The sequence below is a fragment of the Malania oleifera genome, chromosome 4, assembly GCF_029873635.1.
Source record: "Malania oleifera isolate guangnan ecotype guangnan chromosome 4, ASM2987363v1, whole genome shotgun sequence".
NCBI lineage: Eukaryota > Viridiplantae > Streptophyta > Magnoliopsida > Santalales > Ximeniaceae > Malania > Malania oleifera.
This window is the reverse complement of record NC_080420.1, coordinates 68,758,401-68,830,489: the sequence shown is the minus strand read 5'-3', so window position 1 is coordinate 68,830,489 and position 72,089 is coordinate 68,758,401. Positions and strand designations below refer to the sequence as shown.

General features: G+C 36.0%; 1 protein-coding gene across 1 annotated transcript; it reads right to left on the bottom strand.

Annotated features, from left to right (window-relative positions):
• Nucleotides 1-34,280: 34,280 nt before the first annotated feature.
• On the bottom strand, nt 34,281-63,678 carry LOC131153829 (nucleosome assembly protein 1;2-like). The gene is made up of 3 exons (XM_058106281.1): nt 63,511-63,678; nt 62,119-62,337; nt 34,281-34,403 (listed from the first exon to the last, which is right to left on the bottom strand). The coding sequence occupies exons 1-3, from the start codon at nt 63,676-63,678 to the stop codon at nt 34,281-34,283; spliced, it is 510 nt and encodes a 169-aa protein (XP_057962264.1).
• Nucleotides 63,679-72,089: the final 8,411 nt, after the last annotated feature.

The following is a 72,089-nucleotide window of genomic DNA, read 5'->3' as shown; positions in this document are numbered from 1 at the left end:
TTGGCATAATCCATGGGAAAATGAAGAACAAAATAAGAAGAAAACATATTTTTTATTTGTAATTGCATGTAGAAATGTTTGTAATAATGCATGACTTGCATGATATGATTTGTTGAATTAGGTGTAATCCCAAGAGGGGAGGTGAATTGGGTTGCTGACTTTTTGAGTCAGATCCCTAATTTTATGCTGACAAAGCACAAGTATCTTATGTGTGCACTTAGTATATGAACAAGTCTACATGTATGCACGGATATAAGATATAAGAGAAATGGAAGCCAAGACTGATCTTCAAGCCTACATATAACTTGGTGCATTCCATAAAGAGATGAGCAAAAGAAGAAGACATTTATTTCTTGTTGTATTGCATTTAATTTTTATATATTTGGTCTGTAATAATGCATGCTTCTGCATGATATGTTTTGAATGTTCAGAAAGACCATAGACTAACCATAGGGACCGAACGTATCTTAGGGCACCCTTTGGTCGACCGACGCCAGCTTTTTGGGATTATCTCAAAACGGCCCTTGAAAAAACCTTAGTGAAACTTTAGGTCCCAACACTCATGCACACATATCATATAATATATAGGAGTGTTAAATATGTGCTTAAATTGAATAATATAGGAAAAACAGAGAGAGCTCGGGCGACCGAACCCCAGGTGTTCAAAACACCTCGGGCGCCTGAACTGCTGGAAAGTCAGCAGTTTGACCACCAGTCTTCGAGCGACCGAACCGAAAATGGCCATATCTCCCTTGGGCGACCGAACACTTAGAAGGTTACTTTTCACTTTCCTCAGGCGCATGAACTTCACGTTCAAAATGGCTTCGGGCGACCAAACTTTGCACTGGGCACCCGAATCGTGTGCCAAAACTTTCTGACTTTGGTATAGCCAACCGAACCCAAACTCGAGCGACTGAACTTTTTAAAATGGCTTTTTTAGATGAGTCTATTTGGGCGGCCGAACCCTGGGTCGGGCACCTGAATCGCATGGGTTAATTTATTTTTACTGAGGTTATTTTTAATTAAACATCGTTAATCTTTTTATAAAATGACCTCCATGTCCCTAACGGTCATAATTTTCAGAAAATCTATAAATACTCCCTTATTTGCTTTGATTAGTAACTTTGATTAACATAAATTTTCTCTCTATTCCTTGGTTAATCAAAGTTCCCCCAAAATGCCTTTTATTGTTTAAATTACTCTTTTGGGGCAAAATATTTTTATACAAATCTCTCCATCTCTTTTTCATGCATTTATTTCAAAATCGTTTTATTGAGGAAAGTAATTTATTTAGGGCATTCTAACTGTTTTTACTCTCACATACCTTTCATCTTTGAAATATATTTTTGAGAGTATTTTTAGGGTTTCTCCCCAGTTATTTCTTGGTAAATATATTTTAGGAGAAAATCAATTATTGCACAAATGTTTTCTTGAGCCCAACTCCTAGATTCTCCAAGTAGTTTTCATTTGCATAAATCTTTGTTGGAGAACATATTCCTCATATTTCAGACACATATATTATTTGTGCAAAAATCATCAAAAGAGCAAAACCCTAGGTTCTCCTATATTGTTATTGAAATATCTTTTTGGAGAAAATATTTTATTAGGGTTTAAATATAGTTAAACATCCTTACTCCTATGAGCATTATTTCATATCATTGGAGTGTGTATTTTCATGAGCTTATTGTGTACATTTCAGCTTGTATTTTTAGAAGCACTTTAATGTACAAAATGGTTTTTATTGTAACTATTGGGTTCAGCCCGTCGGTTCAGCCCGAAATTGAACTGGGGAGTCTTAGCCCTGCAAGTGAGACTAGTTCGACTCAGCCTAGTAATTGAGTTAGAGTTTTCCTCGCCCCATAAGGAGAGGATGTAATCGGTGCCGCTCCACCCGTTTAAGTGGGCTTAGTGGAATTCTTGGGGGGTATGCCCAAGGCGAGGATGTAGGCTGGTTTAGCCGAACCTCGATAACAAATCTGGTGTCACTCTCTCCTTATCTTATTTAAGTTACTGCACTCTAATTTCCGCATGTGTATGCTTTCATTTATCATTATTATTTGCATGCTCACCTCTATTTCAAATGAGATATGTTTCACGTGTATGACTACTTTTATTGTTTTATTAATTTACTTACACATGTGAAAATGAGATATGACATGTGGTGAATCAGCATAAATGTTTAATTTAGTCGAAAATGTTTTAAAAACCCAATTCACCCCCCCTTTTAGGATCACACCAATTCCAACATGGGTATTTAAAAATTCTTTGACACTTATTTACCACTTAAACCCTTCTTATATATTTACCAATGAATTCTTGTTACTCAATTACTTATGTGCAAGGCTATCAAACCTATACATGCAATATAAACAATTTAAATGCAGTACTGAAAGTAAAGAGTAAAGGGAAGAGAGAAGACAAACACAGTTTTTACGAGGTTCAGCCGACTTGGCCTACGTCCTCGCCTTGAGCAACCACTCATGGATTTCACTAAATCCCTGCTCCTTATATTGGGACGGAGCTTCCCTTACAATTTGCTGCTTATAAGAGGCTCAACTCCCTCCTACTCCGCTGCTTACAAGAGATACAACTCTATCCTTAAACACCGGTTCACACACCGAACTGTGTATACAATAAAATTTGAAAAACAACACTAAAAAATGCTTCTAACAAAAGCTTGTGAGTACAAATCAAATTCCTAACACATTAACATATGATTAAACTTGAAGCTCAGAATGTATGAAAACGATACAATCGTTTTATGTATGATATGCTATAACACACAAAACCCTTTTTTTCAAAAACTCCCAAGTAAAGAAATATTTGAAATTCTTTGGAGTATATTAGGGTTCTAGTTCACTTTGTAAAGATGCACAAATATATCTAACGTGAACTTGATAAAAGCATTATCTTGAATATTTTATCAATTTATATCAAAAAGCTTTCTATCAAATATTTAATCACAACCCCATCTTCGTAATATGTAAATATATACGATATGTAATTCAAAGATCAAAATACTGAGTATAAGATTTTCCAAACAAAATATCCCTCAATAAAATAGATATTTATGAATACCATGGATATATATTCAAGTGTTTTAATATATCTAAAATATGAATCCTTTAACTGAATACACACTTGAATCAAACCATTCAATCAATCACACAACCTTAATCAAGTAATGATCTTGTTTAAAAAATAAATATTTAAATGTATATACACATTCAAGATCAACCTTTTAATACTTAATAAAAAATAGATTTTTCAATAATAAGCTTTATAAACACTATATATATGCTCTTGAATCAAAAACAAATCAACCAAAAGGTAAACAACCTTCTCAAGTAATGATATTTTCAAAAGCAATTTTTATATGTATGTGCACACTTAAGATCAAACTTTTCTAATGATAATCATAAACAAGTAATGAGATGAGAAGTTCTTGAAAATAATAACTTGAATGATCAAACCTCAATACTATAATGAAATAAATTGAATGAATGAATTCCCTTTGATTTCCGGAGTAGATTTGCCCAAAGAAGATGAATGTAGAATGAAGTGCAGGCAATTAGCTCAAGTTTCTCTATGTTCTTGCAATAAGATGTGTTCTTCTCTTGTTGTGTGTCTTAGCCTCTTTCTAGGGTTTAGATATTCAGTATATATAGTGTCTTACCCTTCGGATTGATCTCAATCATTGGATCAAAGAAATAGCTAGCGAGTTCATTTAATAAAAATAAAAATTTTAAGTTTCCCACAGGTTCAGGCGCTTGAGGTTGAATGCCCAAGCTACCGAAGTTCCTTGGTCCTTTGAAAAATAAACTTGGAATGCAGGGTCCGAAACCTAAAGAGGGGAGTTTAGGCTCCTAAAGCTAGGTCAGGTGACTGAAAAGCCTCTACCAACTTGCTGTGTTTCCCATTAATTCTTCAGGTTACCGAACTTAATCTTCAGGCTACTGAGGGTGAGTTCAGGCTACCGAAGTCCCCTTTTTCTCAATTTTTTTTTTAAATTTAAAAATATGTTTTACTTTCTTTCTTAGCTCTTTTATAAAGCATATTTTCCATGATTTTAAAAGCATTTCTAAGTCCATCAAAGTCCCCTAATGATATACATGAAAATGCATGAATCCTAAAATCATTCTAAGTTATGTTGAGCCTCAAATTAAATCATATGAAAATGTAAATACATAAGATTCAAATACCCATTCCCAAGATGTTCTTGAACTTTACCGCTTGCGTCTTGATTCTTGATTCTTGTACTCTTTGATTTCCATGGAGCTTGCCAAAATGTGTATGCTTTGCTTCTCTCCTTTATGGCTTCCATGACATTACCTTTCTGTGCATGCTTAATATAGGTCTTGTTCACAAAATCAATGCACAGATCAAATACCAAGTGATTTGTCATTATCAAAATAGGATTGGACTTATAGAGTCAATAATCTCCCCCTTTTTGATGATGACAAATGCACTAGCAAAAATATATGTAATGGGTTATGCCAAACAAGGCTCCCCCTCAATTAATGCATCAAATATTCAATAAATGATAATATGCTCATGATGTTTCAACAATTTTTGTTATTATAGTTTCTCCCCTTTTTGCACCAATAGTTTTCGCTTCCATTCTATTATTTTTGCTCCCAATTTTCTCCCCCTTTTGACATCAACAAAAAGGGGTAAAATAATAAAATATGAGTAGACGTACCCTTATTTTCTTCTCCCCTTCGAAATCTTAAGGTTTTAAATGTGTTCAATCATTGAAAAAAATTCCTTTTCACACTTTTTGACATCAACTATCCCCCTTTCTAACGCATACATTTCAAAGGTTACATGAGGATACCAAATGTTGAATGTTATGTCGAAATTTTGATACCAATTGTTGATTAATGTAATACCAAGTGATTATATCGTAAGTGACATTGCTCCCTCTGAATTATATCATCTAACATAATTCTAAGCGACCTCTCGACTATGCATGAGACCTAATTCATGCCTAATTTGGATAAACCTATCCTCGGCAAGTGGTTTCGTGAATATATCTGCCCATTGTTCATCTGTGCATACAAACTCTAGTGTCACATCCCTTTTTTGTACATGATCACGAAGAAAGTGATGTCGTATCTCTATATGCTTAGTTCGTGAATGTAATATGAGATTCTTTGAGATAATTATTGCACTCGTATCATCGCATCTTATAGGGATTGTTTCACAACTTAAACCAAAATCCTTCAGTTATTGCTTCATGTAAAGCATTTGAGCACAACAACTACCTGCCTCCATGTATTCAGCCTCAGCTGTGGAAAGAGCAACTGAAATTTGTTTCTTGGAAAACCAAGAGACCAAGGAATGTCTTAAGAAATGACAAGTACCACTAGTGCTCTTCCTATCCACTTTGCTACCCGCAAAATCAGCTTCTGAATAACTAATAATCTCAAAGGATGCGTACTTAGGACACCATAACCCAATATCCACGGTTCCTATCAAATATCTAAGTATTCGTTTAACAACTAACAAATGAGATTCTTTTGGTGCAGACTGAAATCTTGCACACAAACATATGCTAAACATTATATCAGGTCTACTAGCAGTTAGGTATAACAAGCTACCTACCATTCCATGATATAGCTTGACATCTACTGGTATACCTTGTTCATCTTTGTCTAATTTCAATGAAGCGCTCACATGTGTACCTAGTATTTTTTCATCTTCCATATTAAACTTTTTGAGTAAGTCTCTAATATACTTTGATTGATTTATGAATATTCCATGATTTGCTTGTTTGATCTGAAGTCCTAGGAAGAAATTTAGTTTACCCATCATGCTCATCTCAAATTCATTTTGCATGGTATTGGCAAATTCATTACACAATTCTTTATTTGTAGCGCCAAAAATGATGTCATCTACATATACTTGCACTAGGAGAATATCATCTTTCTTAGATTTTATGAACATGGTTGTATCTATATTTCCTCTTATAAATCCATTTTCTAATAGAAAACCTCTTAGCCTTTCATACCAAACTCTAGGAGCTTGCTTTAAACCATACAAGGCTTTTTTCAGTCTATAAACATGATATGGAATCTTATGGTTTTCAAAACCGGGGGTTGTTCTACATACACTTCTTCATTTATATAGCCATTTAAAAATGCGCTTTTGACGTCCATTTGATATAGCTTGAAATCCTTAAAAGCTGCATATGCTAAAAGCATTTGAATGACTTCCATTCTAGCTACAAGTGCAAATGTTTCTTCAAAATCTATACCTTCTTCTTGATTATATCCTTGAGCTACTAATCTAGCCTTATTTCTCACAACTATTCTATGTTCATCTTTCTTATTCTTATATATCCATTTGGTCCCTATGATTGACTTATCCTCAGGTCTGGGAACTAATGTCCATACTTTGTTTCTCTTAAATTGATTTAATTCTTCTTGCATGGATAGCACCCAAGATTCATCCTCTATAGCTTCACTCACATTCTTAGGTTCTTCTTGAGATAGAAATGCAAAATGACTAACCATGTTCCTAAGAGAGGAGCGAGTGGCTACTCCACATAATGGTTCACCTATTATTTGATCTATGAGATGATTCTTTATGTATTTCCATTCTCTAGGTGGTTAATTAACCTCATTTTCAGTTTGATCAGTTTCAATAGATGGTTCCTTAAGTTCATTTTTCTTTTCTGAATCATTCTCAATTGATCGTTCTTCAAATTCCTTGTTTAATTCAATTTCATCTTCATCAGTTCTTTTGGAGAAGGGATTTGACTCATTGAACACTACATGAATAGATTCTATGACTGTCAATTTTCGTTTGTTATATACTTTATAGGTTTTACTATCTAAGGCATACCCTAGGAAGATACCTTCATCTGATTTCACATCAAACTTCCCTAGATGCTCATTGTCTCTAAGCACAAAGCACTTACAACCAAAGACATGAAAATATGATATGTCTGGTCTATGGCCATTCCATAACTCGTACGGCGTTTTATTAAGTGATGGTCTAATCAGAACTCTATTTAGCACATAGCAGGTGGTATTCACTGCCTCAACCCAGAAGTACTTAAGTAGTTTATGTTCGTTAAGCATAGTTTTGGCTATCTCTTGTATAGACCTATTTTTCCTTTCCAGTACACCATTTTGTTGTGGTGTTCTTGGTGCTGAAAAGTTATGGACAATTCCTAACGAATTACAATAGTCTTCCATGCCTTGATTTTTAAATTCTCTATCCCTATCACTTCGAATTTTACTAATTGTATATCCCTTTTCATTTTGGACTTTCTTGCATAGGATTATAAATTGTTCACATGCTTCATCTTTGTGACCTAATAATAGTACCCATGTGTATCTTGAAAAATCATCAACTATGACAAAGGCGTATGATTTTCCTCCTAAACTCTGAATTGGGTTTGGTCCAAATAAGTCTAAGTGTAGCATTTGGAGTGACCTAGTAGTGGAGATCTATTTCTTCTTCTTAAAGCTTGTTCTTGCTTGTTTTCCTAGTTGGCATGCATCACAGATTTTATCTTTCACAAATTTAGTCGTAGGCAGTCCTTTAACTAATTCTTTCTTAACTAGTTTAGAGATTAAATCCATGTTTGCATGTCCTAGTCTCCTATGCCAAATCCAGCTAATTTCATTCATAGTAGAGAAGCATGTCACACTCTGTGAAGTTAAGTTATCAAAGTTTGTGGTATATACATTTTCATGAAGTTCAACAGTGAATAGTATCCTATTATCAGTTTTGTGTTCAACTATGCACTTGTCATGTTCAAATGATACTTTGTAGCCTTTATCACATTGAAATTAGGTATAGCTTCCCAAGAAAGGGGGGGGGTGAATTGGTTTTTGAAAAATTTTCCTTTAGAATTAGTTCTTTTAAGTTGCAAATCTTAGAAACAATCACAATCAATCACAACAAGATCAAACTCTCAATTTAAGTAATAATATATGTGAAAATTTGCTGCACTCATTTTAAGCCCGGTATCACAATTATTTTTCTTCCCAATGTTCAATTTTTAAATAAACTTTCAGATTAATAGGTCAAGGATAATCAACCAACGTAGTCCCTTTCAGTTTCCGCAATCAATGCTGATTTATCCAAAATGAATTACCTTCTGGTCTATTTAACAACCAAACATTCAGGGTTTAAATTTAAAGCAACCGCGCAGATTATATCCTTGAAAAATAAATAGTAGAGTAGAGAAAGAAGAACACAAGGATTTTTACGAGGTTCAACTTCAGTACAGCTTACGTCCTCGCCCTTGGCCAAACCGCCAAAGGATTCACTATTACCGTTCCTTTATCAGTTGGAACTGTTGGCCTAACAAGGCTTACAATTCTTATTTTGATGATAACAAATCATGATGTGGTTAATGTGGTTCAAGTGAAAGTTTTTCAGGAAAAAAGGCAAATCTTAAAGGTAGTGACAACGTTCAAAAGATGATTAAGCTTATGGATTAAAAAGAGATCTTGAAGAGCATGAGGATTAAAGATAACTTGATGAAAGCTTAAAGAAAAGATCAGAAACTCAAAGACGATGGAAGAACAAGGACTTACTTAAAGATCAAAGGATTAAAGTTTTAAGAATGTTTAATGTAAGTACTTCAAGTTAATTTCAAGTATAAACTGAATTGAAGCTCTCATAAAATCAAAAGAAACTCAAAAATACATTTTTAAGAAAACTCTAAAGAATGTTTTTTAAATCGAAGAAAAGTAATGTTTTTGAAAAAGGAAAGTTTTTGAAAAACAGAAGGGTCAGACGACTGTTCTCTTATGGCAGACGACTACCAAATTAAATGAAGAATTTTTCAAAGAGACAGTAGCATGCCAGGCGACTGCCTGAACATAGCCAAGCACCTAGGTGGTCATTCCAGGTGACTGCCTTGGTTCTGGCAGGCGACTGCCAGTATTCTGTGTTATGAGTTTGTTCTATGACAGGCGATTGCCAAGTCGTGGCAGGCGACTGCCACTCTAAGGTTGTCTTAAAAACTCTCAATGGGAAGATTTTTTAAATGGATTTTTTGGGAACTATTATTTTGAAAAACTTGAAAACTACTTCAAGGAAACTTTGGGGGGTAAGGAATTACTTTTAAACATCTATAAATAGCCCCAAACTTCAAATATTTTTGCACCAAGAAATTTTCAGCAATCAAAGTTCTCTAAAAGGCTCTCAAACTCTCTTGTGTTCATTCATCTTCAACTACTGAATTGCTACTGATTCAAACTCTGAAGTAAAGCCTTCAAAGTCAAAATCTTTCAAATTTTGGAAGATACTTGGTGATCTAAATTGAGTATTGAGTTTCAAATTCTTTTATATTTGATTTACTTTGAAGTATACTTGTGCTGAATCTTGTACTAATTTACTCTACTGTGAGAGTGTCTTTTGTACACAAACTTTTCTCTATCTTGGTTCTTGTTTATAGATGATTCCAAGGAATGTTTGGATTGTTGGCTAAACAAGGAGATATTGCTTAGAGAGGCGGGCTCTAGTCTATGTAAGGAGTGACCGGACGAGGGGATATCGTTTGGAGAAGGTGGGCTCTAGCCTTAACTAAGGAGTGTTGTAAAGGTTTGTTCCACCCATCAATGGAACAGGTTTAGTGAATCCTTTGGTGGCTTGCCAAAGGTGAGGACGTAGGCTGGGTATAAGTCGAACCTTGTAAAAATCTCCATCTCACTCTCTTTTTCCCTATTCTTTATTTTTAGTTTATACACAACTGCGTGGATGTTTTAAATATCTAAATTATACATACTACATATATTTGGAAATCAAGTAAACTTAAAGTCCAATTTTGATTTGGGTTGCAGAAACCGAAAGGGAGTACGTTGGTTATACCATATCTTGCGGAAACCATACGAGAATACGTTACTTGGTTAACATCTCAAAGATAAACTTACCAAGAGTTTATTTTATTTCTAAACATTTAAAAAGAGTGATTGGATTCATTTATACAGGGCTTTACATCAGTAAGCATAAATTCTCATTCACTACAGGGCTTGGTTCAAATTTGGTTAATATCATCAAACAACCATTTTGAGTTTTATATTACATAAGTGCTGTGTATTGGCCTGGTTGTTTGATTTCTAATTATAGTTGATTGGTTTGGTTGAATGATTGGATGTGCGTATGGTTAAGGATTAAACAAAGAAACTAAGTTCTTGAGTGCTTAACAAATTAAACAAATAAGTCACGAATTGGTTAAAAGAAATAAAATAAGTTTAAGAATTCTAAAAAGGAATTAAAAGAAAATTTTTAAAAGCCAATTCTCCCCCCACCCCTCTTGGGAAGCTATTCCTATTTTCAGGAACAAAACCAATTACAAGCACTCCTTGGGTAAGGCTAGAGCTCGCCTTCTTCAAACAATCTCCCCTTGTTTGGTCTAGTGATTCAACTACTCAAATCATCAACAAGCCCTGTTACAAAGATAGAAAAACAATACGTACAAGAACTTGCTCCTCAAAGAGCTGATTAGTACAAGTTTAAAACACTAATGCACTTACACTAATGCACTTCAGTAAATTCAGACTATGAATTTTAGAATGAAGCTTTTATAAATTTATCCCTGTGGGTATCTTTCAATGAAATAATCAGAAACTCAATAATCAAACACAGTGAAATTCAGCAAGAACTTCCCTTAATTTCGAGCACAAATGAGAGCAATTTGAAGCACTTTCAGAATTCAAGAGTGAGAGAGAGTATGACAGCAGATTGTGAGTTCTTAATGATCTTGGTGATTAAATCAATGTGTCTTTAGGGGTATATATAGATGTATAAAACCTCTTTGCTTGTTCCCCAAAGGATACTCAGACTTGTTTCCATATATTAAACTTATTTGAGTTTCCAAATATTTGAATTTTAAAAATTATATCCATTGGAAAATAGAAAATTGCCGCGAGGCAGACGACTGTGAAGTCCTGACAATCGTTTATCCATTTAATATAACAGTAAGAATCATAGGCAAAAAGGTGGCAGTCGTCTGTCCCTTGAGTGGCAGTTGTCTGTCACTAGAATATAAGGTGACAGTTGTCTGTCCATATGATGACAGTTGTCTGTCCATGTGTAATTTTGAGCCTTTTAGTAACATATAAGGTGGACAGTCGTCTGGTGAAACTTTCACAGACTTCTCACTTTTCACTGATTGTCGTCTATGGGAGCCTTGATAGTCGTCTGTCAAGCTTTTGTGTCTCAATTTTAAGCCTTATTAATTTAGTTAGTCGTCTGTCTATTAACACACAGTCGTTTGACAACTGAATGATTTTCTTTTCTAGTCACTTTTTGATTTCTCTCTCATTGTTACTTGGAATATAAATTTGTTTCAACTTTGAAAACATGTTCCAAGGTATTATCTTAAGGTCTCTAAGTCTTTTTGCCTAATGAGCCTCAAAAAGAAAACTTCATACTTTAATAAAATTAAAGTACTTACAAAGACTTGTCCTAAGTTCTCAAAAATTCTTCTTTGCTCTAAACTTTCTTTGTTCCTAATCTTTGATCTCTCAGAATAATCTAAACTTTGAGCTCTTATTTTGATCTTCTTTAATCATCATGCTTTTATGTTCTTCAGACTTTGATCCATACTATCAGACTTTGATTCATGCTATTTGAGTACCTTCAATATGGATTCTTGAGGAAACACACACTCAACTGAAGCATGTTAAATCCTACTTGTTTGTTAGCATCAAAATGGAGTATTAAACCTTGTAAGGCCAACAATCTCCCCTTTTTTGATGATGACAAACAAGAAGTAAAAAATTTTGAGTGAGCCTTAAAAAGACTCCCCCTTTCAAGAAGCTTCATCTTAAAAAAAATTTCATTACAATCAATAATAATTTCATTAATATCATTCATGCTCATTTCATCAATAAGAATTTCATCAATATCATTCATGCTTATTTCAAGTTCAAGCAAAATTTTTACTAAACACTTCTCCACCTTTAACATCAATCAAAAAATATAATTTGAGTATATAATGATCAAGGGCAAATATCAATTTGAGTATATGTGGTACTAGTGTAAATGTATTAACATCAATTGACTAAGTATTATTCTAAAGTCATAACTCATAATACTCCCCCTGTCAATCAGCATACTCAAAGTAGAACTTGCAAAGTTTTCAGATTTATCATTAACATTAGAACTTATAATACATCAAACTGAGAACAAAACATTGCAAAAGTTCAGAGTTCTAGAGCTAGAATATATATAAAGACTCATAGTCTTTAGATTACACATTTTCCTTTTTTGTATAACAAAAACAAAATACATCCAAAATATAAGCATACAAAAGAGCAAAAACACCAACATAAGTCTATATGTCATAATTAGTGTCACTGTCTTTAGCAATTCCTTTTCTTTTGGATTGCTGTGAACCTTCTTCTTCTTCTTCTTCTTTGTCTTCTTCTATCTGAATCAGTGTAGCAATACAAGTGTCCAATGAGGTATACTTGTCATCAATGGTGGAGAGTTTATCTTGAAGAGAAGATAAGTTTTCTCTCATTTCGGAACTGAAGCTAGTATAATTTTGATAAAATGGAACAAACCAAGGTAGCATATCAGCTTCTTCAGGAGCTGGACTCCTTGCCTCAGGTGCAGGTCTTGCCAGTCTATTGCCCTAGAACATCCAACCCTCGGTATACTCTTTGTAACCCATTCGTTTCAATGTAGTAGATGAGAAAACATGATAATGGGTTCTTTTTACTATTTTTGAAGCTGGGGAGAGGACTTGAAAATGGGCAAAGATTAAGGAAAGAATACCAGCATTTGGAAGCCCAATTCTAGGTGACTCAAACTTCATTACCATCCACTTCAGTATGATACTAGATAAGTCTAGTTTCTTCCCTTTGAGTAAGCACCACTTAACAAAACAATCAAAATATGAAACATGATCAAAGGATCCAGACCTCGGAATTATGTTGTATGCAATGATCTTATGTAGAATTTGTGCTTGAAGATTAGCTTCTTGTATGGTGGAGGATGTCCAAAATACACAGGTGCATCATTCATCACAAGAGGTAGAAATTCTTGTGGCTTAAATCCTTGTTCCATGGTCCAATGCTTCTCAACTAGTGTACACTCAAAATTCCCATGCTTGATATGAAGAATTTTCCATAATGAGTGTGGGGTAAGTGTAATCCTTTGACCATAAATTTCGGAAGTAATGGCATCTTCCTTCTTAACAAAGTTAGAGTAAAAAATCTTAATTTGATCTGGATAATACGCTTTTACTTGATGAAGGATAAACTTGTCCCATCCTATAGCTTTGAACATTTCTAAAATTTCAGGAAAATTTTCTTCAAAGAAAGTAACATCTAAAATCTTACATAAGATAGGTTCAATAGCAGATAGGTGATTCTGATACAACGATTCGCGTGTGAAGAGACCATCCATTTTTCTATGTCATCGTTGCTTGTAGGCTTTGAAGAAGATGAAGAAGCTTTGTCCTTCTTTCCCACAGTTTTGGTATGAACCATTTTGATAAGTAGAAACCCTAGATTTGTATAAAGTAGGGTATGATCGATAATCATTTTGTGAAGCTTGGGAGGGAAAGAACTAAAAGGAAAGAGAAGAGAAAATGTTTTAGAGGAAGGAAGACAAATGGTTAGTCGTCTATAGGGTTTAAAAATCATGTTTTTAAGTGAAAAATACGTAACCCGCTGCGAGACAGTTGTCTGTCTCTAATTGGACAGTCTTTTGTCCACAGACAGTAGCCTGCCAATTGACTGTGAGCTCACTGGTAGTCGTCTGTCTACTGTCTTTTACACAGATAGTAGCCTGCCAGTCGTTTGTCAGCTCCCTAGTAGTCGTCTGTTCTGACCAAACTCAGTTTCTTCCCTTTTTTAATTAACTCCTCTTATATGTAACATGCCTAATTCTCTTCGAATAAATATAAATTGATCCTTAGCTAATGGTTTTGTAAATATATCAGCTAATTGAGCATGAGTATTTACAAATTCAAGAACTATTTCTTTCTTGTTTACATTATCTCTTAAAAAGTGATGACTTATATCAATATGTTTAGTTCTTGAATGTGATACCGGGTTCTTTGAAATATTTATTGTCCTTGTATTATCGCATTTTATGGGGATTGTTTGGTATTGAATTTCGAAGTCCCTTAATTGTTGTTTCATGTATAAAATTTGAGCACAACAGCTCCCAGCTGCTATGTATTCTGCTTCAGCTGTGGATAATGCTACGAAATTTTGTTTCTTTGAAAACCATGAAACTAATGAGTGTCCTAAAAAGTGGCAAGTCCCACTAGTGCTTTTTCTATCTATTTTGCATCCTGCATAATCTGCATATGAATAACTCATCATTTCGAAATCAGTTCCTTTTGGATACCATAACCCTAAATCAAGTGTGCCTAGCAAATATCTAAGGATTCATTTTACTGCTGTTTGATGTGATTCCTTAGGAGCCGATTGGAACCTAGCACACATACACACACTGAACATTATATCTGGTCTACTTGCTATTAAGTAAAGTAAACTTCCTATCATACCTCGATAATGTTTGGTGTCAACTTGTTTCCCTTTTTCATCCTTATCTAGACTAGTTGAAGTACTCATGGGAGTTCCTATAGGTTTACTTTCTTTCATATCAAACTTATTTAACACGTATTTAATATACTTAGTTTGATTTATGAAAGTTCCATTTTTAGCTTGTTTGATTTGCAAACCTAAAAAGTAAGTTAATTCTCCCATCATGCTCATTTCAAACTCTCTCTACATAGTTTTAGCAAATTCATTACACAAATCTTCATGAGTAGCTCCAAATATAATATCATCAACATAAATTTGAATTATAAGCATATTATTATCTTTAGTTTTTATAAATAAAGTGTTGTCTATCTTTCCTCTTGAAAAATTATTTTGGAGTAGAAATCTGCTTAGCCTATCATACCAAGCTCTTGGAGCTTGTTTCAATCCATATAGGGCCTTAGTTAGCTTAAATACATGTTTTGGATTTTTAGAGTCTTCAAAACCTGGAGGTTGTTTAACATAAACTTCTTCATTAATATAGCCATTTAGAAATGCACTTTTTACATCCATTTGGTATAATTTGAAGTCTTTATAGGCTGCATAGGCAAGAAGCATCCTTATTGCTTCCATTCTTGCTACAGGGGCAAAGGTTTCTTCATAATCAATGCCTTCTTCTTGATTGTAACCTTGTGCTACAAGTCTAGCTTTATTTCTTACAACTACTCCAGTTTCATTTTTTTATTTCTAAACACCCATTTAGTTCCTATGATTGACTTGTCTTTTGGTTTAGGTATAAGTTTCCATACTTGACTTCTTTCAAATTGATTTAATTCCTCCTGCATAGCTATAATCCAAGACATCATTTAAGGCTTCTTTGTTCCCATGAAGCCTTTGCTGTCCAATCATCTTTTCAAAGTTTTCTTTTCCTTTGGTAAAGTTATAGATAATTTTTTCTTTATCCTCTACTGCCTTTTTGAGTTCATTCACTTCTAGATCCTTTTTATTCAAATTATCTGTATGAGTTTTGCCTAACTCTTGAGTTGGTATATTTATTTCTTCTTCCAACTTCTTAATACAAGATTTTTTTTCTTCTTCAATAACTTTGAATGATTCAAGTTGCTTCACTATTTCTTTATTTTGATATTTCAAAGTTATATTTCTCTTAGAAATTTTTATGAATATCTTATGCAAAGAAAACAACTTAGCTTGCAATTCCTTATAGGAAGGCATGCTGTCACATGACTCATCACATGACTCATTATGAGATTCTGTAGAGGAATAGTAGGAGTTTACCTCTTCTTCATTCGCCATGAAACAAAAGTTTGCCATCTCTTGTCCGCTTGATTCATTTTTTGTCTTGTTGGAGCTTGAATCATCCGACGTAGCTTTCATAACTTACTTCTTCTTCTTCTTGTCTTTCTTAAGCAACGGATAATCTGGTTTGATATGCCTTAGTTTCTTGCAGTGATAACATATTGGAGGTTCATTCTTACTTTTATTTTCCTTCCTACTTGTCTCTTCTTTTTCAGGTTTCTTTTTATTGAACTTCCTAGGAAATATCTTATTTCTTCTATAGAACTTGCCTAGTCTCTTAGTGATGAATGCTAATTCATCTTGATCTAAGTCACTTGTCTCACTTTCCTCTTCACTAGAGCTGTGGCTAGACGCTTTTAGTGCAATAGATCTTTTATGCTTTGGTTCAGGATTCATTTCTTTTAAGGACATTTCATAGGTAAGAAGTGAACCTTTGAGTTCATCTAAAGAGGTAGTCTTAAGGTTTCTACCTTCAGTGATAGCTATAGCATTTGGTTCCCATATTAAGGGAAGGTCTCTTAGGATTTTTCTGATCATTTCGTAGGAAGTGTTGGCCTTACGAGGTTTAAAATCTTGTTATCATGTTTTGATGCTAACAAACAAGTAGAATTTAACATATTTGTGTGAGTAATGTTATTTCAGGGCTCACATATGAGAAAGAAAGGTCAAAGTGCTTACAAGGATCAAATGAAGCTTAAAAGGGAGAAAGCATGGATTTAAAGATGATATATTAAACCTTGAAGAATATGAGGCCATGCATGCCAAGAAATGTTTAAAGTCAAAAGAGTCAAAGAAAGGCAAAGTGAGAAAGCTTAAAGAATATGAAAGCTTGAAGAAAAGATGAACTCAATCCAAGGACAAAGCAAGAAGACTCAAGAACCTAAAATGAGAAAAGTCTTAGAAGTTCTAAAATGAGAAAAGTCTTAGAAGTTTTCATATAAGTACTTTAATGTTTAAAATATCATTTGAAATATGTTTTGAAGCTTTTCCAAGAGTTTATAAAAGATTTAAGGACCTATTTAAGAGTATTGAATTAAGTTTTATAAAGATAATAAGAGAGCAAATTAGTTTTCTAAAGAAAGATATTTATAAAACAAGATTTTTAAAGGATCAGATGACTGAACTTTTCAGTTCAGATGACTGAAGTAGAGACTTCAGATGATTGAACTTTAAGTTCAGACATCTGAAGAATTACTTCAGAGATATGAAGATTAAGTGCAGACGTCTGAAGAATTAATGGAACAAGACAGAAACTTTCAATAGCAGTTCAGACGTCTGAACTTGCGATTTCAGACATCTGAACCCAGACTTCAGACATCCAACCCTGTATTTAGTTTTATTTTAAAGGGGATTTAGGAACTTCAGACGTCTAACCTTGAATCCTCAGACGTCTGAACACTGTTCAACAGGCAAATTTTTTAAATTCTAATATTTTAAAATATAGCCGTTTAAGCTCTAAACTTTCTAAAATTTTGGGAAACACTTAAAGGAAACTTTTGCAACATGGAAACAATTTTGAAAGCCTATATATACATGGTTTTACAAATCAAAATACAACCATGAATTAAAAAATCTATTTTGAGAAGCTGAAAGCAATCTTGTTCTTCCAAAGTTCTCTTGCTCACTCATTGCAAAACTCTTTTTCTGAGATAGTCTGAAGTGCTAATCCTTCCTTCTTTGAATTCCAACTACTAATCCTCATCTAAGAAGGATATTGGTAAATTCTACACTTGAGCTTCATTCTGTTTCATATTGATATTTTACATTGAAGTATATAAGTGCTGAAATTGTACTAACTTGCTCTTTGAGAGAGTATACTTGTACGCAGATCTTATCTTGTGTTTCTTGTAGTTCTTTGACATTCTAAGGATTGTTTGGATGTTGGCTAAGCAAGGGGATATTGCTTAGAGAGGCGGGCTCTAGCCTAGTGAAGGAGTGTTTGAGCGTGGGGTATCACTTGTAAAGGTTTGTTCCACCCATCAATGGAACAAGTTTAATGAATCCTTTGGTGGTTTGCCAAAGGTGAGGACGTAGGCTGGGTATAAGCAGAATCTTGTAAAAATCCCCGTCTCACTCTCTCTTTTCCTATTCTTTATTTTCAGTTCATATACAACTGCGTGGATGTTTTAAATATCTAAATTATACATACTACACATATTTGGAAATCAAACAAACTTAAGGTTTAATTTTGATTTGGGTTGCGAAAACCGAAAGGGAGTACGTTGGTTACACCATATGTTGCGGAAACCATATGGGAGTACGTTATTCGGTTAACATCCCAAAGATAAATTTACCAAGAGTTTATTTGAATTCTAAATATTTGGAAAGAGTGATTGGATTCATTTATATAGGCCTTTACATCAGCAAGCATAAATTCTCATTCACTACAGGGCTTGGTTCAAATTTGGCTAATATCAACAAACAACCATTTTGAGTTTTTATATTACATAAGTGTTGTGTATTGGCTTGTTTGTTTGCTTTCTAATTATAGTTGATTGGTTTGGTTGAATGATTGGATGTTTGTATGATTAAATATTAAATAAAGAAACTAAGTTCTTGAGGGCTTAACAAATTAAACAAATAAGTCACAAATTGGTTAAAAGAAATAAAATAAGTTTAAGAATTCTAAAAGGAATTAAAAGAAAATTTTAAAAGCCAATTCACCCCCCTCTTGGGAAGCTATTCCTAATTTCAGGTAGTATAGGTTTTCCTTAAGGCACTTTGGGAGTTTATTATATGGGTAAATCTGGTGTACATACTTGATATTGTTTCATCAGAATTCATCTTGAATACTTCATATTCGCTTGTTAACATGTGTATGCTATTGTCTCTAACATCAATAGTTCCTTCATATGTCACTTCTAATTTGTCTCATATTTCTTTAGCCATCTTGCATGCCATGACCCTATTAAATTCTTTAGCATCTAAGGCACAGTATAAAGCATTTATAGCGCTTGAATTGATTTGTAGCATTTTATAGTCTGAATCGATCATATCCCTTTTTTCTTTTGGAATCTATTTTCCATCAACTATTTTAGTGGGAATAAGGTCTCCATCCATAACTACTTCCCATGATTTCCAATCCATGTGTTGGAGATAGATTTGCATTCTCTTTTTCCAAAACGTATAATTATGTCCACAAAAAATTGGTGGACGAGTTGAGGATTGGCCTTCACCGAGGGGTGCTACTCCAATATTTGCCATTCGATCATTTAATAGTTTCTTGTTAGGAATTACTATAACTAGGCTCTGATACCAATTGAAATTAGGAATAGCTTCCCAATAGGGGGGGGGGGTGAATTGGTTTTTAAATTTTGTTCCTTTAGAATTAGTTCTTTTAAATTGCAAATCTTAGAAACAATCACAATCAATCACAACAAGATCAAACTCTCAATTTAAGTAACAATATATGTGAAAATTTGCTGCACTCAGTTTAAGCCCTGTATCACAATTATTTTTCTTCCCAATGTTCAGTTTTTAAATAAACTTTCAGATTAATAGGTTAAGGATAATCAACCAACGTAGTCCCTTTCGATTTCCGCAATCAATGTTGATTTATTCAAAATGAATTACCTTCCAGTCTATTTAACAACCAAAAATTTAGGATTTAAATTTAAAGCAATCACGCAGATTATATCCTTGAAAAATAAAGAGTAGAGTAGAGAAAGAAGAACACAAGGATTTTTACGAGGTTCAGCTTCAACACAGCCTACGTCCTTGCCATTTGACAAACCGCCAAAGGATTCACTATTACCGTTCCTTTATCAGTTGGAACAAAACCAATTACAAGCACTCCTTGGGTAAGGCTAAAGCTCGCCTTCTCCAAACAATCTCCCCTTGTTTGGTCCAACGATTCAACTACTCAAATCATCAACAAGCCCTGTTACAAAGATAGAAAAACAATACGTACAAGAACTTGCTCCTTAAAGAGCTGATTAGTACAAGTTTAAAACACTAATGCACTTCAGTAAATTCATAATATGAATTTCAGAATGAAGCTCTTAGAAATTTATCATCATGGGTATCTTTCAATGAAAGAATTAGCAACTTAATGATCAAACATAATTAAAGTTAGCAAGAACTTCTCTTAATTTCGAGCAAGGATGAGAGCAATGTGAAGCACTTTTAGAATTTCAGAGTGAGAGAGAGTATAACAGCAGATTGTGAGTTCTTAATGATCTTGGTGATTAAATCAATGTGTCTTTAGGGGTATTTATAGATGTATAAAACCTCTTTGCTTGTTCCCCAAAGGATACTCATACTTGTTTCCATATATTAAACTTATTTGAGTTTCCAAATATTTGAATTTCAAAAAATATATCCGTTGGAAAACAGAAAAATTGTCGCGAGGCAGACGATTGTGAAGTCTTGATAGTCATTTGTCCATTTAATATAATGGTAAGAATCATAGGCAGAAAGGTGGCAGTCGTCTGTTCTTTGAGTGGCAGTCATCTGTCATCAGAATATAAGGTGATAGTTGTCTGTCCATGTGTAATTTTGAGCCTTTCAGTAACATATAAGGTGGACAGTCGTCTGGTGAAACTTTCACAGACTTCTCACTTTTTACTGACAGTAGTCTATGGGAGCCTTGATAGTCGTCTGTCAGGCTTCTGTGCTTCAATTTTAAGCCTTATTAATTTAGTCAGTCATCTATCTATTAACACACAGTCGTCTGACAACTGAATGATTTTCTTTTCTAGTCACTTTTTTATTTCTCTCTTATTGTTACTTGGAATATAAATTTGTTTTAACTTTGAAAACATGTTCCAAGGTATTATCTTAAGGTCTCTAAGTCTTTTTGCCTAATGAGCTTCAAAAAGAAAACTTCATACTTGAATAAACTTAAAGTACTTACAAAGACTTGTCCTAAGTTCTCAAAAATTCTTCTTTGCTATGAATTTTCTTTGTTGCTAATCTCTGGTCTCTCAGAATAATCTAAACTTTGAGCTCTCATGTTGATCTTCTTTAATCATCATGCTTTTATGTTCTTCAAACTTTGATCCATACTATCAGGCTTTGATTCATGCTATATGAGTACCTTCAATATGGATTCCTGAGAAAACACACACTCAACTGAAGCATGTTAAATCTTACTTGTTTGTTAGCATCAAAATGGAGTATTAAACCTTGTAAGGCCAGCACACATAGTTGGCTTATAATTAGAAAATTATGCTTTAAACCTTCCACCAGTAAAACATCATCAATAATTAATGAAGAATTATTACCAACTTTACCTACACCTGTGATCTTTCCCTTAGCATTATCTCCAAAGGTGACAAATCCTTCATCCTTGGGTGTGATGAATGTGAACTTTGTTTTATCCCTAGTCATGTGACATGAGCATCTGCTATCCATATACTATCTATCTTTTGAGGATGCTGATCTTAAGCATATTCGCAAGATGCAATCAAATAACTAGCTTTGGTACCCAGATTTTCTTGGGTCCAGGGGGGGTTAGTGCTAGATTAACCTTTGACCTTCCATACTTGCTTTATTTTTACATCTTTATTTTTAAAAGGACAGTCAAATTGTATGTGACCTAACCTTCCACATTTAAAGCAAGTAGTATTTCTATAATAATTCTTAGTTGGAGCATATGACTTTGATTCTTTTGTAAAATAACCCATGTAAAGATGTCTTTTCTTCAGATTTTCCTTTCCATTAAAACCGAGCCCTTCCTTTTCTAGGGAATTTCTTTGAGATCCTATGAGCTTTTCAAAATTGTTTTGTCCTTCAGTAAATTTACAAATAATTTCAGATTTATCTTTCAAATCCTTTTCTAACTCCTTAATTTTCAACTCTTTATTTCTTATGAAAGATGCGTGAGATTCATTTTGATGTTCAAGTAAGCTTGAAAGTTCTTTGTTTTTACTTCCCAACTCAGAAATTTTCTTTGGTTTCTTCTCAAGCATTTTAATAGTATACAAGTATTCTTGTTTCAGTTCATCATATAAAATCAAATCATTTTCATTTTCAGAATGACTAGAATAATACGAAGATGATGAAAATGATGATTGTACCTCAAGGTCATCATGTGCCATTAGACACAGATTGGCAACCTCGTTGTCACTGGATTTAGATTCTAAACCGCTAGTGCTATGTGTATCCCAGCCGAATTTCAGCGCCTTCTTCTTTTTCTTTGAGGCTTTTACGAGCTTAGGGCACTCAGGCTTGATGTGTCCAATTTCTAATGATATACATGAAAATACATGAATCCTAAAATCATTCTAAGTTATGTTGAGCCTCAAATTAAATCATATGAAAATGTAAATACATAAGATCCAAATACCCATTCCCAAGATGTTCTTGAACTTTGCCACTTGCATCTTGATTCTTGATTCTTGTACTCTTTAATTTCCATGGAGATTGCCAAAATGTGTATGCTTTGCTTATCTCCTTTATGGCTTCCATGACTCATTATCTTTCCGTGCATGTTTAATATAGGTCCTGTTCACAAACTCAATGCATAGATCAAATACCAAGTGATTTATCATTATCAAAATAGGATTGGACTCGTAGAGTCAACATGATTAAATGCTCAAACATAGACCAAAGGCTGACCATAGGGAACCCAAAATTTTCATAGAATACCCTCTACTTAAAACTCTGAATTCATACACATAGGATTGAAAATTTTAGGACAAAAATAGGGCTAAACCTTTGATTTTAACTGACCTCGGTTGATCGACCTCTTCGTGTATAAAATACCTCAGTCGACCGGCACTTCATCTTAGCTTGTCTTTTAAAGTTTCGATCGACCAGCCTTTTCTTGTTTTAAACGCCTCAGCCGATCGACCCTAACTCTCGGCCAATTTTTATAGCTCAGTTAAATTTAGTAAGTTATATTTTTTAAAACAATAGACATAATTTGTACTCCTCACATTAGCCTTGGAGTGGTGCTTAGGATCTCCAAATAAAAAATATGCTCTGATTAAAATGACAAGAGTCGAAGTTAGGACCCTATGGTGGTATTTGTTTTTCGATTTGGATTACGGATGGAGAAATAATCTAGAGAGAGAAGGAGGGACAGAGGAGAGAGAAAATGATTTTAGGAGGAGAGAGAGAGAGAGAGAGCATAGGGAGTTCTCTCTGAAATGGGCAATCAATTTCAATTTGAATTTCCTGAAGCTTCTCAAAGAAGCTTCAGGTTATTTTATTTGCTCATATAACTTTAACTTATATATATATATAACTTATTATATAATATTAGAATTTTATATTATATTATTTAATTAATAATAATTAATTAATTTTAATACTTTAATATTATATATATATATATATATATTGTAGGATCATAACCCTAATCAAGTATAACTATTTTTGGGGTTGTTACATTCTTCCCTCCTTATAGAAATTTCGTCCTCGAAATTTGTTATCTATCTCATGTATCAATCTCTGAGGAAAAATTCACTGCAATTTTATTAATTACCCTCACTTATGGCAAAGGAATACCGTGGTTACAAAAGAGGGTCCTAGGAGATTACAATCATTCCCATAAAAAGAAAACTCTCCTAAAACCATTCATAACCTAAAACCAAAAACACATATCTATAGTCAACTATCCTACACTGTACAAGACAAAAGCCAAAAACTGTTACTTACCTTTGCTTGTCTAACTCTAGATTCAACTGAACAAGTGCGGATATTTATGACACATCTTATCCTCCAACTCCTATGAAGCTTTTTCAACTGCGTGATTGCGCCATAGTACTTTTACTAGTGGGATCCTTTTAGTGCGTAACTTTTGTTCCTTCCGATTTAAAATTTGCACTGGCACTTCTTCGTATGACAGGGTATCTCTAAGCTTCAGTGATTCATAATTGATTACATGGGAAGGATCGGGGACGCACTTCCTCAACATTGATACATGAAATATGTTAATCTGTATGCGACTGAACCCACTCTTTCCAATATCTCAAATGGTTTAATAAACCCAGGGCTCAGCTTACCCTTTTCCCCAAACCTCATAACTCCTTTTATTGGTGTAACTTTAAAGAATATATGATCCCCCACACCAAACTCCAGCTCTCGTCGGCGAGTGTTTGCATAACTTTTCTGTCGACTTTGAGCTATTTTGATTCAGTATCAGATAATTTTGATCTTTTCTGAAGTCTGCTAACCTATCTTTTGCCCCAATATCTGTATTTCACTAATTTCATCCCAATATAATAGAGATCGGTATCTCTGGCCATACAAATCTTCATATGATGCCATCCTAATGCTGGCTTGGTAACTGTTATTATAAGCAAATTCAACCAGTGGTAAAGACTGTATCCAACTACCTCCAAAGTCCAGCACACAAGCTCACAGCATATCCTCTAGTATTTGTATGGTCCTCTCTGTCTATCCATCGGTCTGAGGATGAAATGTTGTGTTGAACTTCAGTTGAGAACCCGTGGCTCTTTGAAAACTCCTTTAGAAATAAGATGTGAACTGTGGGTCTCGATTTGATACAATGGACACTAGCATGCCATGCTATCTAACTATCTCTTATATGTATATCTCTGCTAGTCTACTCATAGAATATTTAATTCCAATTGGAAGGAAATGGGCGGTCTTTGTCAATCAGTCAACGACTACCCAAATGGTATCCTGTCCATGCAATGCCAGCGGTAACCCTGTGACAAAGTCCATAAAAATATGCTTTCACTTCCATTCGGGAATGTGAAGTGGTTGCAATGATCCCGTTGGTCTCTAATGTTCAACTTTCACCTACTCGCATATCAAACACTGCTATGCAAATACAACAATTTCTTTCTTCACATTGCCCTACCAAAAAGACTCCTGTAGATCCCTATACATCTTAGTACTTCTTGGATGCACTGTATATAGGGATCGATGTGCTTCCTCCAAAATAATTATTTTCATCTCAGCATCAAAAGGTATGCAAGGTCTAGTATGGAACCTCAAAGCTCCATCCTCTGAGATATCAAACTCTGCTCCTTGATCATTCTACAGTTAATCCATAATCTTTAATAATTTCGCATTTTTCATCTAGGTAGCTTTAATTTTTTCCTGTAAGGTGGTCTGAAGTACTGGATTAGTAATGAGGGTTTCATGATTTCCCTCTACCAATTCCACACCAAGCCTTTCTAAATCCATCTAGATCGGATGCTGAGTCACCATTGCTAATACTAATGAACCCACTAATTTCTAGCTCAAAGCATCTGCTACCACATTAGTGTTTTTTGGGTGGTAACTGATGGTGCAGTCATAATATTTAATCAACTCTAGCCACCTTTTTTGTCTCATGTTTAATTCTTTCTGGGTGAAGAAATATTTCAAACTCTTGTGGTCTGTGAAGATCTCAGACCTACCCCCATACAAATAATGTCTCCAAATTTTTAAGGCATAAACCACTGTTGCTAACTCTAGATCATGGATAGGGTAATTCTTTTCATATTTTTTGAGTTGCCATGAAGCATAAGCTACAACTCTTCCCCGCTGCATTAGTACACCCCCGCTGCATCACTGTAAATTACAAAGCTCCCTTCTCCTGAGGGAATTGTCAGTACTAGTGTAGTAATAAGCCACTGCTTCAATTATTGGAAGCTCTACTCGCACTCATCTTTCCATTCATACTTTGCATTCTTCCTGGTCAATCTTGTCAAAGGGTCTAATAATTAGAAAATCCCTCTACAAAACGACGATAATATTTCGCCAATCCCAAGAAACTCCTTACCTCGTGGACATATTTCAGTCTCTTTCAGTCCACTACTGCTTTTATTTTGCTCGTATCCATAGAAATACTACCCCTGGATATAACATGCTCAAGGAATGTAACTTTTTCCAACTAGAACTCACACTTCTTGAATTTAGCGTATAGTCTTCTTTCTCTCAGTATTTGAAGAACTGTCCTCAGATGATCCTTGTGCTCCTCATGGATCCTTGAATACACCAGAATATCGTTAATAAAAATCACAACAAACTGATCCAGGTGCCGATGGAGGACCCTATTCATCAGGTCCAGGAACACAGCAAGAGCCTTCGTTAGTTTGAACAGCATAATTAGAAATTCATAATTGCCATACCAAGTTTGGAACGCTGCTTTCGGAACATCCTTTGCCTTAACCTTCATTTGATGGTACTCGAATCATAGATCAATCTTGGAGAAAGTCTGTGTCCCCTAAAACTGATCAAATAAATCATTAATGCGGGAAGTGGGTATTTATTCTTCATGGTCACTTTATTTATCTCTTCGTAGTCGATGCACATTCTCATCGACTCATCTTTCTTTTTCGAAAACAATACTGGTGCTCCCTAGGGTGACACACTGGCCCTGATAAACCTATTGTCTAACAATTCTTCTAGTTGTTCTTTCAACTCCTTCAATTTCGCTGGAGCCATTCTGTATGGTGCTTTAGAAATCGACACTATTCCCGAAGGTAGGTCGATAGCAAACTCTATCTCATGATCAGGAGGCAGTTCTAAAAAATCCTTCGGAAATAGATCAGGAAAATCCCTATCTATCGGTATATCCTCCAACTTTAATTCCCCTTTCGGCACTTCTTTTACATAGGCGAGGTACCCCTGGCATCCCTCCTTAAACAACCTCCTCGCTTGCATGGCAACAAAATCTATGGTGGGGTACTCCTACTTTCGTGGAGGTATGAATGTTACCTCTTTCTGATAACGGTCAATACTGGCATAGTTGGCAGCTAGCTAGTCCATCCCTAGAATTACCTCAAAACCATGCATGTCTAGGACTACCAAATTAGCTGGCAAGGACCTCCCCTAAATACTAATTAGAAAGTCTTTAAGTACCTTCTTACACAACACTACAGTCCCGATCGGCGTGGCCACTGATAAATTGACACCTAGTGGCTAAGTTTCTATTCCACAGAACTTGATAAATCTCGGTCTATGAAGGAGTGAGTCGCCTTTGAATCAAATAAAATAATAGCCCTATATGAAAAAAAATTGAAATAATATCTATCACTACATAGTTTGTCGCCTCAGCATCTTCTGGTGTGAGAGCATAGACTTGTGCCGAGATGATATTCCTCTACTAGTCACCTCGAGGTCCTGGGTAATTTCCTTGGTATGGTCTGGAAGCAAGCGCATAGCTCAGGGGTGCACAACAATCTCATGCCATATGGCCTAGCCGTCCGCATTGGTAGCAGGTGACTACCCCAGCCCGACACTCTCCTGAATGTATCTTGTAGCATCGAGGGCAAGTAGGAGGTGTTGGATTGCCCTAGGGAACTTGGTATCTCCTTACCTTTCGCTAGCCCAAATCATGTTTCCTCCACTGGACTTAACTAGTTCTCACTTGAAAACTAGGAGGCACATGCCTCTTCCTCTAACTTTGTCCTCCCATACCCCTCTGTCGACTAGCTTCGATTATGGTGGCTTTATCCACTAGCTCAGAAAAATCTCGTATCTGTAAAACTTCCACCTACTTACACACCTCCTATCTCAGCCCTCTCTTGAATCTTTGAGCCTTGCTGAACTTATTTGGTATCATGAATGGGGCAAAACGAGACAACTCAAAAAATTTAGTAACATACTGTGGCACTGTTAGATGACCCTGAGTCAGATTCAAAAACTCCTCCATCTTTGCATCTCTGACGGAGGTGAGGAAATAGTGGTAAAAAAGGATCTCCTTAAACCATCCCCAAGTCAGGGCTACTGGTATAGGTCTTTCCTTCTCCAGGAGCCTTACTGCAGACCACCAACGCTTAGCTTCCCTTGTCAGTCTAAACGTGGCATACAAAACTTACTGTTTGTCATTGCAGCGTAGTATTGTCAGTATCTTTTCAATCTCTTGTATCTAGTTCTCTGTCGAAATTGGGTTTGCACTTCCTAAAAAGGCTAGAGGAATCATCCGGGTGAACTGCTCTATAGTGTAGGCCTGATCCACTAGCAGGTGACCCTGCTCCCTAGAACTTTGCTCTATCTTAGCCATCAATTACTGAGCAACACTATGCAGGACTACTTCAAAATCGATGCCGCCCATACTAGAAGGCCCGACATCATCACCACCTCCAATATGAGCGTAGCTAGTTCTAGGTTCCATCTTGAAAATAGAACAAAAATTATTTTAGAATTCTAATTTCCTAGCGTGAGGAGCACTATCATCAATATAAGGAAACAATTGAACATCCACAAAATTTTCGGCCTTTTTTTTACCCATTAACATCCCAAGTCTCAGTCTCTCTGCTTAGAAGCAAAAAAGTCAATGGTTTGCCATAATTTTCCTGAAACCGTTGTCGTAGGAAATCATAGAAGACCGTCAATGGATTTTTGCTTCTAGGCTTCAAAACCAAAACCCAAGATTCTATTTAGCTTCCAATAATGACTTGCTCAATTCTTACTCTACCCATTTTCTACCCTTATCAAGATCCATTCCTATACTCTGGTATTGTTATCCACTGTTTTCTAAAGTCTACAGAACCTAGCAACCTAGGCTTTGATACCACAACTGTGATGCTTTGATTTAACGCCCTGATTTTCAACCATTTTTTTTAAGTATATATAACCATACTATTGGAATTGATGTATTCCCAAGAGGGGGGGGGGTGAATTGGGTATTAAAAAGTTTGTCTTAGGTTCAATCTCCAGTAGCAGTATAACAGAACCTAGTGTTTATACAATCCAAAATGCGTAGATAAATATAATATACAAAAATTAAATCATGCGCAACATTCACAGTCTAATGAAAATAACATATATGTGCAGTAAATAAATAGTGGAATTATAAAGTACACACACGATATGTTATCGGGGTTCGGCCAATACTGCCTATGTCTTTGCCTCAGCTTGCAAGCCTGAGGATTACCACTATTGCTCACTTAACGGGTGGAGTGGCACCGTTTACAACCAGGTCAAATTCCTAGGGCTGACTTGAACGTTTACAAACTCTCCTTAAGGGGCGAAGAAGGCCTTATCGATCCTTGCGGGCTAGATCAACGCCCACTTAGGCCACGCCTTGAATACAATAGTGAATGTAAAATGTTTGTACAATTCAAATGCTTCTAAACAAGAAGATATGTACCAATACACACAAGCAATAACTAATGCACTTCCAAATGATAAGAACTATAAGCTCAGTGCAGATAATATCAAAGTTCTCAAGATAATGTCAATATGCAATCAACGTGTGAGAGTGTATGTGTTAGTGAGTGATCTTTGAATCAAATAAAAATTTCAATCACAACATGAAATATCAAAGATCAGGACCACACAATCAAAAATCTTGAAAATGATTTTCAAAAACCAAGCACACGAGATATTTTGAAAACAAACCTTGTCGAAAATATTTTCTTCAAAACCACAAGACAAGCTCAAGAGTCTTGCAATGAAGATGCAAAGACTCACAAGCTTAGAAATTTTTCCTCACAAAATGAATTTATTGATTAAATCACGGGGAAAAATTTTTAGGCTTAACTCTGAACAAAATCAACAAACAATCACAAACCGGAGAGTATAAGCTTGTAAGGCAGTGTAGGATTTTTCAAAGCACTCAAACCAAATATGATTTTTCATGGGAATGAGAATGGGTGGAGTATTTGGGTTTGAATGGGAGTGAAAAACACAAAGAATTTTCAGAGAGAATTTTTCTAATCAAAACTCTAATCCCCCATTAACTATTGCAAATGAAGACATATATATAGCCTCACTCAAAAATTTTACCGTTGGGATATAAGGGTAATAATTAAAATTATTTTAAACATGTTTAATCAAAATAACCCTGATTCACCCTTAATTACCTGCAACAAAATTTGGCCAACCTGAGAGTTTCGGTCAACCGAGCCATAGGTTTCGTCGCCCGAATACTCACAGTAGGAAAAGGAAATTTTGAAGTTTAGGTGCTCGATGAGAAATTTGGGTGGCTGAACCAAGGCGATTTCCAAACTACCTGAGGTTCGGTCATTCGGTCCTAAGTTCAGTCTACCGAACTTGCATGTTCGGTCGCCCAAGGGTATTTGGAACATGAAGTTCGGGCACCTGAGTTGTTGGAAAAGTTAGGTTTAAATATTCGATCGACCGAAAACGTTATGTTCTTTTTAGTTTAGTCGCTCGAAGTCAAGTCAACACTTTGACTTTCCTATGTTTAGTCGACCGAGGCTTTTTCAACACCAAGGTTCAATCGCCCGAATCCTTAATATTTTCAATTTTTGGTCCTAATTTTGAGCATAATTTCTGTGCAGGGACCTAGGGTGTATCTATGGTCTAGGCCTTTTTAATTTTGCCTAAAACCTGGCGTCAGTCGACCTTCGATCAGCTAAGTTAACCCTAAAGTTTGTCTATGGCCTTTGATTTTTCCTATGGTCCTTACTGAACTTATAGTCCTATTATGCATGACATGCATTAATTATTACAAACCTTGATTTAATATTACAGACCCAAATAAATAAAATAAAGTGAAAGTTGAGGTGTAGTCCCAAGAGGGGGGTGAATTAGGTTATAAAAATTTTCTTTTAATATATTTTATGAATTCTTAACCTCTTGTTGATTTAACAATCACACAACAAAATCTGATGTACTTATTCAATCCAAAAACCAAAGCAACTCACAAGTAATGAAAAACTTAATTAACCAAATAACCAATCAACGACTTAAAGTAAATAACCAAAGTTATCAAACCAAGATGAAGTATGCAGCTCTTTAGCACTTTCAGCTTTTGCAACCCTGTGAATGTATTTGTTTCAAGCCCTGTATTGAATGAAAATTTGTTTGCACTTCTCTTAATTAAGATTTCCGCAAACGATTAAACAACATACTCCCTTTTTTAGGTTTCCATAAAAGTTTAATCAAAATGTACTTTCTTTTATTAAGAGTCTTCTTTTAATCTCAATTTTGATCTTAGCTACCTGCACTTAGCATACACAGAGTACAATATATATAGATGTTAAAAATAAAGAGTAGGGAAAGAGAGACATTGAGAATTTTACGAGGCTTGGCTTATCCTCAACCTACATCCTTGCCTTTGGCTAATACCACCAAAGGATTTCACTAGAGTACTCCTTTCTGGGTGGAGCAAACCGTTTACAAGTGATACCCCATGCTCAATCACTCCTTCACTAAGTTAAAGCAATACCTCTCCAAGCGATACCCTTCACTTTGTACAACGATCTAACAACTTGGAATTGTCAAAGCACTACAAGAGACAAGAAACAATATGGTGTACAAAGAAACTCTCACACAGAGCTGATTAGTACAATTCAAAAGCATTAATATACTTCAATATTTAAATATCAAAGGAAAATAGAATGAAGCTCAAGAATAAACTCACCAAGTTCCTTCTTCAGATGAGAATCAGCAATTGGAACTCATAGTAAGATGTTTCAACACTTTATATTTTTAGCAATTCAGTTGTGCAAAGAGTTGAGTAAGAGAGAGCAGCAAGATAGCAAGATGGCTTTCATCTTATGAATAGATTTTTCAATTCTTATTATAATTTAATTTTCAAAACCATGTATTTATAGACTTCTAAAATTAATTTCATGTTACCCAAGATTACTTGGAGTATCTTCCAAGTTTTTAGAAATTTTGGGGCACAAGAAACCATGTACTTAATAGTGTTCAGTAGACTGAAGTGTCAGGTTCAGTCTTCTGAAGTACCTTAAAACATTGAAAATTTTAGTTTGGACACAGGGTCAGATGACTGAACTGGCGGTTCAGTCTTCCGAGGGTGTACTGTCTCTTCTGTAATCCTTTAGGAAAATCTTTAGTAGAATGATATTAATCTTCAGTCTTCTGAAGAAATTCTTTAGTAGACTGAAGTTAAACTTCAGTCGTTTGAGGTAACTCTTGAGTCTTCTGGCAGTCAACCTCAGTCGTTTGGGCAGACCAAAATTTTTTATTTTTTTTTTTCAGTTTTAGTTTTTAAAACCATTTTTGCCCTCTTGCTTCATAAAACATTTTCCTGGGTTTTAAATAAGGTCTCTAATTCAATGAATAACCCTAGATGAGCTTCAAAATATTTCATAAGATATTTAAAAAATGAAGTGCTTACAACAATGGTCTTAAAGTCTAAAACTCTAATCTTCAAGCCTTTCCAATGTATTTTTCTTTATGTCCCATTTGACTTGAGCTTGAGTAGGATTTAAGTTTCCACTTGAACATTACTCATGTTGGTATTGCTTGAGCTTCTTTTGGATCACTCTACATATAAATGTATCTTTTTGAGTCCTTAGTGATCTTGAGCTTTCCATTGATTTTCTTTTCAGCTTTGTCTTTCCTGAAATATCATCATTCTAACAAACACATATTAAATTATATTTTATTTTTTATCATCAAAACAAGATTGAAAAGTCATGTTAGGCCAACAAAAATGATTACGCGTCAAAACTGCGTAATTGGACGCTTAACCCGGGCTTTACCGTTTATATTTTTAATTAAATGTCCAAAATTGTCCAATATTTTAATAAAGTGCCAAAATCTACATTCTTGAACTTTATTGCACTATTTATGAAGTTTTGGTAATTTTTTGTCGCAGGAAAATTCCCGGGAACTAAAACCGACACCTTTTCGTATTTCATGCATAACTTTTCCATCCGAATTCCGATTAAGACAATTCAAATTTCTTAAAGAACAAAAAAATATAATAATTCGGGTCCTCTAAATGGGTCAAATCTCTAATCCGGGTCTAGGGCTTTCTTCCCCAATCTCTATTTATTCTTCTCTTCCCCTCTTTCCCAGCGTGTGCCCTACGCACCAAGCTCTCCTTTCCTCTTCTTCTTCTCCTTCTTCTTCTTCTTCTTCTTCTTCTTCTTTAGTTTGTTTTTTTTTTGTTCTTTTAAATTCTGCTTTGCTCTCTTTCTCTTTTTTTTATTCTCTGTTCTCCTTCCCTTTATCCCTCTCTCTCTCTCTCGCTCAAACCTCTTTTGCCCATTATTGCCGCAGCACAAAAAGCTCCTGCTGCACTTTGTTGCTCTCTCCGGCGGCCACCAACAGCACCAGCAGATCCGTGAGCCACTCTCCCACTGTTCCTTGCTCCATGCCACAGCCGCGAACCAACCCACACATAGTTGCAGCTGCTGCCACGGCTCCATGGATTTGTTTCTCTCTCTCTCTCTCTCTCTCTCTCTCTCTCTCTCTCTTATTTTCTTTTCTTTCTTTTATTTTTAAAATTGCAATTGAATATTTCTTTTCCTTTGATTTAGTTATTTATTATAGTTTTTGAAAAACTTGTTTGAATGAGTATTAATTAATTTTAATTTGTTTTAGTGAAGTTTAATTTTTATTTGTTTATGTTTCTCTTAATTAATGTTACCATTAGATTTGAAGAATTTAATTTAGTTCCTTTTATTTATTTATCGTTCGGTTTAGTTAGGGTCAATTTCGTCAAAGTTTGTATTTTTCAGTTTGTTAAAGTTCTTATTTTTATCTTTCGGTATTATTCAAAGTTTAGATTTTTGATGTGTTTGCATTTTTGTTCGAGTTCTCGGTTTGAATTATTGATCCGTATTAAAGGTTTGATTGTTAGTGTGTGTGTGTGGTTGATTAAGTTTCCTTTCCCGCGTGTTTTAATTCCTTATTTGTAGTTTCCATTTTTAATTAGTGCATGTTTCGATGTTTCCTTAGGTAGATTAGAGTTTCCATTCTTGCATGTTTTAGTTCCATGTTTTAGGTTTCCAGTTTTTGTTAACGCGTGTCCCAATGTTTCTTTAAGTAAATTAGGATTTCTATTCTTGTTTCTTTTATTTAGTACATGTTAGTTTTAGGATTTTTAAATTACGTGCCATCTAATTCGTCAAAAGTAAAATTGAACAACTCTGAAAAAACTCCAAATCTGAACCGAGTTCAGTGCATTTTTATTTTCGATTGGACGAACGTGAAATTGAGATTAAACGCATTCCCTGAGGAGATGATCTAGCCCTTGGGCTTAATATTACACGACAGAACTCCTATACTTGGGATAGCTTCCGAGCTGCTCATTTTTCAAGTGAGTCAAAAAGCAAGATTGAAAAGTCATGTTAGGCCAACAATCTCCCCCTTTTTGATGATGACAAACAAGGAGCAAGGATGAGGGTTCTTTAGAAAAGGCTCCCCTTTGCTACAAGCATTCCTTTTTTAATAAGTTTGAAAAATAATGATATCAAGTATAAAAAGTTCAAAATAGATCATAGTTAACCAAATGAACACCAAAAAAGTATATCACATGAATACACACTTTCCAATATATTGTAACATTTTCAAATTTACAATCAAGCATATGTTACACAACTTTTATGTTAGAAGACTCAAAAGTCATATTTGTCATTTATAATTCATATGTGCTTACAATCCATCTTTGTGTCATTCATAATTCATATGTGCTTACAATCCATCTTTGTCTTTGCTTACAATTCATCTTTGCTAACAATTTCTCTCCCCCTTTGTCATTATTCAAAAATAAATAAGGGATAGAAACAAAAGAAGTCACCATACACGCGAAGAGTCATTACAAGCAACCATAAAAGTGAGGTGACACACAAACTAAGCGTTTGAATACATAAAAAAAGATCCAAAATTCAGTTACTTAATACATAAAAAAATCTAACTATTTGCATTATCATCGTCTTCGTCATCTTCTTCATCTTTCTCTTCTTCATCTTGCTCTTCATCTTCAGAACCTTTCCCTTCTTCCTTATCTTCCTCTTCTTCATCATCACTTCCTTCCTTAGTGTCCTCATTGTTAATTTAGGTGTAATCCCAAGAGGGAGGGGGGGGGGGGGAGGTGAATTGGGTATTTTAAAAATATTTTAGTATTTCAATCCTTAATTTAAATTCTAACCATATAAACACAAATTTGGATACACACCGATTTTAGTATTATACAACTCAATTGATTTAGTGCGTGGATATCTCAATTAATTCAGTTTTTTTACCCAATTATTCTCATGTATTTTAAATATTCATATATACACATATTTAAAACATGCAAGCAGATATAATATGAATATAAATGCAGAAATATAAAAGATATAGAGATAGAGCATAGACACTGGATTTTTAACAAGGTTCGGCCAAACCCGACTTACATCCTTGCCTTGGGAAAAACCCCCAAGGATTGCACTAATCCGCTCCTTTAACTGGGACAGAGCTTCCCATTAGAAACCCGCTTCTTACAAGAGGCACAACTTCCTCCTACTCCACTTCTTACAAGAGGCACAACTTCCTTCTACTCGTTGCTTACAAGAGGCACAACTTCCTCCTTCTCGGTTCACAACCTGAATCGTCAATATAATAGATTGATAAAATTCCTGAACACTCAAATGCTTCTGAACAAGCTAATGAGTACAATAAAAATTCTTAACACATATTCATATGATAAAACTTAAAGCTCAGTATGTATGTAACAATACAATCGTTATATGAATGATATGCTTCACAAATTTACCTTTTAAATCAATATCTCCCAAAAATGATTTTATAAATAAATGCTTTGGAGAAACTTATAATTCAATTTCAGAATACTTTATGCATGATTAGAAAATAAGATCATTTTAAAAATAATCTTTAATAATGCGTAGATCTATGTTCTTGCTATCAATAATTTGTCAAGTTGAATCTTTGAATAAATATACGACTTTGAATATTGCAAAAATTTAAACACTGTGTTTCAAAAAATAATATTCCTCAAGAATATGTATTTACAAGCTCTTAGTATTTGCAATCAAATAATTCTTACACTAATCAAATAGCAAATTTGTGAATAAAGATATATTTAAAACTTTCTTCAAGATTTTAGTTTTAAACAAAAAATTTTCTCAAGTAGTGATCTTTCACAAAAGTATATATAATTAATAACTCAAGATCAATCTCTCAAAATGAATATTCAAGAATAAGTTTGTGAGATGAAATTGTCTTTGAGTATTATGCATATTTAAGTTCTTGCTATCAAATAACTCGTACGATTAAATCTTTGAATAATAATATGACTTTGAATATTTCAAAGATTTAAACAATGCTTTTCAAATACTTTTTGCATTAATAAGATAGATCTCTTTGAATAAAAAATGCAACTTTGAATATCACCAGGATTCAAACTTTAGAATGCTATTCCCAAAAGATTTTTCAAATAAATAACTATGGGAAAATAAGATTCTTACTCCCAAAAAGATTTTTCAGTAAATGAATAATAGAGAAGATAATTGATTGATAAAAAATTGAAAGCTTAATAAAATACTTTTCCAAACCTCAAGATCAAACCTAGATTTAGTAGAAGTTGCACGGGTATTTGCTCAGATCTTGAATATGCGAATGCCCAAGTAAATATGTGTTCTTTGCAATGCAGGTGATGATTCATAGCAATAGTATTCAAAGCTTCTCAAGAGGTGTGCAAGAATGTTCAAGACTCCTTAATCATATGCAAAAAGTGAGGCACTAGGGTTTAGAGATTTCTTTTATAAGTCATCTCGGCCTTAGGTTAAGTTTGAACCATTGGATCAATTTGATTAAGTGAATAACCCGCGTGTTTTCTTGCTGAAGTTCAGAATTTTAAAACTTCCATAGGTTCAGACGACTGAGCTCTCGGGTTCAGACATCTGATGTTCCTTAAAGCACTGGTAATTATAGTTTGGACACAGGGTCAGACGACTGAACTATAGGGTCAGTCTTATGAAGTCCTGGTTCAGACGACTGAATTGAGGGTTTAGACATTTGAAGGTGTTCTTCCTATTTTATGTTTTAAAATTAATTCTTCAGATTACTGATGTGACGACCTGCCTATTTTACCATAAATTTTTTTTTCCATAATAATAATAATAATAATAATAATAATTATTATTATTATTATTATGACTCGACTATCAAGATCATGATGAACCTAGACCCATGGGTATAAGGGATATACCTGTCATACAATTTTGATACCTAAGTAGCGGAGCAAATAAAATTATATATATGCCATAAAACACCAGAAACCATGCCAGAGTACTACTAAATCTATCGTATATGTACATATAGACAGTTATCCAGAAAAGGTTCAAAAAGTATCCCAAGGGTCTCACTCCAAAAACCCATCTAACCCTAACTCAGTAACTCACCCTTCTGACAGGATAGCCGAATAAGTCTCTATTGCCACGGAGCTCTATCCACCCCTCTATCTATATTTCCCGAAATGTTTATAATGTTGGGGTGAGACACCTTTCAGTAAGGGAAATAAAATAACATTAGTGTGTGACAACATGAGTATTCTTGTGTGATAAATATAAATAGTACATAAATCATAACTGGTAAAACTGTCTGTAACATTCTAAATAAAACGTAACCTGTCTTAACATAACATATCATACTATATTTTCGTAACATGTAAATCATCTTATATATACTGTACAATGCATGAATTAATACTCAGGATGGATGGCTAGCTGATGTCATGTATTACCCCCACATGACTAGTTTGTGTGGCCCAAAGGCAGGATCTAACAATGGCTGACCAACCATACTAGATCAAACATAAGTTTGTAAGTACGATGGGTCTGCCCCACTTGGTCTAGACTACCAGGGGAGCGCTTGCACTACCATAAAGCTACATCAACTGCCATCTCCCACACTCTACATAAGATGTGTGGTAGCACTAACATGAACTTGTACTTGAACTTGAACATGAACTTGTAGCTACGGTACCGTGCTCGTGAAATCTAAACTAAACCATTCGGGCTCCGATAACATATAGTACGTTTCAAATACTGTTACATGGCTATTTCATATTCATTATAATACCTGACATGATAATATTTTCATGAATTCTTGCATATCATACGTAATAATGGCTTCTAAGCCAACATGAATCACGATATTTGCGCCGACATATCATAACATGAAAATCATGGCATTTGCACCAACATATCATAACGTACTGAACATGAAATTCTTGTATTGTTTATCATATATTCATAAAATCATAGTTCTTGTACCGTTTTCATAGTTTTCTTGAAAAACTGAGAAAAACATGCTTATTATGGGAAAATCATAATATTTTGATATAACATAATTTCATGAAAATTATACTCATGTCACACAAATATGAATAATACCTTTAAACATAAAACGTGATCTCAAATCATATTTCCTAATAATTAAAATTAAATTCATTTTCCTGTTCAACAGCAGTATTCCCAAACATTGTGCTAATACATGCATAATTTTTGAAAATAAATGCTACAATATAGTAAATAATTTCATGAAAAATACTAACTTAGTTTATCCCCTTACCTGACTACTGAGAAGCCCTCAATCTAACTAAATTTGCACCTGTGGTGTTCCCAGCTCAATACCCTGAAATTCACATTTTTTTCCCAGCAAAACTTCAGTATTATTTAATCTCCTCAATCCAGAAATACCAAATACCTTATAAAACTTAAAATAATCAACTTCCCAAATTTTGGGATGGTGCCCAAGTTTACCCAACCAACGATCTACTCCAGCATATATGAATAGAATCTTCCCAGGAGTAGTGTGGCGGCTTCGAATCATCGAACTAGCGTGAAATGAAGCCGAATTTCTAGAGAGAAGGAGAGGGAAACAAAGTTAGAGAGAGAGAAAGAGAGAGAGAGAGAGAGAGAGAGAGAGAGAGAGAGAGAAAGGAGAAATATGCATGTTTCTCTCATAGAAAGTGATTTTTGGCCTTTTATAGAAATGCTTGTCCATGTGACTCGTTGATGAGCCACATCTCCTAGTCGACGAGTCGAAGAAAAAGTTTCGTCGACGAATGCTTACCCCTCGTCGACATAATTTAGGCCTTGGGAAACAGTCTCCTGGTAAGTTCTCATCGATGAGACGCATATCCCCGCTGACGAGACCAAGAAGCTTGTTTGTTGACGAGCACCCATAACTCGTCAACAAGACCCTGTTGAAACCCTTTTCGAAAAAAATCCTTTTCTCTACTTTCTTTTATTATTTAATTACTATAATTCTCTGGGTCCCTACATTCTCTCCTCCTTAAAAAATTTCTTCCTTGAAATTTACTATTTATATTGAACACCATCATTTAAAGAAAATGGGCTACTTATTTTATTACTTACCCTCACTTGTGGTGGAAGAACACTGTGGTTACATTCAGGGTCCTGGGAGATTACAAATACAAAAACTATAATTCTCCTAAAACCAAAATACTACCTACTACCAAAATATTATTACATGTACTAAGTAACTTGAAAAAAGGTCATTATATACTTATTTGCATTTTTTCCTAATTACTGCTAAACCCCACTAAATAAATGTAGGTATTTCTGTCGTATCTGCTCCTCGAGCTCCCAAAAAGCTTCCTCTACCCTATGATTTCTCCATAGGACTTTTACTAAAGGAATCTTCTTATTGCGCAATTCCTGATCTTTCCTATCTAGAATCTGCACTGGTACCTCCTCATACGCCAAAGTATCCCTGAGCTCTAACTTACCATAACTGATCACATAGGAGGGGTCTGGGACGTATTTTCTCAACATGGAAACATGAAATACGTCATGTATTCTGGACTAAACGGGTGGTAAGGCTAGCCTATAGGCAACTGACCCCACTCTCTCAAGGATCTCAAACGAGCTAATGAACCTGGGGCTAAGCTTACCCTTCCTTCCAAATCTCATAACTCCCTTTAATGGAGCTATTTTCAGAAACACGTGATCTCCCATATCAAATTCTAGTTTCCAGTGGCGAGTATCAGCATAACTCTTCTGCTGGCTCTGAGCTGCACTGATCCTATCTTTGATGAGTCAAACTTTATCATATGTCTGCTGCACTAACTCTGGCCCCACAACTCACCGCTCACCCATCTCATCCCAGTATAATGGGGAACGACACCTTCTTCCATACAACGCTTCATAAGGTGCCATTCTAATGTTAACGTGGTAGCTATTATTGTACACAAACTTTACCAGTGGCATATACTGGGTCCAACTACCCCCAAACTCTAGCACGCAAGCCCGTAGCATATCTTTAAGAATCTGGATCATCCTCTCAGTCTGCCCATCTATTTGAGGATTAAAGGTCGTACTGAAAGATAACTGAGACCCTAGAGCCTCCAGCAATCTCTTCCAAAATTATGACGTGAAACGTGGGTCTCGGTCCGATACTATAGACATTAGTACACCATGAGAACGGACTATCTCCTGAAGATAAATCTCTGCCATTATTTCCATGGAGTAGTTGTTTTTAATGGAAAGGAAATGGGCGGTCTTCGTTAGATGATCCATGATCACCCAAATTGCATTCTGACCATGCAATGCTGATGGCAGCCCTATAACAAAATCCATAGATATGTCATCCCACTTCCACTCTGGAATGAAAAGTGGCTGCAACTGACCTACCGATCTCTAGTGCTCAGCCTTAACCTACTGGCATGTCAAGCACTGTGCTACAAACTCAGCAATCTCCCTCTACAAGTTGCTCCACTAGAAAAATTCCCAAAGGTCCCTATACATTTTCGTACTACCAAGATGAACCATGTATAAAGATATGTGAGCCTTTTCTAAAATTATTCTCCTGATATCAGCATATTTAGGCACACACAATTTGGTGTGAAACCTCAGAGTTCTATCATCTAAAATACTAAATTCCTCTCCCTGACCACCCTATACTCTGGTTATTATCTCTGCTAATTTTAGGTCCTCTTTTTGAGCAGCTTTAATCCTTTCCTGTAATGTAGGCTGCACCACTAAGTTGGCAATAAATGCCTGAGGACCACTCTCTACTAGCTCTACACCGAGTCTCTCTAGAACCATCACGATTAGATACTGAACCTCCATAGCTACACGTGCTAGTCCCACTGATTTCCTACTCAAAGCATCAGCTACCACGTTTGCTTTCCCTGGGTGGTAACTAATAGCGCAGTCATAATCTTTAATAAGTTCCAACCACCGCCTCCATCTCATGTTTAGCTCCTTTTGAGTGAAAAAGTACTTCAAACTTTTGTGATCAGAAAATATCTTGCATCTCTCACAATACAAATAGTGCCTCCAAATCTTTAATGCGTGTCCCACTGCAACCAATTCTAGATCATGAGTAGGGTAGTTCTTTTCATACTCTTTCAACTGTTGGGAGGCATAAGCTACAACCCTACCATGCTGCATCAATACACAACTGAGCCCTTTCAAAGCCACTATAAATTACATAGCCATTACCCCTCGATGGAATCATTAGTATTGGCGCAGTGACAAGACGCTGCTTTAATTCTTGGAAGCTCTGTTCGCATTCATCATCCTAAATAAATTTGGCATTTTTTCTGGTCAGTCATGTCAAAGGCCCTGATAGTCTTGAGAATCCCTTTAAAAACCGATGATAATATCTTGCCAATCCCTAGAAACTCCCGATCTCCTGAACGTTCCTCGGCCTTTCCCAGTTTACCATTGCCTTTATCTTACTGAGATCTATTGAAATTCCATCACCATATATAACATGCCCAAGAAACGCAACTTTCTCTAGCTAGAATTCACATTTGCTAAACTTGGCATACAATTTCTTTTCCTTGAGCATCTAAAGTACCAGTCATAGATGCATCTCATGCTCCTCAAAGCTCATTGAGTAAACTAGTATATCATCAATGAAAACTACAATGAACTGGTCCAAATACTGATGAAAAACTCTGTTCATCAAGTCTATGACACATAGTAGGAGCATTCGTCAGACCAAAAGGGATAACTAGAAATTCATAATGCCCATACCTCGTCCTAAAGGCTATTTTCGAGACATCTTCTGCTTTAACATTCACTTGGTGGTAGCCTGATCTAAGGTCAATCTTGGAATAAACCTGTGTACCCTGAAGATGATAAAATAAATCATTTTTATAGGGTAGAGGATACCTATTTTTGATTGTCACCTTATTAATTTTCATGTAATCTATACACATCCTCATGGACCCATCTTTCGTCTTTACAAATAAGACTGGAGCTCCCCACGATGATACACTAGGTGTGACAACCCGAATAAAAATGGAATTTAAATAATATAGAGGAAGGGAGATGGAAAACAATAACAGAAGGAGGAGGTCGACTTCGTCGACAAACACTTCAAGTTCGTCAACGACATTACACTTTGAAAGGAATAACCGAGGGAATCATCAGGGCTTCGTCGACCAATATAGGGAATTCGTCGACGAGGTTATAAGAGAATTCGTTGACAAAGACAGGATTCGTCGACGAGGAGATACCGAGAGAGGTTTTTGAGTAGACTAAATTTCATCGACGAGGTATGGATTTCATCGATGAAATTATTAAAGGACTCATCGATGAATTACGTGGCTCGTCGACGAATCCTGTCCTATAAATATCTAAAATCCAAATTTTTACTTCCCAATTAAGAAATCTCTCTCCTCTCGCTCTCTTTCGTCGATTTCGGTTTGAATTTACGCTGGATAGATAATCCAAAGCCACCACGACGCTCTTGGGAAGTTCTCTCCAAATCTTCTGGAGCAGATCGTTGGTGAAAGCAAGTTGGAAATCATTCTTGAGTTGAGGTAAGGCCTTTTCAGCCAAATTTGGTCTTACGGTAGTTATAGGAAATGATATACGCGTGAAAATACTGAAGTTTAATATTGGGAGTTTTCATTTTCAGGGTATTGATTAGGAAATCCTACGGGTGTGAGACTAGAGTTTATAGGGGTTTTTCTCAGTAGCCAGGTAAGGGAATAAACTAAAGCAGTTATTTTTCACGCAAATTACTATTATTTATGAGCAAATTGATTCCCTAAAAATATGTATGATATTTGAATATTATGTAATTAATGCACGTTTAGAAAAAATACTGCTATTATGTTGAAACGTGTATATATGTATGAGATGCTAGAAATTATGATTTTAGAATACAATGTATGGTTTTATACAGCAAATGTGTGGCATGCATATTATTTCACGTGGAAAAATATCATGATATGATACTGGTATGAATGAAGTATGTTTTGAGAAATTATGAAAGAATATAATACATTATGATGTTGAAAATACATAACAGATGGATTATTTTCAGAATGATATATATTTATGTATGATTTTGGCGCGAGGCTATATTTATGTATGATTTCGGCGCGAGGCTATATTTATGTATGATTTTGGTGCGAGGCCGTATTTACGTATGATTTCGGCGCAAGGGTGCATTTATGAAATATTCGCCACGAGGCCGTATGAAATTATGAAAGATGCTATATTATCATGTATTATATGTTATCAGAACCCGGATGATAGTTCAGTTCAATTTCAGGAGCTCGATACCGTAGCTATATATAGATCAGATATCTATGTTAAGATTAGTGCTAACCACCCTACGAGGGGGTGGAAGATGGATAGTCGATGTGGCTTTCAGTAGAGTGTGGACATCCACCTGGAAGTCCGGACTAGGGTGTGGCGGGCCCATCGTACTTACAGACATTTTTGACTCGGCAGTGGCTGGCCAACAACTGCATGGGGGGTAATACATGACATCAGCTAGCTATTCATCTTGGGTATGTTTTCAGTACTATCAGTTATAACAGATGTTTTGTGTATAATATAATTTATTAGCAAATATGAAAATATATGATTATTCAGTACGATATGATGAATGTTTGCAGATATATGAAATGTATTGTATATGTATAATTGCATTAAATGTGCATGTTGCTACACAACTCTATTTAGTTTTTTTTCCCTTACTGAGAAGTGTCTCACCCCTAAAATTAATATATTTTTCAGGAGACCCTGAGACCCCGGCGGGTCGTGGCCGCCGCTGAGTGAGTTGAGTTACCCCACTAGGAGGGTAAGATTTTGATCTATGATCAAGAGATTTTTGTTGTATGATCCTAGAGTTATTTTGATGTTTTGAAAGCTGTGTATAAATACAGTATTTTGATGATGTATTAAACTCTAGTATTATATTTTATGGTTGGATGATTAAGATTTTATACTTACCGCTGCTTAGGTTTTCGCTGTGATTGACAGGTGTCCCCGTTACCCATAGGTTCGGGTTGACCATTTTATTTATTATATTTCATTTTATATTAAGGAATTCGAGGACGTTACATTTTGGTATTAGAGCGTAGGATATTAGGTTTTGTTAACTCTAGAGTGCAGCAGTAATAATACTAGAGTATAGGATAAGGGGATTTGAGGTATGGTTTTGTAGTCTAGATGCAAGACTTCCGTGGTGGTTTGTATGATTTTCCTGGGGTGACGATTTCAGGAAAGTCATTGTAAACTATCATCGGGTTGGGTATCTAGGTTGCAGGATTGAGCCTTGAATTGAGATCAGGACAGATGAATTAATTAGAAGAATATACTATATGAGTTGAGTGATATGTATAGTGAAGGGGTTCTGAGTTAAGCTATTTGTTTTCAGGATGGACCCTGGTGGCAATAGTGCCCACACCAGTTGGAGTGAGGGTGTTGGACCCTCAAGCACTGCGAGTAGTGATTCAGATGCCATCTTACGCAGTGTAACACAACAGGTTATGGTAGAAATTGCTAGGAGTTCGAAGGATCAAGGTGGTCCATGAGCAGGCTACGGTAGCTCGATTGAGAAGTTTATTAAGATGAGTCCTCCGACCTTCTCAAGAGGAACAAATCCTGCAGTTGCTGAAAACTGAGTGTAGGAGATTGAGAAAATATTTGCAGTGCTGCAGTGTTCGGAGGAGCAGAAGATACTATTTGCCACATATAAACTGACTGGAGAGGCCGAGAGATGGGGGTAAGTGGTGAGATTATTAGAGCAGCAGAGGACTATACCTGTGGAAATGACGTGCGAGCGGTTTAAAGAAATTTCTTCAATAGGTATTTTCCTACCTCGTATAGGGAGGCTAAGATTGAGGAGTTCCTGAATTTGAAGCAGGGACAGTTGTCAGTACAGCAGTGCGCAGTGAGATTCATCGAGCTATCTCGCTTCGCCCCATACATCATTCCAGATATGGCGAAGAAGGTACGACAGTTTGAAAGAGGCTTGAGGAGAGAAATATACAAGCAGGTATTGATACTGAAGTTGTAGGACTTCGCCGAGCTGGTTGATAGAGCCATTATAGCAGAGATTGGGGAGCGATTGGAGGCTGAGGAGTAGAGACACAAGAAGAGATCCGCACCTTTTGGTTCCCAACAGGGGATTGGACGTAGTTCGTGGAAGAGAGGTGGCTATTATAGAGACCAGAGGTGAGAGGCCAGGAATCGCAGTTTTTAGGGTATACAACCATCTCCAGCTTGCCCATCTTATGGGAAGAGACACCTGGGGGAGTGTCGTGCTGGGCGAGGTGTCTGCTACAGGTGTGAGGAGCCAGGACATATGATGAGGGAGTGTCCGACACAGATTGGTACTGCTCCTGCTCCTAGAGCTGCTCGAGGAGGCTACCAGGCGCCATATGGAGGCTAATAAAGGAATATGCCCCCGTCAGGGTTTTTGCTTTGAGGTTGGGCAATGTTGAGGCGGCCGGTGGTGATGGGTATGGTTAACATGTTTTCATTTAAAGTTATTGCACATTTTGATTCTGGTGCCACACACTTGTTTGTCTCCTTGGGGTGTGTTAAATTATGTGGGGTTGAAACACAACCACTAGATGTCGAGTTGTTAGTGGCTATACTGACCGGGTCAATGATGAGATGTAATAGGGTACTTCATGGTTGTCTAGTTGATGTTCAAGGAAAGATTTTATCTGCCGATTTGGTGGTGCTAGATATGCATGGGTTTGATATCATCTTTGGCAAGGATTGGCTAGTAGCTAATTATGCTATTATAGATTGTCGTGTAAGGGAAGTGATTTTCAGACCTCTAGGGAAACCAGAATTTAGATTTACAGAGTCACAAGTGCAATCCTTACCTCAGATGGTCTCAGTTGTCCAGGCGAGGAGACTCCTCCAGAGTGGCTCTCAGGGATTTGTGACTTTTGTGAAAGAAATGTCAAAAAATGAATTAAAGCTTATTAATACGCTCATGGTGAAAGAATTTTCGTATGTGTTCCTAGATGAATTACCAAGTTTGCCGCTTGATCGTGAAGTAGATTTTCCTATTGATCTACTTCCAAGTACAACGTCGATCTTTAAAGCACCAAACCGAATGGCGCCAATAGAGTTAGCAGAACTGAAAGATCAGTTGTAGGATTTGCTTGATAAGAGCTTCATACGATCTTGTGTATCTCCGTGGGAAGCTCCAGTGCTGTTTGTGAAAAAGAAGGACGGGTCTATGAGCATGTGTATAGACTATAGAGAGACTAATAAAGTGACTCAAGAATAAGTATCCTCTACCCCGTATCGATGATTTGTTCGATCAGCTCTAGGGTGCACGGGTATATTCTAAAATTGACCTTAGATCAGGTTACCATTAGGTAAAGGTGAGAGTAGAGGATGTATCGAAGACAACTTTTAGGACCAGGTATGGGCATTACGAATTCCTAGTTATGCCATTTGGTCTGACGAATGCTCCCATTGTATTTATGGACTTAATGAACAGAGTTTTCCACCAATACCTAGATCAGTTTGTGGTTGTTTTTATTAATGATGTACTGGTCTATTTGAGGAGCTATGAGGAGCACGAGACACATTTGAGGCAGGTTTTGCAGATACTCAGGGAAAAGAAGCTGTATGCCAAGTTCAGCAAATGTGACTTTTGGCTCGGAAAAGTTGTATTTTTGGGGCATATTATTTTAGGAGATGGAATTTTTGTGGATCCTAGTAAGATTGAGGCGGTAGTGAATTGGGCTAGACCAAGGAATGTACAGGAGATCAGGAGTTTTTTGGGGTTAGCCGGATATTACCGTTGTTTTGTTGAGGGATTCTCAGCTTTATCAGGGCCTCTGACACGATTGACTAGAAAGAATGCCAGATTTGAATGGGACGACAACTGTGAGCAAAGCTTTCAGGAGCTGAAGTAGAGGTTAGTCACAGCGCCAGTATTGGTCATCCCGTTAAGGGGTGAGGGTTATACTATCTATAGTGATGCGTCCTTGAAGGGACTTGACTGTGTACTAATGTAGCATGGTAGGGTTGTGGCATATGCGTCCAAACAGTTAAAAGAATATGAAAAGAACTACCCTATCCATGATCTTGAGTTGGCTGCAGTGGTACACGCATTGAAAATTTGGAGGCATTACCTGTATGGCGAGCAGTGCGAGATTTTCTTCGACCACAAGAGCTTAAAGTATTTCTTCATCTAGAAGGAATTGAATATGAGACAGAGAAGGTGATTAGATTTGATTAAAGATTTTGATTGTACTATTAGTTACCACCCAGGGACAGCAAACGTGGTAGCTAATGCACTAAGTAGGAAGTCTAGGGAATCAGCGTTGGCAGTTATGGAGATCCATTGCCCGATCATGATGGATCTAGAGAGACTCGACATTGAATTGATAGAGTAATCCTCCAGTATGTATTGTCAGCCTAGTGGTACAACCCACTCTGCAGGAAAGAATTAAAGCTGCTCAGAAAGAAGATCCAGAATTAGAAGAGGTGATGGACAGAGTGCATAATGGTCAGGGGGAGGAATTCTGCATTTCAGATGACGAAACTTTGTGGTTCCATTCCAGACTGTGTGTTCCTGCTGATGTTGACATTATGAGGATGATTTTAGAGGAGGCTCACAAATCCTTGTATACAGTTCATCCCAGCAATACGAAAATGTACAGGGATTTGTGAGAGTTTTATTGGGGGAGTGGTATTAAAAGAGAGATTGCCGAATATGTAGCCCTATGCTTGACATGTTAGAAGGTAAAAGCTGAGCACCAGAGGCCAGTAGGTTAGTTGTAGCCGTTATTTATCTCAGAGTGGAAGTGGGATCATATTTCTATGGATTTTGTCTCAGGGCTGCCGTCGACATCCCATGACCAGAATGCGATTTGGGTGATAATAGATCGGTTGACTATGTCCGCCCATTTTCTCCCTATCAAGATTAGTTATTCCCTCAGCCATTTAGTGGAGATTTACATTCAAGAGATAGTTTGTTCTCATGAGGTTCCTGTATCTATTGTGTCAGATTGAGACCCACGATTCACGTCACGATTTTGGAGGAGCTTGTAGGAGGCTCTAGGGTCTTAGTTATCGTTTAGCATGACATTCCATCCTCAGTTAGATGGACAGACTGAGAGGATGATACAAATACTAGAAGATATGCTCCGGGCGTGTGTATTAGACTTTGGGGGTAGTTAGACTCAGTTCATGCCGCTGGTAGAGTTCGCATATAATAACAGTTACCAGTCCAGTATTGGCATGGCACCATTTGAGGCTTTATACGATAGGAGATGCCGATCTCCTTTGTATTGGGATGAAATAGGTGGTGGTGAGTTGTGGGACCAGAGTTGGTACAGTACGCGTACGATAAGGTTCAGCTCATCAGGGAAAGAATCAGTGCAGCTCAGAGCCGACAAAAGAGTTATGCCGACAATCACCGCAGGAGTTTGGAGTTCGATGTGGGTGATCACTTATTTTTGAAGATAGCTCCATTAAAAGGAGTTATGAGGTTTGCTAGGAAGGGAAAACTTAGCCCTAGGTTTATCAGTCCATTTGAGATTTTAGAGAAAGTTGGGCTGGTAGCCTACAGGCTAGCTTTGCCGCCTACACTATTCAGGATACACGACATATTCCACGTATCTATGTTGAGGATATACGTCCCAGATCCTTTTCATATTATCAGCTATGGTGAGTTAGAGCTCCGTGATTCGCTATGAGGAGGTACTAGTGCAGATTCTGGACAGAAAGGAACATGAACTACGTAATAAGAAGATTCCTCTAGTAAAGGTTCTATGGAGGAATCATGCAATAGAAGAGGCTTCTTGGGAACTTGAGGAACAGATCAGACAGAAGTATCCTCAATTGCTTCAAAAAGTTCAAACGTAATTAAGAAATGTGAGTAAATATGTAATGTTTCCTTTGCAGGTACATGTAATATTCTTGTAGTAAGTGGTATTTTAGTTTTGGGGGAAATTTTCTTTATATATATATGTAATCTCCCAGAACTTGGGTTGTAACCACGGTATTCCTCCGCCATAAGTGAGGGTAAGTAATAAAATAAGTAGACCATTTTGCTTAATAAGGGATGATGAATTATATGTATAGTGCATTTCGAGGACGAAATTTTATTAGGAGGGGAGAATGTGACAACCCAAATAAAAATGGAATTTAAATAATAAAGAGGAAGGGAAATGGAAAACAGTAACAGAAGAAGAAGATAGCATTCGTCGATGACATTGCACTTTGAAAGGAATAACCGAGGGAATCATCAGGGCTTCGTCGACGAATACAGGGAATTCGTCAACGAGGTTATAAGAGAATTCGTCGACGAAGACAGGATTCGTCGACGAGGAGACACAGAGAGAGGTTTTTAAGTAGACTGAATTTCATCGACGAGGTATGGATTTCGTCGACAAAATTATTAAAGGACTCGTCGACAAATGACGTGGCTCGTCGACGAATCCAGTCCTATAAATATCTAAAATCTAGATTTTTACTTCCTAATTAAGAAATATCTCTCTCCTCTCTTTCTCTCTCTCTCTCTCTCTTTCTCTCTCTCTCTTTCGGTTCTCTTTCTCTCTTTCGTCGATTTCAGGCCCAATTTATGCCAGATCGATAATCCGAAGCCACCAAGACAGGAAGTTCTCTTCAGATCTTCTAGAGCGGATCGTTGGTAAAAGCAAGTTGAAAATCATCCCTGAGTTGAGGTAAGGCTTTTTAAGCCAAATTTGGTCTTACGGTAGTTATAGGAAATGATATACGTGTGAAAATACTAAAGTTTAATACTAGGAGTTTTCATTTTCAGGGTATTGATTAGGAAATCTTACGGGTGTGAGACCAAAGTTTATTAGGGCTTTTCTCAGTAGCCAGGTAAGGGAATAAACTAAAGCAGTTATTTTTCACGCAAATTACTATTATTTATGAGCAAATTGATTTCCTGAAAATATTATGGAATTAATGCACATTTGGAAAAAATACTGCTATTATGTTGAAACATGTATATATGTATGAGATGCCAGAAACTATGATTTTAGAATATAATGTATGGTTTTATACAACAAATGTGTGGCATGAATATTATTTCATGCGGAAAAATATCATGATATGATACTGATATGAATGAAGTATGTTTTGAGAAATTATGAAAGAATACAATACATTATGATGTTGAAAATACATGATAGATGGATTATTTTCAGAATGATATATATTTATGTATGATTTCGGCACAAGGTTGTATTTATGTATGATTTTGGCGCGAGGCCGTATTTATGTATGACTTTGGCACGAGGTCATATTTATGAAAGATGCTATATTATCATGTATTATATGTTATCAGAACCCGGATGTTAGTTCAGTTCAGTTTCAAGACCTCGGTACCGTAGCTGTATATAGATCAGATATCTACGTTCAGATTAGTGCTAATCACCCCACGAGGGGGTGGGAGATGGATAGTCGATGTGGATTTCAGTAGAATGTGGATGTCTACCTGGAAGTCCGGACCAGGGTGTGGCGGGCCCATCGTATTTACAGACATTTTTGACTCGGTAGTGGTCGGTCAGCCATTGTCGGGTCCTGCTTTCAGGCTACACAATCCGTTATGGGGGGTAATACATGACATCAACTAGCTATTCATCCTGGGTATATTTTCAGTACTATCAGTTATAACAGATGTTTTATGTACGATATGATTTATTAGCAAATATGAAAATATATGATTATTCAGTATGATATGATGAATGTTTACAGATATATGAAATGTACTGTATATGTATAATTACATTAAATGTTCATGTTGCCACACAACTGTAGTTAGTTTACTTTCCCTTACTGAGAAGTGTCTCACCCCCAAACTTAATATATTTTTCAAGAGACCCTGAGAGACCGGTGGGTCGTGGCCGCCGCTGAGTGAGTTGAGTTACCCTACTAGGAGGGTAAAATTTTGATCTAGGATTAGGAGATTTTTGCTGTATGATCCTAGAGTTATTTTGATGTTTTGAAAGTTGTGTATAAATACAGTATTTTGATGATGTAGTAAACTCTGGTATTATGTTTTATGGTTGGATGATTAAGATTTTATACTTACTGCTACTTAGGTTTCCGCTGTGATTAACAGGTGTCCCCGTTACCCATGGGTTCGGGTTGACCATTTTATTTATTATATTTCATTTTATATTAAGGAATTCGAGGACGTTACACTGGATCAAATAAAACCCTTATCCAGCAAGTCTTGTAATAGATTCTTTAGCTCTCCCAACTCTGCCGGAGCTATTCTGTAAGGACCTTTAGAAATCGGTGATGTCCCTGGGAATAAATCGATAGCAAAATCTACCTCACGGTCGGGAGGCAATCCAAGAAAGTCTTTAGGAAAAACATCTAGAAACTCTTTAATCACTAGTGTACTAACAATCTTCAATTCATTTTCTGTCACCTCCTTTACATAAGCCATAAACCCCTTACAACCATTTAGACTCAGTTGCCTCGCCTGTATGGCTGACACTAACTGAGGCGAAGAATGTACCTTTGACCCCATAAATCTAAATTCTTGCATTCTCGGTGGTTTGAAAATCACCTCTTTCAAATGATAGCCAATGTTAGCATAATTAGTAGCCAGCCAATCCATACCTATTATTACATCAAATCCATATATGTCAAGCACAATCAGGTCAGCTGGTAATACTCTCCCTTGAATTTCTACTGGATAACCCTTGAGCACCCTATGACACTTCACCACTAACCCTATTGATGTAGCTATTGGTTATTCAACTTCCAATAATTGGGTCTTATCTCCAAACAATTTAATTATGCTAACATTGGCTATCATTTGAAAGAGGTGATTTTCAAACCACCAAGAATGTCTTATCTCCAAACAATTTAACATGCGCCGCAGACACAAAGGAATGGCTGGCACCTGAATCAAATAAAACAATACATTGATATGATAAAATAGTAAGGGTACCTATCACAATGTCACCTATGGTTTCAGCGTCTCTCAGCATCAAGGCATATACCCTCGTTGAAGCTCATTCATTTGCTGACCTCCACGTGGCACCTGATAACCTCCCTGCTAAGGTCTAGGAGTAGGAGTGGCACCAGGTGGTGTAGGGAAATCTCACACCAAATTTCTCGATCTACCGCAATGATAGAAGACACCTCTCCCCACTTGACACTCTCCCGAGTGTCTCTTTCCACATGTCTAAAAATAAGGTAGGTTTGCACTCCCTAAACCTCCTGACCCATAGTCTCTTGCCTCTGTCCTCTGCCATATTTACCTCTCCTCCACTGGCCTCAGCTAGATCCTTGCTACAAACCTGAAGGTGTGGGTCTTTTCTTCTATCCCTACTCCTCTACATCCACTCGCTCACTAGCCTCATCCATAGCTGCTCTATCAACTAACTCAGCAAAGTCCTGCACTTTCAGAATTGCTACCTACTTGTAAATTTCTCACCTCAAACCTCTTTCAAACTTTCACGTCTTCTTTACTTCATTGGGAACAATATACAGGGCAAAGTGAGACAACTTTATGAACCTCGCCGCGTACTGTTGAACCAACTGCTGTCTCTATCTCAGATTTAGAAATTCCCCCACTTTGGCCTCTCTGATAGTGGTTGGAAAATATCTATCAAAGAATAATTCTTTAAACCGGCACCAAGTCATAGCTATAGGTACCGTCCTCTATTCCTCAAATAGTTTTACAGCAGTCCACCATCTTTTGGCCTCTCCTGTCAGCTTATAAGTGGCAAATAAGACCCTCTGCTCCTTTGTCCACCGCCGCACTATCAAAACTATCTCTATCTCCTACATCTAGTTTTCAGAAACTATAGGATTTGCTCCTCCTGAAAATGCCGGAGGATTCATCTTGGTGAATTTCTCTATAGTACACCCATGGTCTGCAGACGGACCTCCCTACTCCCTGGTACTCCATGCAATTTCAGCCATAACCTGTTGAACTACACTACATAATATTGCATCTGAATTAGCACCGCCTGCACCCGAGGGCCCTGCACCCTCACTACCACTTGCATGTGCACTACCACCTCCAGGGTCCATCTTGAAAAGACAATAAACATGACTTAGGGACCCTATCCGTATAACTTACGTTTCTAACTAAAACTCTTATTATCCATCTTATATTGACATCCTTATCTTATTTCAAGATTCAATCCTACACTTTAGAAACAAAACTCGACAATAGTTTACTACGACTTTCCTGAAATCGTCACCCTATGAAAAACACAGAAATCACCATGGAAGTTTTTTCTCTAACCTACAGAACAAAACCTCAAATCCTCTTCCTATATTCTCATATTTTTTTCACCGCATTATAAAGTCTACAGAACCAAGCAACCTAAACTCTCATACCAAGCTGTAACGACTTGCCTATTTTACCATAAATTTTTTTCCCATAATAATAATAACTCTATCATCCTACTCGACTATTAAGATCATGATCAACCTGGACCCATGGGTATTAGGGATATACCTATTATACAGTTCTGAATCTGAACAACAAAACACATAAAATTATATATATATACATAAAACACCTGAAACTATACTAGAGTACTATTAAACTAATATCAGTGTGTGGCAACATGGGTATTCTTCTGTGATAAATATAAACAGTACATAAATCATAACTAGTAAAACTGTCTATAATTTTCTAAATAAAACGTAACCTGTCTTAACATAACATATCATTCTATATTTTCGTAACATGTAAATCATCTTATATATACTGTACAATACATGAATTAATACCCAAGATTGATAGCTAACTGATGTCTTGTATTACCCTCACATGACTAGGTTGTGCAACCCAAAGGCGGGACCTAGCAATACCTGGCCGACCATGCTAGATCAAACATGAGTCTGTAAGTATGATAGGCCTACCCCACTTGGTCCGGACTACCAAGGGAGCGCTTGCACTACCATGAAGCCACACCAATTTCCATCTCCCACACTCTACATAAGATGTGTGGTAGCACTAACATGAACTTGTACTTGAACTTGAACTTGAACTTGTAGCTATGGTACTGTGCTCGTGAAATCTAAACTAAACCATCTGAGTTCTGATAACATATAGTAAGTTTCAAATACTGATACATGGCTGTTTCATATTCATAATAATACCAGACATGATAATATTTTTATGAAGTCTTGCATATCATACATAATAACGACATCTGAGCCAACATGAATCACGACATCTACGCCAGCATATCATAACATAAAAATCACGGCATCTATGCTGGCATATCATAACGTACTAAACATGAAATATTTGTACTGTTTATCATAATATTCATAAAATCATAGTTCTGTACCGTTTTCATGGTTTTCATGAAAAACTGAGAAAAACATGCTTATTATGGGAAAATCATAATATTCTGATATAACATAATTTCATGAAAATTATACTCATGCCACAAAAATATTAATAATACTTTTAAACATAAAACCTGATCTGAAATCATATTTCCTGATAATTAATATTAAATCCACTTTCATGTTTAGTAGTTGTATTCCCAAATACTATGCTAATACATACATAATTTATGAAAATAAATGTTGTAATATAGTAAATAATTTCATGAAAAATACTAGCTTAGTTTATCCTCTTACCCGGCTACTGAGAAGCCCACAATCTAACTAAATTTGCACCTATGGTATTCCTAGCTCAACACCCTGAAATTCACATTTTTCCCCAGCAAAACTTCAGTATTATTTCATCTACTACACCTCTTCAATCCAGAAATACCAAATACCTTATAAAACTTAAAATAATTAACTTACCCAAATTTTGAGATGGTGCCCAAGTTGGCCCAACCAACGATCAACTCTGGTAGATATGAAGAGAATCTTTCCAAGAGTAGCGTAGCGGCTTCAGATCGTCGAGCCAATGTGAAATGAGGTCGAATTTCTAGAGAGAAGGAGAGGGAAGTGAAGTTAGAGAGAGAGAGAGAGAGAGAGAGAGAGAAGAGAAATCTGCATGTTTTTCTCGCAGAAAGTGATTTTTGGCCTTTTATAGAAATGCTTGTCCACGTGGCCCCATCAATGAGCCACATCTCCTCATCGACGAGTCCAAGAAAAAGTTTCTTTGACGAACGTTTACCCCTCATCGACGAAATTCAGGCCCTTGGAAACAGTCTCTTGGTAATTTCTCATCGATGATACGCATATCCCCATCGACGAGACCAAGAAGCCTATTCGTCGACGAGCATCTAGCACTCATCAACGAGACCCTGTTGAAACCCCTTTTTGAAAAAAAATCCTTTTCTCTACTTTATTTTATTATTTAACTACTATAATTCTTTAGGTATATACATTTGAACTAATTCTTCAGTCTTATACAAAAATTTTTCACACGTCTGAAGGAAAACTTTAGTTATCTGAGGTTGTATCTTCATACTTCTGAGGGTACTCCTCAGTCTTCTGGGCAGACAAACTTCAGAATTTTCAATTTAGTTTTCAAAATCATTTGAGCTCTCTTGCTTTAATCTCTTATAAAACATTTTGTAGGGTTCAAAATAAGTTCTCTAAGTCCATGTTTAACCTTAGAAGGTTTTCATGAGATGCATGTGTAGGGTATATTTTGAGCTTCTAGCTATATCATATAAAATATGCACCTACATCAATTCTAAATACCCATTCCCATGACGATGTTGAACTTGACGCTTGCATCTTCATTCTTCCACTCTTTTAGTTCCATAGATTGTGCCATGTTATATATATATATGCTTTAATCCTCGTTGCTTCCATGACTTCGTCACCTTCCATGCATGCTAAGTAATGTTTCTGCTCACATTCTCAATGTACAGAACAAATACTAAGTGATTTGTCATTATCAAAACATGGATGGACTCATAGAGTAAAAAATCTCCTCCTTTTTTATGATGACAAATACACGAGCAAAAATAGAAAATAGGTTACGCCTAACAAGGCTCCCCCTCAAATAATGCATAATATAAAATTCAGCATAGTATAAAATAGGCAATAGTCTTGCATTTATAACTCATGTACTTATGTACTTTTCTCCCCTTGCATAAAAAAAACTTTTGCAAGCTATTTTTGCTAACTATTTTTGCTATAACCTTATATTCCTCTCCTCCTTTTGACATCAACAAAAAGGTATGTAACAAAAATGTTCTGACATAATTATATCTCATCTTTTTAAAAATATGCAACCTTTAGATTTCAAAATTGTACTATAAAATATGTCTTGCTATGTTAGTCAATTTACTTCTCCCCCTTGCTAATACAAAAACTGTGTTGCTGAAGTAAATTTCAATGTGAACATACACACTGTGTCAAACTACATAGACAAGGATAAGCAAAACAATCACTAAAGTTCAAAGGTTTATGTGAGGATTAACATGTGTCATTTAACATGCAATCATTATGCTATGAGTTTAATATCAAATGTGAACAAATGAGCCAAATTTGAAATTTCTAACCAATTGTGAATATTATTTAATGTTGCTCCCCCTGAATTATGTAATCTAATATAATTCTTGGCAACTATATTTATTTTAGCTTAGAAAAGCTCTCCCTCTTTTTATTTATTTAAGCTCATACACATTGTACGTAGACTATGCAATTTAAAAAAAAAAAAAATTTATCTCTCCCCCTTTTGATCTAAAAAAAATTTCTCTCTTTAGTTCACATAAAAAATTTACTCAAGTATATATCTCTCACCTTTTGGATCCTCAAAATAAATTGTGCTCTAGATTTTTGCTTTAAGTACATTCCAAAAGAATTATAACTAGAACGACTAACCATACAAATCCAAATTATATCAATGCTTTTTAAAATAAGATCATATGGTTAACTCAAGAAACTTGTGGTAAAGTAATATATTTTTCATTTAGAGTATTCAATAGGATCATCATAATTGAGTGCATGTCATAGAAAGTTCATTGCACATCTAAACAAAAGAAATATTGGTAAGCATAATAAGATAGGAAATAATTTCCAAATGCTCCCTTTATGAATTTGAATACTTGCGTAGATGAAATATGAAATGCTTATACTTATCAAGGATTAATTTCACTACAAGTTCAAAGTCATATAAGCAATCATTGTACAATATTTTAGACCAACTATAGTGATACTATGATGCACATGAGTTCTTTATTCTCTTTCTCTAGGAATGGAGCTCAGCTCCCCTAAATATTTTCAAGCATTCAATTTAATTCAGTATAGTTTAAAAAAATTCATGTGGTTAACAAGTTGCATCAAATATGCACAAAAGAATGTACACATACCATTCATGAGTTGATACTAGATATAAATACAAAATATGATACTAAATGTGATTATGCTTATTTTTTAGAGCCATAGTATTTTGAAGTCAATTTGCTCCCCTTCAGTTATACACTTATCATATTCTTATGCCTTTTTCTTTTAATCATTCTTCACCAGTTTAGCTGAGTGTTCTAAGATTTTCAACAATTTATTGTAACGACCTGTTGTTTATTTTCCAGTTTTGAATTTTTTTTTTTTTATACTGTCAAATTTTTAATGCTTCGATACCTACTAGATTAAACCAAACCATCAACCTAAGTAGTGAGAAGCGAAATTCATATAAACACAATCAAGAAAATATACAATACCAGAGTGCTAAAATGTTCCCCAAAATATACATATATGACTGTTCCCTAAAATACCCTCAACTGGGCAAGGGCTATACATAAATACTCCCAAAATTACTCACTTTACTGACAGGGTAGTACTGAAGCCCCTCTATCTGCGAGCCTGATCTACTCGCCTACCTGGATCACCTGAAAAATGTTAAAGTAATGGGATGAGACGACGCTCAGTAAGACGAAATATGCTATTGCTAATGTGTGGCAAATGAGTTACAATACTATGAAGATCTGTCTCTATATAATCATGTATAACTGAATTTGTAAATATAGTACAAATAATATAACCACCACCTTTTCCATGTTGCTTAACATATCTGTATTTTAGGTTTCTATACATAATACTTTTAATATATATATATATATATTATATATATATATATATATACATATACATATATTCCATGTTTCTATGAAACTATACATACATAATAATAACTGAAAACTTCCTTCGATGGATAACTGTATGTTATGATTTAACCCCTTATGACAGGGTTGTGCGGCTCGTAGGCGAGATCTAACCTGGCTGGCTTACCAGGATAAACCACTATACTCCATTAGTTTGATTAGCCCTCCTCAACCCATATCTAATTGGGAGCCTGTCCACATGTGGGCATTTGATCGACCTACTTACCACGTATTATCTAAATAGTTGGTTGCACTCTACTCTGTATATAGCAACAGTACCGTGCTCTATAAACTGTATCTGTAATGGTCCATCAGGGTTTGATACTATATAATACATCTCTATATACAACTATCTGTTTTACTATGATTCTATAATAACTGTATCAACCATGACACTGTGATAAACTGTATCTGTATTAATTGTATTTCTGAAATGAACTGTAAAATTGTATGTCATGGTACTGTAAACTATATAATCATGGTATTCTATAATTACTATAAAGCATATCCACTATCTGTATATTCTGTAAAACATAACTCTGAAAAATATTGTAAAGCATGTTTCGGTACTATATCTATATTCTCAAGCCACACAGTAATTTAAAACATATTATTCATAATTAATAAACTGTAAAAGTTCTGCTAAGAATAATAACCTGGTAAAAATATACATTTCATACTAAAAATCATTCTAGAACTGCCTAGCATAACATATTTCCCTTACCTGATTCCTGCTAAAATCCCCCTACTATGACGAGTCCTACACCCGTAGGGTTCTCCACTAAACACCCTAAAAACCATATATCCCAGAACAAAATATTACTATTTCTACGTCTACAGCATTTCCTACAACTGCTGGAAAGTTAAATTTCAACAAAAAGGTCTTACCTTGAATCTGGGATGAAATCCAACTTCATCCCACTGACAATCCGCTCTGGCAGACTTGAAGAGAACTTCCCCAGGATTCGGCGACTAATGGAGCCAGAATCAATGAGAAAAGAGGGAGGAACCGTAGGGAGGAGAGAGAGAGGGTTTCAGTGAATTTTCTAGGCAAGAAAATGAGTTTAGCACTATTTATACTGCGGCCTTGGTCGATGAGCCATATCATCTCGTCGATGATGTCATAAAGGGGGTCATCGACGAACACCATCTCCTCATCGACGAATTTTAAAGTTTTGAAAACAGTCTCTCGGTATCTTCTCGTTGACGAAACTTGTCTTCGTCAACGAGGCTCTCTTGTACCCTCATCGACGAATCCCATGTGTTCGTCAACGAGGATCTAATAAATTTTCTCAGGTCATTGAATCCCAAAGTTCAACGTCATCGACGAACGCTAAGTCGACTGCCTCCTTCTGTTACTATTTTCATTTTCCTCCCTTTTTATTATTTAAATATCATTATTCTTCGCGTCGTTACATTCTCCCCTCCTTATAAAATTTCGTCCTCGAAATTTACTATTCATATAACTCATCATCTCTTAAGGGCAAAATGGTCTACTTATTTTATTACCTACCCTCTTTTATGGCGGAGGAATACCGTGGTTACATGGGTAGTTCTGTGAGATTACAAATATAAAATAAAATTCCCCCAAAACCAAAATACTACCTATCCTATACACTACATTACAATTCCACTATTTAAAGAAAACAAAATTACTATTACCTTATTTATACATCACTATTGTATTCACTAAACAAGTGGGGATATTTCCGTCTGATCTCATCTTCAAGCTCCCACGAGACTTCTTCTATCGCGTGATTCCTCTATAGGAATTTTACTAGTGGTATCTTTTTATTACGCAATTGCTATTCTTTTTTGTCTAAGATCTATATTAAAGCTTCCTCATATGCTAGATCACCACTAAATTCCAATTCTGCATAGTTGATGATATGGGAATGATCTGTGATGTATTTCCTTAACATAGAAACATGAAACACATTGTGAATCTTGAATAGAGATGGCGGTAAAGCCAGCCGATAGGCAACTGACCCAATCTTCTTGAGTATCTCAAATGGGCCAATGAACCTAGGGCTCAACTTACCCTTCCTCCCAAACCTCATGATTCCCTTCAGCGGTGCTATTTTCATAAATACATGATCACCCACTTCAAATTCCAGTTCCCGGCGGCGAGTATCTACGTAGCTTTTCTGTTGACTTTGTGTTGTACTGATTCAATCTCGAATGAGTCGAACTTTATCGTACGCCTGTTGAACTATCTTTGGCCCCAAAACTCACCTCTCATCCAGCTCACTCCATTATAGAGGGGAACGACACTTCCTACCATATAGTGCTTCATAAGGAGCCGTGCCTATTCTAGCCTGATAACTGTTGTTGTAAGCAAATTCCACCAATGGCATATACTGAGTCCATCTACCCCCAAAATCTAATACACACACTCGCAACATATCCTTAAGTACCTAATTTTTCTTTCTATCTAACTATACGTATGAGGATGGAAAGTGGTGCTGAATGCTAGCTGAGTCCCCAATGCCTCCTGAAAACTCCTCCAAAATCATGATGTAAAACGTGGATCATGGTCCGAGACTATGGATACTAACACTCCATGGGGTCGAACAATCTCCTGTATGTAAATCTCTACTAACTAGTTAACCGTAATAGGCAAAAAGTGTACTGTCTTCGTCAACTTATCAACAATTACCTAGATGACATTCTGACCATGTGGTGCCGGCGGTAAACCAGTAATAAAATTCATGGATACATGGTCCCATTTCCATTCGGGAATGAAAACTGGCTGCAACTGACCAGTTGGTCTATGGTGCTCAGCCTTAACCTGCTGGAATAACAAACACTACTACACAAATTTTACTATTTCCCTTTTCATACCACTCCACTAGAAATACTCCTGCAAATCCCTATACATTTTCGTACTGCTAGGATGAACAGTGTATAGAGATCTGTATGCCTCCTCTAAAATCATCCTCTTGATACTCTCATCTGCAGGCACACACAATATGGTGCGAAATCTCAAAGCCCTATCTTTAGAAATACTGAATTCTTCTCCCTGACCGTCCTGTATTCTGGCTATCACTTTTGCCAATTCTGGATCATTCCCCTGAGTGATTTTAATCCTTTCATAAAGTGTAGTCCGTGTGACCAAACTAGAAATAAATTCCTAAGGATCATCTACTACTAATTCCACGCCGAGCCTTTCCAAGTCCATTTGAATTGGGTGTTGAACTACTGCTGCTAACTGTGCTGTATCTTCTGATTTACGGCTCAAAGCATCAGTCACCACATTTGCTTTACCAGGGTGGTAATTGATGGTGTAGTTGCAACCCTTAATGAGTTCCAACCATCTCCTCTGACGCATATTCAACTCTTTCTATGTAAAGAAGTACTTTAGGCTCTTGTGATCATAAAATATTTCACATTTCTCACCATATAAATAATGTATCCAAATCTTCAGTGTATGTACAATCGCAGGAATTTCTAGATCATGAGTAGGGTAGTTCTTTTCATATTCTTTCAACTGCCTAGAAGCGTATGCTACCACCCTACCATGCTGCATTAGTACACAACCGAGTCCTCTCAAATACGTGTCACTGTAAATCACAAAACCATCACCTCCTAATGGAATCGTCAGTACTGGTGTAGTGACAAGCCACTGTTTTAATTCCTAGAAACTCTACTCGCATTCTTCATCCCACACAAACTTGGCATTTTTTCCTAGTCAAATGTGTGAGAGGCCCTAACAAAGCTGAAAACCCCTCAAAAAACCGATGGTAAACCTGCCAGTCCTAAGAAACTTTTGACTTCTTGCACGTTCTTCGGCCTGACCCAATTCACTACGACATCAATCTTGCTGGGATCCACTGAAATACCATCTCTTGAGATCACGTGGCCTAAAAATGCAACTTTCTCAAGCCAGAACTCACACCTTCTAAACTTGGTATAGAGTTTCTCTTCCGTGAGTGTATGCAGAACCTGTCTCAAATGCACCCCATGATCCTCAAAACTCCTTAAGTACACCAATATATCATCAATAAAAACTACTACAAACTGATCTAGATACTGGTGAAAAACTTTATTCATTAAGTCCATGAACACAGCTGGGGCATTCGTCAAACTAAAAGGCATAATAATAAATTGATAGTGCCCATACCTAGTCTTGAAGGCTATTTTTGCAATGTCCTCTGCCTTTACTCTCACATAATGATAACCTGATTTGAGGTCGATCTTGGAATACACCCGTGTACCCTAGAGCTGATCAAACATATCATCAATACGGTGTAGAGGATATTTATTCTTAATAGTAACCTTGTTTATTTCCCTGTAATCAATACACATCCTCAAAGACCTGTTTTTCTTCTTTACAGACAACACTGGAGCTCCCCATGGTGATAGATTGGGTCGTATAAATCCTTTATTCAAAAAATCTTGCAACTGATCTTTTAATTCTCCTAATTTAGCTGGAGCTATACGGTAGGGAACCTTAGAGATTGGCACTATATCTGGAGGCAAATCTATAGAAAAGTCCCCCTCGCGTTCTAGAGGCAAACCTGGTAGCTCCTCTAGAAATACATCTGGAAAATCTCGCACAACTGGTGTACTGCCAAACTTCGATTCATTTTCTAACACTTCCTTTATAAAAGTCACGAATCCCTGACTTCCGTCCCGGAGTAGTCTACTTGCCTGTACAGCTGATACCAACTGCGACAATGCACGTACAAGTGAACCAGTAAACTTAAATTCTTTCTCACCAAGGGGTCTAAAATTTACTTCCTTTTGAGAACAATCAATACTGGCGTGATTAACAACCAACCAATCCATACCCAGTATTACATCAAACCTGCACATTTCTAACATGATCAGGTCAACTGGTAGCACTCTCCCCTGAATTTCTATAGGATACCCTCTGAGCACCCTCTGACACCATATCACTAACCTTGATGGTGTAGCTACTAAAAATTCCATACCTAATAATTGGGTCTCACTTCCAGATAATTTAACGTAGGATGCAAAGACAAATGAATGAGTAGCACTTGAACCGAATAAAACAATAACGGAATGTGATAAAACAGTAAAATTACCTATCACCACATCCATAGCAGCCTCAGCATCACTCGACATCAACGTGTAAACCCTCACTGGGGCCACGTTCCTCTGCTGTCCTTCACGAGGCGCCTGATATCCTCCCCGATAGGGCCTGGGAGCTAGGACCTGGTCTGATGGACCTAGGTATACACGAGCCATGTGGCCGGGTCTCCCTGAGCGATAACACACATCTCTCCCTGCCCGACACTCCCTCAAATGACGTCTCCCGTATGTCTGAAATACCAGGAAAATCGGCGCACCCTGGTTCCCACGAGGTCTTGCCATCTGCCTCTGATCTCCCCTATTGTGACCTCCTTTCTATGGACCCCTACTAGAGCCAACCTGAAAGCCTTGAGGCGCAGGCCTCTTCCTCTGACTTTAAGCCACTATACCCCTATGTATACCACTCTCAATGATCACAACTCTATCTACAACCTCTGTAAATTCCTGAGCTTCGAAGCCAATCACCTGCTTAAACAAGTTCTGCCTTAGTCCCTCTTCAAACTTCCTTGCTATTTTCTCTTCATCTGATGCTAGATGTGGAGCAAAATACGACAACTCGATAAACCGAGCTGCGTACTGGGATATGGTCATCTGCCCCTGTACTAGATGCATAAAATCAGCTGCCTTCACACTCTGAATGATAGAACTAAAATACCACTCGAAGGACAGCTCCTTGAATCGGTCCCACGTCACTAGTATTGGAACCAGCCTCTGCTACTCTATCAATCGCGCTGATCTCCACCAGCGCTTCGCCTTCTCTATCAGTTTAAATGCTGCAAACACTACCTTCTGTTCATTTGAACAAGGAAGCACAACCAACGTCTCTTCGATGTCATGGACCCAATTCTCAGCTACAATCGAGTCATCTTCTCCAGCAAAGGATGGGGGCTTTATCCGCGTAAACTGCTCAATCAAACAGCCATGCTCCCTAGAGCTTCTGGCCATCTCAGCCATCACCTGCTGAGTGACGCTGCGCAGCACAACATTTGTATCTCCTCCACCTATACTGGAAGGTCTTGGCCTATCCTCCCCAACATTCGTACCACTGCTTCTCAGGTCCATCATGAAACAAGAAACACACTTAAGCACCTTATCTCCTACAAAGACCTATCCTATTCCAATTCAAAATTAACTGCCTTCCCTGACCTTAACTCAATATCCAGTCCTGTCACTTAGACACATGACCCGACAATAGTTTACTATGGTTTTCCTGAAATCGACACCCCAAGAAAAACACAGAAACCACCACGGTAATCCTATACCTAGACCACAGAACAAACCTCAAATCATTTCCTATACTTTGGTATTGCTTCTTCTGCACTCTAAAGTCTACAGAACCTAACAACCTAGGCTCTAATACCAAACTGTAATGACCTGCTATTTATTTCCTAGTTCTAATTTTTTTTTTATACTGTAAAATTTATAATGCTCTAGTAACTACTAGATTAACCCTGTTTAAAAATTATTTAATTGCGATAAAAATCAGGGCAACTCGAGAGGTTCGGTCTACCAGAACAAGTTCGGTCGACCAAGTCTCATATGGTTCGGTCGACTAGGGGAATTTTGAACTGAGGGTTTGGTCGACCAGGAGAGGGTGAATTTCTAATTTTTTTGAGGTTTGGTCGACCAAGCTATTTTGAACTGGCTAGTTCGGTCGACCAGACCATTAGGATTTCTCTCGAAGACCCTCGGTCGACCTGGTAGCTGGAGTACAAAACTGACTCGATTGACCAGATGGTCAAAATGTTGACCCAGGGAGGTTTCAATTGACTAGGCCATTTTGAGCTACCTGGTTCGGTTGACTAGGGCAGAATGAACTGCCTGGTTCGGTCGACCGAAAGTGCACCAAGTGTGCATTTCGGTCCCATTTCCAAACATACAAACCCTATTCAAGTGTCTAACAAACATATGTGCAAATGTGCGTGTCATAGGGTCACTTGAGGTCCAATTTTGAAGACACCAAAATAGTCCAGTGTCAGTCAACCAAAATCCTAAGGTCTTTCTAAGGTCATTTCTCAATCATGATTTGTTTGAGCTTACGTATTATCATACATGTGATGTGTGTGAGCTTATTACAAATCAGAGCCCTAGTTACTATTACAAACCAATCAAATGAAGTATATTACAATATTGAATAGAAATTCTCCTTCAAGCTTTACTTGCTTTGTGCACATATTGATCTTAATACTCTTAGTTCCTGCACAAAAACTCAAACACCCATTAGTTACACTGAGTATTTGTCATAATCAAAACCGGGCATGACCAATAAGGTCAACAATCTCCCCCTTTTTGATGATGACAAATCCAGCACACAAAAATATAGGGATAAGCCAAAGATGGCTCCCCCCCTCAATATGCATCCAATGTACCCATTATTTTTGCCCCTCTCTTTCCATCTCCCCCTTTTGGCAATAGAAAAAATGACCATTTGAAATAAATCCTAGGCTATGGGTAAATAGTACAGTTATACAAGAGAGATTTTTGGAAAGATTTAGAAAAATTTTGGCAGAGTGCCGTTTGTAAATTGGACTTTCTAAAAATAAATCCTGTATAATATGTAACCTATTTAAGTTTATATTTCCTAGCAATTTATCCACGACTACTCAAACAGTTCAATATGGTGAACACATAGATTAGAGGTATAATCTTTCAATAAATAAAAAATATAATAGTCATACTTATGCACACAGAATGACAAGATAACCTCAACAATTAAGCACACAAACAATATAACTGGTTATTACGAGGTTCAGATGACATATCAAACATGATTAGACCAGAAATATACATAAACTTATTTGAAGTTGAAACATATCATTAGACCCGTGAAAGATTTGAGTTAAAGACACACGACATATGATACCAAAAAGAAGGTTTGAGCATAAATATAGTCTAACTAGTTCACATGCATTTTCACATATTATCAATGAACCAGTTATGTAATGCAACACCCATAAGAGATATAAAAAAAAAAAATATTAATATAGAGAAAAGTCATGAAGGCATGTAAGCACACTAGCAAGACATAAAATATATTCTATATGAGTCCAGTTCTTGCTTTCATAAATAGATATATATATATATATATATATATATATATACATATGTATATAATGAATATATTTCCCCTTTGATATGTGCAAAAGGTACTGAGGGGTTGCTTGATGAAAAAGAAAACTTTTATTTTAAGACAATCAAGCAACATTTTTCAGGGTTGTTAATTATGCACATACTAAATTATAACCAGAAAAATCATAACCATAATGATGCTTAAAAATTCACATGCAAGATCATATGACAAATCAAGTAACTGTGGCAACAAGAACATATTTCAAATTTATGATTAAAGCATTCCATTTAAGCACATACCACACTTGATTTAATAGCAGATCTAATCCAAACATATTTTGTGAGCAAACAAAAATAGACATTTATTTTTAGATGCTTCTCCTAAATGTATGCAAATTATGAAACAATTCCTTTACATCTATACATACATTTGGCCCACACAAGAAGTAATGTTTCAATTATTTGGGCAAATGTCTACAGAAAATTCGGCAGCATGGCGGCTGTAAACAGGACATTTCCCAAATTTTACCTACACAAAAATCATTCTCAAACAGACAGTATTATAGAAGTAAGGCATGCGAGAACCTATCATCTACTAGTAGGCAATTCTCAACAACTGCATCCGCCATGCAGTAGGTATTCTATTCTACTCATGCATTTCAACACAATACACATTTAATCCCTAGAATATGCAAGTCAAGAAACTGCAGATATATATATCATAAATAACCAGGGTAGTATGGCAAAGTATCATGAGAGTACAAAATAAAAGGAAAGAGCTGTTTTTATTTAGTACAGACCATATGATATAAGATAAAATAAAAAGAATCAAGGCCATGCTATCTGATCTGCAGACAACTCCGGAGTCTAGAACTCCCCTCCATCATCTCCTCCATCACCACCATCACCGACATCGAAATCGAAGTCCGTGGTTATCCTATCCCTCTCATCCTGCATCTCCTGAATGCGATCACTCACCTCACTAAAGCCAGCTGACAGGGCAGTACTGAAGCTCCTTTATCTGCGAGCCTGATCTACTCGCCTACTTGGATCACCTGAAAAATGTTAAAGTAATGGGATGAGACGATACTCAATAAGACGACATATGCTATTGCTAGTGTGTGGCAAATGTGTTACAATACTATGAAGATCTGTTTCTTTATAATCATGTATAACTGAATCTGTAAATATAGTACAAATAATATAACCACCACATTTCCCATGTTGCTTAACATAACTATATTTTAGGTTTCGATACATAATACTTTTAATATATATATATACATATATTCCCTGTTTCTGTGAAACTGTACATACATAATAATAACTGAAAACTTCCCTGGATGGATAACTGTATGTCATGATTTAACCCCTCATAACAGGGTTGTGTTGCCTGTAGGTAGGATCTAACCTAGCTGGCTAACCAAGATAAACCACTGCACTCCATTAGTCTGATCGGCCCTCCTTAACCCATATCTAATGGGGAGCCTATCCACACGTGGGCATTTGATCAACCTACTTACCACGTATAATCTAAATAGGTAGTTGCACTGTATTCTATATATAGCAATGGTACCGTGCTCTATAAACTGTATCTGTAATGGCCCATCAGGGTCTGATACTATATAATACATCTCTATATACAACTATTTGTTTTACCATGATTCTGTAACAAATGTATCAACCATGACGCTGTGATAAATTGAATCTGTATCAACTGTATTTCTGAAATGAACTGTAAAATTATATGTCATGGTACCGTAAACTGTATAATCATGGTATTCTGTAATTACTGTAAAACACATCCACTGTCTGTATATTCTATAAAGCATAACTCTGAAAAATATTGTAAAGCATGTTTTTGTACTATATCTATATTCTCAAGCCACACAATAATTTAAAACATATTATTCATAATTAATAAACTGTATAAAGTTTTGATGTGAATAATAACCTGGTAAAAATATAAATTTCATACTAAAAATCATTCTAGAATTGCCTAGCATAGCATATTTCCCTTACCTGATTCTTGCTAAAATCCCCCTACTATGATGGGTCCTACACCCCCAGGGTTCTTCACTCAACACCCTGAAAACTATATATTCCAAAACAAAATATTACTATTTCTACATCTATAGCATTTCTACAATTGCTGGAAAGTCAAATTTCAACAAAAAGGTCTTACCCTGAGTCTGGGATGAAATCCAACTTCATCCCACCAACGATCCGCTCTAATAGACTTAAAGAAAACTCCCCAAGGAGCGTCGTGGGGGCCTTATATTGTAGATCCGGTGACTAATGGGGCCAAAATCAAAGAGAGAAGAGGGATAAACTGTAGGGAGGAGAGAGAGGGTGTTTCGGTGAGTTTTCTATGCAAGAAAATGAGCTTAGCGCTATTTATACTGCGACCTTCGTAAACGAGCCACGTCATCTTGGCGACGAGGTCATGAAGGGGGTTCGTTGACGAACACCATCTCCTCGTCGACGAATTTCAGAGTTTAGAAATAGCCTCTCGATATCTTCTCCTAGACGAAACTTGTCTTCATCGAAGAGGCTCTCTTGTACCCTTGTCGACGAATCCCATGTGTTTGTCGATGAGGACTTGATAAATTTTCTCAGGTCATTGCATCCGAAAGTGCAACGTTGTCGACGAACGCTAAGTCGACTGCCTCCTTCTATTACTATTTCCATTTTTCCCCCTCTTTATTATTTAAATACCATTATTCTTCGGATCATTACATTTATACTTGACTTTACCTACTTTAACTTAGAGGCCCAAAAATTCATAAAAGAATTCTACTTCAGGGTCATAAACCTATATTGCTTCTTTTCTTATGGATCTCAACGCATAGGTTTCCTAGTCATTTGCCTTTTTATATAGATTGAACCTATTAATGCAAATAACTTAGCCATTTGACATATTCAAAAGCTTATAATAGATTTGAATTAAAGTTAGAGAGCTTGTGAAGTGAGATTTGACAAATACTCTTAACAATTAAATTATCATTAAGTTCAGAAGAATATTCATTATGAGTGGACAATATTCAAAATATTTCGTGGAAGCGAATATATCCAACTACTTAGGCCAAAGAGCAATTTGGCAGAATATTAATTTTTGAATACTACTCTTTGGGTATTCCTAATTATTCAATCATCAGATGGTACCTTATAAGTATGTCTTCAATTTTAAGCAAGGGTAAGAGTCAAGGATAGATGAATCTTAACCGAATATGATCGTGATATGGTAAGATTTCTTAAGGAAGAGATAGCTTTAGCATGAATCAAAATTAGGGAATTTAACATTTTAAGCACAAGGGGAATATTTATTAAACTTTATTGATAAACCATTTGGATCCCTTAGAGAATTCCATTGATTTGATTATAATGTGATATCGTTCAATGAGCACTTTCTAGATATAAAATTTATGATTTAGTAGTGCTTGTGGCTAGAGTGATGACTGATTTAACCATTTGAGGTTCCAAGAATGAGTTTAGGATTAGATGATGTTTAATATATGATTTATTTTCTAAGGCTCAAACTTATGCATTGGACATGATCTGCTTAACTTAATATTTTAATATTTAACCATGGGTTAAGCAATAAGAGTTATTCGTTAAACAACAATACTTTAATTCATTTGAAAAGTGGATTTATTCTTCAATGTTATGATTTATGTTACACATTGCAAAGATGTAAGGTTCCTGATATTTTAACTAGTTAAGCTTTCAATCTTATGCTTTTAACAACTTGAAGTTAGCATGCTTTAACCAATATTATATATCTTACTCAATCATTATGATATATATTGTTTAAAGAGATCATATTGACTTAACTTTCTTGTAGGATTCTTAGTATAGTAATAGTGTAGTAAATACATATACTAAGATTTTAAATTTTAAGCATATACGATTCCCTAAGCTTATTAGTCATCATGACCCCTTTTTGTTTATGTGGTTGACTCCACTAAATTTTCAATCCTAGAGTTTAAAGAGGAGTTTTTGGGGTTCATTTTTGGTACCCAATTTTCTTTGACTCTCCAAACTTGTTTAGGTTTCACACATTTCCTTTTAAAAGGACAATAAAATTTAATGTGCCCTTTATTTTTACATAATACATAGGTGGTGTGAGCATACGGATTGGAGGAGGTAATAACATAGGTTTTTGACGCATTAACAAAGTACCCCATGTATAGGTTCTTTCTTCTCCTATTTTCAATTCCATTGTAACCTATACCTTCTTTGTCTAAGGTAATCTTTTGAGAACCTAAGAGCTTGTCAAAATTTTCTTTTCCCTTAGTAAATGTGTGGATGATCTTAGCTTGATCCTCTATCTTTCTTTCTAGGTTTTGAATTTTTAAATTCTTTAAGCCTTTGCAAATAGCTTGTAATTTTACAAATTCATTGCTTATTTTGTTTGCTTTACATTCAAGTTCATAATTTTAAAGATCTTTTGCATTATCATTTGAAATCTTGGATCTTAACTCTTTCATCTCTTTTGCCATCATATCATTATTGTTTTCTAATTTCATGATTTTCATATCTTTTTCTTTTTCAACACTAATTTTTTATTCTAAATCTTTTAGTGATGCCTCATTCTTGATTACTAATCACTTTATTTCTACGTCCTTTTCAATCTTTTCTTTTTCTTCCCGAGAAGTATGAACTCTCTAAAATCTTCTAACTATTTTGCTAAGTCTTTATTTTCATTTTCCAACATTATTTTTCTTTTAGACATCTTCGTTAAAATTTTATAAGCCTTAGAAAATCCCTTTTGTAATTCCTCATAAGATGACATGTTATCATTATCAGATTCATCATAATATTCACTACTAGAATTATCACAAGATGTATCAAAATCATTGCATGAATCATTTTGATAATTAGAACGGGTAGTAGAAGGAGTAGAGTGTACCTCTTCATCGATTAATGCAACTAGGCCACAATTTTCCACTACCTAATCATTTGAGCATGAATCTTCCCAAGTGGTGGACTTCTTTCCTTTGGTCTCTTCAAATCTCTTATCGAGTTCTTCCCATATCTCCTTAACACTTTGACATGACTTGATTTCATGAAAAACATTAGTACTTAAACCAAACAATAGAATGTTCATAGCACCGAAATTTATTTGCATTAATTTCCTGTCATTCTCATTCAGCTCATATTTAGATTTAGGGATTTCAACATTATCATTAATTTTCAAAGGAACTAAGTTCCCTTGAGCAATTACTCTCCAAGTCCTCCAATCCATTGATTTGATAAAAATAATCATTCTTATTTTCCACTCGGTGAAATTTTCACTATAAAACATTGGAGGTCTTGCAGAGATTTGTCCCACACCAAATGGGGATACACGAAAATAAGCAATCGTGGTCTTTTTACAAAAAAAAATTTTAAGTCTATGTAACGAGGCTCTGACACCAATTGTTAATTTAGGTGTAATCCAAATAGGGGAGGGGGGGTGAATTGGGCATTTTAAAAATATTTTGGTATTTCAATCCTTAATTTAAATTCTGACCATACAAACACAAATTTGGATACACACCAATTTTAGTATTATACAACTCAATTGATTTAGTCTGTGGATATCTCAATTAATTCAATATTACCCAATTATTCTCACGTATTTTAGATATTCATATATACCAATATTTGAAACATGCACAGAAGATATAATATGAATATAAATGCAGAAATATAGAAGATATAGAGATAGAGCACAGACACCAAATTTTTAACGAGGTTCGGCCGAACCCGGCCTACGTTGTCGCCTTGGTCAAAAGCCCCAAGGATTGCACTAATCCGCTCCTTTAATTGGGATAGAACATCCCATTACAAACCCGCTGCTTACAAGAGGTACAGCTTCCTCCTACTCTGCTACTTACCAGACGCACAGGTTCCTCCTACTCTGCTGCTTACAAAAGGCACAACTTCCTCCTTCTCGGTTCACGACCCGAATCGTCAATACAATAGATTGATAAAATTCATGAATACTCAGACACTTATGAAAAGGTTGATGAGTATAATAATAACTCCTAACACATAATTATATGATAAAACATGAAGCTCGATATGGATGTAATGATAAGATCGTTATATGAATGATATGCTTCACAAATTTACCTTTTAAATCAATATCTCCAAAAAATGATTTTATAAATAAATGTTTTGGAGAAACGTATGATTTAATTTCAGAATACTTTACGCAAGATTAGAAAATAAGATCCTTTCAAAAATAATCTTTAATAATGCACAGATCTATGTTCTTGCTATCAATAATTTGTCAAGTTGAATCTTTG

Coding starts and splice junctions, on each gene's coding strand:
- LOC131153829 (XM_058106281.1), bottom strand. CDS start 63,678: ATGGCTGAGATGGCCAGAAGCTCTAGGGAGCATGGCTGTTTGATTGAG. Junction 62,338..63,510: donor CTTGTTCAAATGAACAGAAG/GTAGTGTTTGCA, acceptor GCATTGTCGCAG/TTGGTATCAGCTGTACAGGC. Junction 34,404..62,118: donor ATATAGTGCCAATCTCTAAG/GTTCCCTACCGT, acceptor GAGGACACTAAG/GAAGGAAGTGATGATGAAGA.